The sequence below is a fragment of the Carettochelys insculpta genome, chromosome 1, assembly GCF_033958435.1.
Source record: "Carettochelys insculpta isolate YL-2023 chromosome 1, ASM3395843v1, whole genome shotgun sequence".
NCBI lineage: Eukaryota > Metazoa > Chordata > Testudines > Carettochelyidae > Carettochelys > Carettochelys insculpta.
In genome coordinates, this window is record NC_134137.1 from 284161743 (window position 1) to 284222690 (window position 60948).

Consider the following 60948-nt stretch of genomic DNA (forward strand, 5'->3'; position numbering starts at 1 on the left):
ACCAACACACATTTCTCTTTCTGTTTGAAAAGCTAGGACGTTAAAAGGGGAAGTAACCTTTGCTCCAGAGCTAAGATGGGTCAGTCAGACCTCACGCCTCAAGTTCCAGCATGCTGAGTTCAGCAAAACCAGGAAGTAGAGTTGAGGTAAACTCCCAGACAACCTTTTCTTTGCCCTCTTTGAGTGATGCCCCAATGCAACTATAACACACACATTTGCTCACTGTCCTTTCACTGAACGGGACATGCGCTACCTGCAGCTGGCCTGGGTTTAAACATGGTGCCTACTTCCCTGACTGCATACCATGCTTGGCAAATTACATGAATATATAATTCACCTGGGGCAAGGGGTGTAATTATATGATACCATATTCTCCTATGGCCCCTTCACACCTGCATTGAGGAGACCACCAACCTGTGCTTTTTCTCTAACCATCATTAAATCTACCTCACTGCCAATGATACTCATGGCAAGAAGACAGTGTCCTGCTACTGACATGACTGATACAATTCTGTGCGGAAGTGATGCTCACTGGACACTCAAAATACATATGTACACTTCTTTTCTTTGAGCACGCGCTGCAGAACTTGGACACAGATCTCCGCATGTTACAGTCACACAGCTCTTCTAAGCTGTTCCAACTCATTCCCCCAACATTTACTATAGCTCTGTCTAGCAGGGTGAATGCAACTGGAGTGCATGCAGAAAATTCCCAGTGGCTACTGCTGGCTCCAAGGGGGCAAAATTAAGGTGCTGTGAGTATTTACCTTAACTCTACCTTCTGTGGTTTCCAGAATTTGGATTTTGCTGAACTCTGTGTTCTGGAATGGCATGAGCTCTCATGAGGCGACCATTGGTATTTATTTATTTATTTATTCATTCATTCATTCATCTTTGCCATTCAATTCTTATTTTAAGATTAAAAGCACACCTTCGCAGGCATGAACAACTGGGTGTATATTGCTAGCTTGTGGAGAAAAATCTCTGGAATGGAATATGAAATGGTAACTTCTCTATTGTATGAACAACTCATAAAATTGGACAGGACATTATAGGTCTGCTGCAAAACGCTACAAAGCAGTTAAAAGCCTTCAAAAAATAGTTCATTGTCTGCTCGGTGATGTAGGTTTTAGAATAATTCCTACGGAGCCCATTACTACAGAACTTTTCCCCAAATGGTTGTGCTCTTTAACTTTCAAGCAAATGTGTTTTGTGCCTTGTACGTAAGAACATAAGAATGGTGAGACCAGGTCAGACCTAAGGTCCATTTAGCCCCATACCATGGCTTCCATCAGTGGCCAATGCCAGATGCCCTGGGTGGGTGAACAGAACAGGTGATCCAATCTCTGTCACCCATTCCCAGCCCTCACAGAGGCTAAGGACTCCATCCTTGCCCATCCTGGATAACAGCCATCGATGGACCTACCCTCCATGAATTTATTGAGTTCTTTTTTGAACCCTGTTAAAGGCCTGGCCTTCACAATCCTGTTTAAGGCCTGGCAAAAGTTTCACAGGTTGACTGTGCGTTGAATAAAGAAATGCTTCCTTTTGTTTCTTTTAAACCTACAGCCTATCAGTTTCATTTGGTGATCCCCTAGTTCTTGTGTCACGGGAAGGCGTAAATAACTTTTCCTTATTTTCTTTCTCCACACCAGTCATGGTTTTCTACACCTCTATCATATCCCCCTTTGTCTCCTCTTTTCCAAGCTGAAAAGTCCCAGCCTTATTCATCTCTTCACATGGCAGCCCTTCTATATCCCTCATCAATGTTGTTGCCTTTTTCTGAACCTTTCCTCATTCAAATATGTCTTATTTGAGATGAGGCTACCACATCTTCACACAGCATTCAAGATGTGGGCACACCATGTCTTTATAGAGAGGCAATATGACATTTTCTGTGCATGGTCCTTGCAGCTGAGGAAGTGTTTTTTACCCACTAAAGCTTATGCCAAAAATATGTTAATCTATAAGGTGCCACAGAATTTCTTTTGTTTTTTCAGATATGGACTAACATGACTACTCCTCTGAGATTAAAAATAAGGAGTGGGTTAGGAAGGGGGTAGTGTTTGCATCCATATACAATGCACCAATGGATCTGAGATGAGGCCACTTAGAAAATTTCACTTAATTTCTTTTTATCTTGAGAGCTCCTGCAGAAGCTAGTGCATCCTCTGGAGGAGAGCTGGGACTACATTTTTGCCTGTTTCATCTCACTCATAGCCCTGGGAGGCCTCGTGGCCTTAAAAAAACTAAAGAAACTCAATCTATTGAGTTTACTGAACAGGAAATTAAGAGGTGATTTAATCATGGCCTAACATGTCTGCAGAGGAAGAACGTATCTGTTGCTAGTGGGCTTCTTAATCTAGCAAGGACATAACAAGAGCCAGTGGCTAGAAGTTGAAGTCAGCAGAGTCCAAAATGGAAATAAGGCACAACCTTTCAAGTGACTGGTTACTGGAATGGATGACCAAGGGATGTGGTTAATGTTCCCTCTAATTGTTTCCACCCATGGGCAGAATAAATGTTGTTATGTGCAGAGAGACGTGCAAAAGTGCACCACCAGAAGAAACAAAAACTAAGGTGTAGGCGCTCTGCTAATGAGCTGGGCAGCATTTGAATCTCTAGTGAGGGGCTGCACAAGCGCCCAGCTTACAGGGAACGCTGGCTGTGGTACATTCTCCATCACAAGTCAAGCCTGAATGTCTATCCAAAAGGTGTGCTCAAGGTCAGGTACACGTGCTGGGGCTTGATGATGGGATGACTGTGTGAGATTCTCTGGCGGTGATACACCAGAGGTCAGACTACCTGCTCCAGTGACCCTTCCTGCCCTTTCAATGGATGAAACAGACACCTACCTTTGGGCTTTTCATCGGAGCTCCTCTTCTTCCTCTGCCGTTGCCTCCTCATGCGGCAGGTCAGCAATCCCCAGAGAGCTGCCAGTATCAGGACTAACCCCACTAAAGCAGGGATCCCGAAAAGCAAAGCTGGGCTAGTAGCTGGTGCTTGGCTTGAAGTGGAGGCCACGTTGGTGGTGTGATACGCTGCGGAGGGAATCAAAGCAAGACAGACAAAAGTCAGACCGAGGGGAGCTACTGTGCGCTCGAGGGCAGCAATCCCGCTCACGGTACCCTGGGTGACCCCAGATTTTAGCTCAGGGGCTGGGGATGTCAAGTGCAGTGGACAGTCCCAACATTTTCATCAGATGTGGGGCCAAGTCCCTCACTAATTGAAGTTTACATCACCTGCACATTCTGCCCCTCTCACACAGGAAGTAATTGTCCCAACCCCGCAACCCCACCCTGCTTCTCTCTCCTTAAGGATCCTCATGTCACTGCAGAGGGGCTGGGCCACTCTTCATAACATCTGTCTTTCCCAGCTCTGGCGTAGCTCTTGCTGTGCCTCGCTGTTAGGGTCATAGTCACCTTTCTGTCTCTCCATCCTCCCCTTTAATTTTCCCCACACCACTTGAGATGAAGCTCCGCGGCCTTCCGTAAGCCCTCTCTGCCTTCTGTCTCTCATTCCTCTGGCCCCTGGAACCCTCCCCTCCAAGACGGGAGTCCTATTCCCCCATGAGGGTCTGATCCCCTCCGGGGAATGCAGAGCCTGCTGCTCTCCTCTTACTTGTCTCCTCCTCTGAGTTTCCAGACAGTTCTGTGCAGCTCACACAACCCCTGGTCAGGATGTCGAAGCACAGGGGCTTGAAGCAGACACTGCTGGGGTCGGAGCTTCCCTGCTGCATATCCAAGTCAGAATCCAAATTCCTCTATTGCATGGAGAGTTAAAGCAATGCTGCCCAAATGTGAAGTCACAAAGCCCTGCGGCCTGTGGCAGAGGGAGATACAGTCTGTCAAACTGGGTCTGTTCCTCAGGGGCTCTCACGCTCTGCACTTCCCCAAGGGCAGCCTTTTATCAGGGGGGAGGAGAGGAAATGCACTGAAGGTGTCAGCCAAACCTGCCCACACAATGCCCTGTCAGCCCATTCCCCTCCCCCGACCTGCCCACCTAACAGCTGGGTAGCCCATAGGAGCCACCACACCAGAGCTGACTAGTTGTCCTGCCTCCCGCCACACTAAACCAGCCACTAATCCATCATCCCGTCTCTCCTCGGGGAATTAGCACTGCTTGTAGAAGGAATCCAAGCAAGCGAAAGCCACAATTAAATTCTTTCTCAGTCACTGCCCGCTAGCCCCATCCCTCTTCTCTTTTCACTTCCCTTTTCACCAAGACATCTTATCTCTCACCGCCACTTTGGTTTTGGTTTGAAGGCCTCAGCTGTTCCTTGACCCGCAGCCTTCTCAGTTTCTGCTGTTCGCCTTTCGTTGTCTCACTTTGGAGAGGCTCCCTTTCCCACCCAGGCCTGTTTTTTCCTCCTTATAGCGTGAGAGATCCTGCCTGGGATCTGGGCTGTGGTTCCCGGGTCTACGATTCCACTTCTTGACACAAGTATCAGGAAAACTGGAACTCTCCACACGGGTCCAGGCTTAATAAATACCTCTCCCCGGCCCATTCCCATGGAGTTCTGATCTTCACATCTGAATATGGTGGAATATGCATCAGCATCACATACGTTCTATTTGTTCATGTTCAATAAATTCCTAATTTTACTTGCTTTTTGCAGATAATCTGCCTATGCACTTCTACTGCAGTTTTCTCCTTGGTACCAGAGCACTTTTATTCCTATGACTTTGAACTGGCAGCTTCTTCTGGTCTTCTTTCCACAGCTCTGCCAAGGAACCTGAATCCTAACCTGCACCACCTCCTTCTCTTCCAATTCCATCTTCGCTTGAGCAGCAATAGCCAATCATGCCAAATTGGACTTGTGATGTAAACCACTGCTGGCTAGAATGAGACCAAGACCCTCAAAACTTCCACCACCTGTGACCTATGCCAAAGAGCAGCCTATGTCTCATCCAAAGCCCAGTGAAATTAATGGAAAGACTCCTAAGCTGCGTCTACACGTGCACGCTACTTTGAAGTAGCGGCACCAACTTCGAAATAGCGCCCGTCACGTCTACACGCGTCGGGCGCTATTTCGAAGTTAACTTCGACGTTAGGCGGTGAGACGTCGAAGTCGCTAACCTCATGAGGAGATAGGAATAGCGCCCTACTTCGACGTTCAACGTCGAAGTAGGGACCGTGTAGACGATCCGCGTCCCGCAACGTCGAAATTGCTGGGTCCTCCATGGCGGCCATCAGCTGGGGGGTTGAGAGATGCTCTCTCTCCAGCCCCTGCGGGGCTCTATGGTCACCGTGGGCAGCAGCCCTTAGCCCAGGGCTTCTGGCTGCTGCTGCGGCAGCTGGGGATCTATGCTGCAGGCACAGGGTCTGCAACCAGTTGTCAGCTCTGTGTATCTTGTGTTGTTTAGTGCAAGTGTGTCTGGGAGGGGCCCTTTAAGGGAGCGGCTGGCTGTTGAGTCCGCCCTGTGACCCTGTCTGCAGCTGTGCCTGGCATCCCTATTTTGATGTGTGCTACTTTGACGTGTAGACGTTCCCTCGCTGCGCCTATTTCGATGTTGGGCTGAGCAACGTCGAAGTTGAACATCGACGTTGCCGGCCCTGGAGGACGTGTAGACGTTATTCATCGAAATAGACTATTTCGATGTCGCAACATCGAAATAAGCTATTTCGATGTTGGCTGCACGTGTAGACGTAGCCCTACTGTCTTAAATGCATTTTAGTTCATAAACTAAACTCATTAACTCTTTTGTGTCATCAACAGCTCTTCCCTTCTGCAACCAAAGCAACTTCAGGGTGGAGGCAGCAAGAGCTGTTTTTCCATTTCTTATCTGGGGAAACCTAGGCCCTGGAGATAAAAGAAACCGGTGATATCCCATTTTGTCCACTGCCCCCAACCTTCTCTCTCTCTTCCCTTCAGCATATTATTCATTGTTTTGTCCAGTTCTGGTTTAAATTACCCCACAGATGGGAATTCACCGCTCTTGCAGTTGAAGAGATCTTAAATATTTTATCACATCCACTCTAGATTTCCCTTTGATCAGTTTCAGCCATTTATTCCCATCCTTATCCCCAATCCCACTCTAAATAAAGCTCCATAATTAACAGAAAAGAGAACCTCTCTTCCCCAAATACAATTTTTTTGAGTTTGGTTCAGTTGGAAAGGAAACAGATGAAACACTTCTGCTGGGAGGGCTATCTCAGTGGTTAGAGCAGGGGCCTTGTAAACCCAGGATTGCAAGTTTAGTCCTCCAGGTGGCCTTTCAATGTTTTGGGGCAGGTTAGATCTGTGAGGGACGGTAATAGGCCTTGCTGAGAGGGACAGGGAACTGGACTTGATGACCTCTCAAGGTCCCTTCCAGCTCTATGAGATAGGTGTAAATCAGTCTGTGATTCTTGCCTAATGCCTCCTTTCCCGATTGCTTGGTTGTGAGGATATTATCAACTTTTCCTCCCTTCCTGTTACTTCTCCTTCCTCACATGTGTTCCTGCTGGATTGCAGGTCCATGCTACAAATAAGAAAGCAGGGTGTGTGTACCTTTCAAACAGCAGAAAGGAATGCTTCCGATGAGGCAGCACCCACAAAGGGAATGGGAGGGTGAATGGAAAGAGGATTCTTACGTAATCCATATGAATGGTTTGGAAAATAATCATGCTGTAGACCTTTTTACAGTGTTGGGGTGTTTAAAAAAGAAAACCAGGCATTTTTTAAACCAGCCCCAAATATTGTTGATAGTGAGCGTTCAAAAGTCATGAATGGGGCCCCCAAAATTTTGAGATTGTCCTAAAAATAGTTCATGTAGAGTTCCTTTTCTGTGCCTTCCGCCTTTTGCATCTTCCGGTTCACCTGGGTCATGTTTTGCAGCCTTCAATCACAATCTCAAGGGCTAGAAATGTAACTGTGTCCTTCCATGAAAACTGGAATCCTTCGTGTTCCAGAACTACAGCTTTAGCAAAAACACCAGACATCATGTGACTTGCAGCAAAATGGCAAGAGTGGATTCTATCGGGTTGGTAGAAATTCTATCCAAAGCCGAAGCCCCTGTCAAATCCAGCTCCTATGGAGAATGCTTTTGCCTTGTAGCAGACAGCCATGTGACAAAGACTGTCCTGGCCCACAATGCTCTCTGCTCCAACGAGAAGCTTCGCTGCCCTGTGGCGGTAGCCATAGGAATGAGACACACTGCTCCTGTGTTTGACAAGGATATTCCATTTTTTATGGTCTCAGAGCAGGTGACTGGGACTAGGAAATAAAGACACGTGGCACCTTGTGTGTCATGCTGTCCAGGCCTGAAACTTCAGCTGAGCGCAAGCCACAGCATTTTAAAGAGCTAGGGAAAGTTTAACTTGGGCATAAATACATATGATGGCTGACAGGTGATTAACCTCTGCTAGGCCCCTTTACTAAACACCTCTGGGGCCAACAGCCATAAGCCAGCCCCTGTAAGATGCTGTCTGCAACGCGCTGAGTCTGAAAAGCGTGCACAACGTAGGAGTTCTCTCTGGTACAAGCTCATTGTCTCTCTCCAACATACACACTCATTCCAAGCCTGTTTCCAGCTCTCTGCTGAGCGTGTTGAATGCGGAAATCATGACAATGCTCCTGCCCAGTTCAATTCCACCCCTGCAGACATCCTTAGTCATCAGGCTCTTGAGGCACCCGCTGGCTTGGGGTGGTGCGATGAGTCAGATCAGTAGGCTGTGTACACCCATATAATGATCAGCTACAATGCTCCTCAAAAGCCCTTTCCTTGGAAACGTGTATCCCCAGGCAAATGGCTTCTCAGCTTTTTTGTTCACATTCATTTCACCTGCTATTGTCTTTTTCAAGAGGGACGCTCACTCTCTTTATTCCTCATTGGCCTCCTCTACTCCCTGCACCCAGTTCTTTTGTATTCTCTCTACTCTCACCATCTCAATCCTGCTCCTCCCCATCTCTTCCCCACCTCCACCTCCCATTGTCCCTCTTGCCATTTTATACCTCCCTCTTTCCCTTCTTCTTTCCTCATCTCCCTCCTCCTTCTCTCTTCTGCTCTTGTGCCCCTTTGCTTAGACTAGAAGACAGGGTTCTTAGGTCCTAAGCTTATTTTTCTCATGCACTAAGTAGGTGGTCTTCAGGAATTTGCTCATGCCCAAATTTTCAAATGTGTGTTTTTGGGGGGGTTCCTACATAAAGACAGTTAAGTCCATATTTTCAAGGGCTAGGGCTAGATTTTCATAAGAACAGCCACAGTGGCTCAAACCAAAGGTCCATCGAGCCCGGTGTCCTGTCTTCTGACTGTGGCCAATGCCAGGTGCCCAAAGGGAGAGAACAGACCAGATAATCATCAAAGCAATCAATACAGCTCAGCACCTGCTAGCTCCCATTTTGGCCCTTTAACAAAAAGCAAACAACAAAACAGAGACACTAAATCTTAACCAGCTGCACAGGGCATGACGCTTGATGCGTCAATGTTCGTAAAGTGCTCCAGCAGGCAGTGTACAGGGTTGAAAGCTACCACTGCCTTAATGCACATTAGTGTTAATTATCGAGAGTTCTGCCTTTTTCTTTCACTCTGCCCAAGTTCTCTCTCTCTCTGCAGTTCTTTTCTGTCCCTTTCAGTACCTGATTTTTCTTACCACCCTGCCTCAAGCTCTATTGTCCGCACCTCTTCTTTAGGTCAGAGAGTGAGCCTTGAGCTCACCCGTTCATGCAAAAGCCCCATTGTCTTCCATGGAACTTGACTCACGTGAATCACTACTTATCTGGGTAAACCAGGGGTTCACCACACACCCATGTATGTCAGACCCTTTCCACTTTGCCTCAGACATGTGCCTCTCTGTCTCTTTCCTCTCAGTGAACCATTGATCCATTTGGATCAGCACGAGTTAAACACAGCTCAGAACGCGCTTAATGGCTGTGAAGAGTTTGCATCTGAAAGTGCTACACGACAGACAAATATCGATAATAACTCACTTGAATAATTAAACAGCAGAACATTGACTCACTCGGTAAGGAAACGAACGTCGCTCATCTTGTTTGTGAAGAGATGGAGGCCCCTGGAGCTTGGAGTCTAGTTAGTCAAGTGGTTTTTATTAGAGAAATAAAGCAGCAAAAGTAAAAAAAAAATTAAAAAAAAGGCAATTAAAAGTGTGGCTTTGTTCTGGACCTGGGAAAATCCCTCAAAATAACTTCCACTAACATTTGCTTGAATGCAGCAGGAATTGAATCTACATCTGCTGCGTTTGTACCGCATTGTGCCTCAGCCCCACAAACAGCTTCGCAAAGAATTCTGCTCATGGGACTCATTATGCAAGCAGTGGATTAAGGACCTGATCCTGCAAACGCATACGTGAATAACTTGACTCACGCAAATAGTTCCAGTTATACCAATGGGTGGGGAAAGTGACTCAGCTGCATGCAGACCACTGTATGTCAGAGAATACCCATTGAAAGTTAATGGTAACAGAGAGCGAGCTGTGCTAGTCTATACACTATCAAAACAAAAAAGCAGTCAAGTAGCACTTTAAAGACTAACAAAATAATTTATTCGGTGATGAGCTTTCGTGGGACAGACCCACTTCTTCAGACCATAGCCAGACCAGAACAGACTCAATATTTAAGGCACAGAGAACCAAAAACAGTAATCAAGGTGAGCCTGTCTACGTGACCATTTGCACTGGAAACCTGATTCTCTGGGATTGTCTAGATTACAAAAGTCACACTGGTGTAACTGAATTGAGCTAAAAGTGACCTACATCAAGTGAGGCAAGCTCCTAATGTAGAGCCAATTCAACTGGATTTCAACTGCACTTGAAACAATTGTTAAACCAGTTCAAACCTCCCTTAAGTGTACTCATAGGTAGAGTCAAACCCCGCTTAAAGCAGAGCTAAGTGAGGCTTAAAACAATTTGGCCGCATTGACTTAACGATTTGCCCTGTTGGAATGAGACCACCTTTAAAATACGTTAGCTGAACCTGTCCGGCTGTTGTAATGTGTTGGATGTCTTAGATCTAGGCCCCTCAACAGCCTGACTCAAAGGCTGGTGTAGTCAATAGACTCCTTCCATTGACCCAGTGGGCTTTGAAGAAAGCCCCAAATCAGGGAACAGAAACAATTCTACGTCACATATGAGTCAAATCTAAACTAACCAAACCAGTTTGAATTTTGCATATTGAATTGTAACCAACTGTTCCCGGAAGAGCTGCTGACTGAGAATTATTCATAGGAAAGATTTCGTGAATATTTTTGAATTATAAGCAAGTTGGAGAGAAGAGTAAGGTGCCTGTGGACAATTCCCAAACACAAAAAGAAGCTGCATTAGCCAAATGAATTATGTGCTGCAGTTATTCACTCAGATCCGTGCTGTGCATGTCCCGCTTCCCCCGCCATTAGCCTATCTGCAGCACAAGCACAGTATGGACAATGTTCAGCAAAGAACTTCAGCACCTGACTTCTGTTCGAGTGTGGGAGTGGATCCTTCAGAGACCTGCTTAACCTTAACCCCCTTGCTGATCTGGGGCCTCTGCTGGCGAGAGAACTATTAGAATGACAAGATGTACTAAATGTCTTCCAAAATCAGCTGGTGCCCGGTCGCTGCAGTTGTTCTGTTGGCTGATGCACTCTTTTTGTTAGTGTACCATATCATGACACACCGCAACCTGACACCAAGCCAGGAAAGTTGTTATAACAAACAGAGGGATACCTCCCTTACCCTATCCGCTGTGAAGACCTAGTAGGACAAATGCTCATTGGCTACGTCTACACGTGAAGCCTACATCGAAGTAGCCTATTTCGATGTGGCGACATCGAAATAGGCTATTTCGATGAATAACGTCTACACGTCCTCCAGGGCTGGCAACGTCGATGTTCAACATCGACGTTGCGCAGCACCACATCGAAATAGGCGCTGCGAGGGAACGTCTACACACCACAGTAGCACACATCGAAATAAGGGTGCCAGGCACAGCTGCAGACAGGGTCACAGGGCGGACTCAACAGCCAGCCGCTCCCTTAAAGGGCCCCTCCCAGACACACTTGCACTAAACAGCACAAGATACACAGAGCCAACAACGAGTTGCAGACCCTGTGCATGCAGCATGAATCCCCTGCTGCAGCAGCAGCAGCCAGAAGCCCTGGGCTAAAGCTGCTGCCCACGGTGACCATAGAGCCCCGCACGGGCTGGAGAGACAGCATCTCTCAACCCCCCAGCTGATGGCTGCCATGGAGGACCCCACAATTTCGACGTTGCGGGACGCGGATTGTCTACACGGTCCCTACTTCGACGTTGAACGTCGAAGTAGGGCGCTATTCCGATCCCCTCATGAGGTTAGCGACTTCGACGTCTCGCTGCCTAACGTCGAAGTTAACTTCGAAATAGCGCCCGACGCGTGTAGCCGTGACGGGTGCTATTTCGAAGTTAGTGCCGCTACTTCGAAGTAGCGTGCACGTGTAGACACAGCTATTGTGTTTTATCTCACATCTATGCAGACCAGGAGGTTGCTGACCTTTTTATTTCCTGTCCTTTTGCAAAACCCATTGAGTTTGTGATGCCAATAATATATTTTGAATTTGAATTTGACTATAGGCTGGCAGGGATCAGACTATAGCCCAAGTGTGAGCCAGCACTGCTATATTTTAAAGGGGCATATATGTGCTTTTGTGTTTCAGATGACTTAAAGATCCACTTGTGTTGACCGATGAATAAATAAATCAACATCCTCAAACATGAGTGACCACATCTAGAATTTGCTGACATTGGCACTGCAGCATCTCTCTGTGGGCGAGGAACTAGCCACCACGCTTTTGAAGACTTCAGCTGAAAGTTCAATCTTTCCTTCTTCGTCCGATGAGATACAATGAGACTGGGAACATGGGTGTTCAATTTGATGTTTTTGTTGATTGTATCATCGCTCTGCTTAATGACCCACTCAATGGGTTCTTCGGCTGTGGAACCCAGGAATCTTCTAGTAATATTTGGCTCCTAGTGGCACAGAATGTTCTGGATGATAAATAGACAGGAATCCAGCACAACCCTTGGATGGATTCACAGTCTTATCTCAACCCCTATGGCCAAGTCATGCTTAGATTTGGGCCAAGCATAGCCAAGGTCTGCCCTTGTAAAGTGCTGATTGCTCTCAACCATTATAAACTTTTAGGGGGAACGCAAGAGGAGTTAGGAGCAGATTTTGTAACACTTCACTAAAACTAGTGTTACAAAACATTTGGGGGGCAGATTCGGATGACAATCACACTGGTGTGAATCTGGAATAACTCCACTGGCTCCATGAGAGTCACTTTGGGTTTACACCAGGCATAACTGGGATCTGAAGCTGGCCCTGTGGCTGGCCACTATTTCAAAGGTCTGTTCTTTTTTTCGTCCCGCATCGTGGTACATGGCGGTAGTGGCTAGCACAGAGAGCTTATTTGGTTGTGAGGAAAGAAGTAAGGTAGAGAGGTTAGGTGGGGAAAAGAAAGATGGAGCAGTGTGAGACAGTGAGGAGAAAGAGAACAGAAGCAGAGAGATGGAAAGGGGATGATGAGTCTTGCAGGTGGCCCCAAACCATTCAAATTCCTCCTTCCACTAGAGATGTTCTGGCCTATTGCGTGAACTCTATCCGGTTACCCAGAGATCCTTTCAAAAAGACACCACGTTCCTACAGCACACAAGGGCCAGATCCTCAGCGGGCATCAATGAGCACCACTCCATTGATTTCTGAACTTTAAGGGTTATATTGGCTCCAGGCAGAGCAAGCACTAAATATGAAAAAGGAAAGGTTGCAAAGGGAAAGTAAACCCTGCTGATGCTGTACCTGATTGTGTCTCTCTCTCGAGCAGGTAGTGGGGAGAAGTTCTTATTTCCTTAATCCCACTTTCCTTTCCATACACAGGCATTTGCAGTCTATGGCTGAGGAAGTCCTCAGTTCTTTCCAGTGGCACAAGAGAATTTTGGTTTTCGCACAGAATGATAGTTATTGAAACAAAAGCCCAGATTCTACTCTCAGATAAAACCTGAGCCCCAACAAATTCAAGGAAAGTGACCAGTGTGAGAGCAAAATTTAGCCTGAAACTCCTAACATACAGCAACACGAGGTTGCCATCATTTGGCCCAAGGCGTTGCCTAGACACAGGAGTTGTGGGGTAAGTCAGAGATGCTGGGATAAAGGAGCAGACATCTGGCCACTTTCCAGCACATCTTTTGATTTGGCCCCTTCCCAGGTCCTCTCATACCATGATGGTTTGGGTGGGAATTGTTCCACACCACACACATTCCATGCTGCTTTGCATGGTTGTCTAATGCCATCTTACCACCTCTCAGACGCGTGGATCTGTCAGGGGCAGCTCCCCATCCTGCTTTGGGACAGTCACTCAGACAGGACCAGATAACCCTGGTTCTCAGGTGTTCGGAAAGAATTCCAGGGACCTTTCTGCCGGTGACTGATGAATCGCTCACTTAGACTGATAGTACCTTCAAGCAGAAATTTCCCTATCTCCCTCACCCATCCCTCCCATCCCTCCCACTCTACTGGTCAACGAGTTACATCCCAGTGTTGCCAAAAACATTCTAGTTAGAAAGAAATTCATTCAGTTATTGGTTGGAAACTGGAATCAAAAAGGAAATGTTCATTCATGCTTTAAAAGCATGCATATGATAAAATACTTGTAAAAGTAAGATAGGTTTGAAAAGTACAAAGGAAGATTGGCTTCCTCACACAGCTATGTGTGATATGAGTATGTTGGTGCATTAGTTTTGGTCATATGTTGGCTGATTTAATAATTTCCACTTATTTATAAACCCCAATAAATTATCAGAAATTGAAAGGAGGAGGTTTACTAGTGTTTTATGACATTTAAAACATGGGACCAAAATTAGCATGAAGTCACTTGGCCAACAAAAACATACAGCCCATCTTCACCCTAACGGTCTCACCTTTCAGTCCTGACATTTCCCCTACCTCCTTCACCTCCCCCCACCCACCGCTGGTAAATTCAAACAACCCCTTGAATTTCAACTTCTGGGAACACACTAAGGTACCAACTAAATTAGGAAACTTTTAACTCTTTACTGTATGGTAGCTGGGCAATTCATCACGCCTCTTTGAATCATTTCCTTCATGAATCAGGCTAGGCTTTCCTCCGCTCTTTTGCATTTGTCCTATGTTGATTCTTCGGCAATTCCACTTCAATCAATATTTGCTCAATTTGAGCCTCATTAGTATCAAAATCAGTCTTAATTGTTACTCACATCCTCACGGAACTGTAACACTGGCCACATTTCAGCTCTCTCATTGGCTACAATGAGCACTCCAGCTGGGTTAAATGACTTCCTCCTTACCTGATTGAATCAGCAGCCACCCAAAAGAAACCCATATACATTTCAGATGGGAGAATAAGAGTGACGCACTGAATGTCCTAAAAGGCAGGGGGGATTCAGCACAGAGCAGGTGGTAAATGCACCAGATGGATCACAGCACCATCCCTGTGTGTCAGCCCCACAAGCTGGACCCTGGAAAATTACATGTCCCAGCCACATTTCACGTACAGCATGAAAGCAGACACAGGGTGAGTACAATACAACACAATACAAACCACAGACAGGCGGCCCAGTTACAGATTTATGAATTTCAAAGCCAGGAGGGACCATCATCTTCATCTCGTCCAGCAGTGCTCAGACTGGAGGCTGGGACGCCAAAGTAGGCCATGACCCAGTTTTAATGGGGTTGCCAGGGCTGGCTTAGATTTGCTTGGGCCTGGCGCTGAAGCCAAAGTCTGAGCCCCATCACCCAAAGCTGAAGCATCAGGTCCCTCACAGTCATGCCACTTCACTGGAATGCCCCCTCCCCGAGCTTGTGGTAACATCACAGCCACACTGAAGTGTCACTGGAGCAAACCATGGGCCTGTGGGGAGGAAAATGAGCGGGAGGACAATTTTTTTACTTTTGGAGACTTAACAAGTCCAAGGGGCACAAGCCAGTTTATTCCCCAAGCCAGAGGATCCTGACCTTTTCAGTAACACGGCAGCCTTCAAAGAGACAGTTTCATGGCACACCCGCTTTTTTCAGCTGAATCGATCGCTCAGATATCACATTTACTTACTTTTACTATGGTTACAGCCTTACTAGAGAGGTTTGCAACACAACAGTGCAGACAGCAAGTTAAACAAGGATCAAATGCACTAATGTTTCTAATCCACCACAGAACACACCCTCTTAGATTGCGATCGCAGACCCATTTTCGAAATCTGCTCAGTGCCACGGTAGGGATGTTAAGTAAACCAGTGACCACCGAAAGCTGGCTCCCCTCCTTGCCCTCCCGTGGGAGCCAGGACACGGCATTTAAACCACCTCTCAGCTGCAACAGGCTCCCGCCTTACCTCCCCGTTGCCATAGAAGGGGGTGGGGAGCGCCCGCTCATTCGGGCCAGGAAGCAGCATGTCAGCTGCCTCCCGGTGCAAACAGGGTCCTGCGGGGTTGGCTTTTCCCTCACGGTGGCTCTGCAAAGAGCCACAGCAAGGGGGAATTGACAAAATTTCACAGCAGGCTCGGACAGTTCTCACAGCACACCACCGTATATGTAAGTCTTCCCTCTTTGCCCCCTCACCGCCCTGCCCCATCCGCCCCTTCTACATCCCTTTCCCCCCGCCACACGCACACCCTGGAGTCTTGTTTGCCCTCGGTTGAAGGAGGGGCATTGCTGAGAACCGGTGGGTGGAGAGACTGGAGAGATGGAAGAACTTTGGAAGGTGGCTACACCAGGTATAACTAGGGAACGAGCAGGAAATGAGCCCAGGGAGATATGGGATGGCAGAATAATTCCCTGCATGGTGAGAAAGAATGAGCTGGGGAACGATCACCTGAGGTAACACAGCTTCTGCCAACTGCTAGAGTGACTTAAAATGAGACGGGGCCAAGCCCTGGAGAGCAGAGTATAAAGAACAACTGCATCAGCCTGAGGTGTGCCTGCAATCATGAACAACATGGGCCACACCGCTCTGTACCAGGTCTTTTATCTCCCTCTGTCTTTTGATTCTATGCCATGCTGCATAACAACACATGCTAATTAGTCACCTCTCTCCCAAGGGTGTTGTGAAAATTAATTAGCTGCTGTCTGCACAGGGCTTTGAAGATGAGAAGTGCTATCTGCTGTAAGAGCTCTGGGCTGTGCATGCAGAAGGAAGGCTCTGTTGAACACCGTTCTAGTTTGGGCTTTGCATGCCAGCTTTTGACAGCTATAAACAGGGTGCTTAGAACAGAAAAATAAATACAGACATTTTAACTCACTTGAAACACACGGGAGCAGGAGAGCTTGTGGGGAGGGGCAGAGTGGAGAAATCGTCAATGCTGATAGACAAAAATAAGGACAGTGCCTCAGTTTATGTATTTTAAATGTTCACGGCTGCTCGTTTGCAGAGCTGTTATTGCTGGAAGGAGCCATGCAGGGCTGCTGGTGGTTTATAGAATAAAGAGATTAGAGAGGTGTGCACCAGGTGCCTGGATCCAGGCTTCTTATTTGCCACTTGCACCTCTCTTTATATTGTATAACTAAGCCAAATCCAGACCACCCCAACCTGAAAGAAGTTTGGTTTTAGAACTGGATTCCAGACCCACCTGCTGCAGCCCACTTACTGCAGAACAGGAAGTTTGGGTTCAGCCTTCAGATATGTGGGTTTCCATGTAAAACAGATATGTGGGTTTCCATGTAAAACTGCCCAGGCTATAAAAACACACATAGCACAGATAGCTCTGCAGCCACTGTGTGTTAGGGAAGGAGATGGACTCCTTTGGTCATCATTTGTTTGTCCTCTTGCTACCTTCCCCTCTGCTCTGCTTCCTGGCCTCTCAAAAGCCCCCCAGAGCACTGTCAGCAGGGGCCCACAGCCACACCTGTGTTGGGGGGGAACAGCAGCCTGTGGTATGTAAAATAAGGTCTCTTTCTTTCTGTGTCACACGCCACTGCCTTTGCTGAGCCGTGAAAGGATGCGTGAAGGACACAAGGGGAGGGCAGTGGTTTTCACAGCTGTCAGCTACTATCCTAGCATCACCTTCTGTAATGTTCTGTACCAGGAGTACCTTCCTTAAACCTTCCAGTACCGTGGAATGGCCCCTCCTTTCTCCAGAAGGACTCCAATGGATTTTAGGGGCTGTAATAGAATATATGGTGTAGCAGACAGAACCGTCCTTGGAATCAGGAAACTTGGATTCTATTCCTGCTTCTGACTTACTGCATGATGCTGAGCAAGTCACTTCACCTTTCTGCCTCTGTTTCCTCTCCCAGTCTTTAGCTTGTCTCCTTAGTGCCTAAGCCCTCTGGCAGAGATTCTCTTAGCATAATGGGGCCCCACCACGGTCAGCCTCTAGGCACAAGAGCAAAATATCTAACAAAGAGAAATATACACAGAGCTTTGCCCTAGATCTGGGCAGAGAAAGGGAGTCTTGCAGGCTGGTTTCATTCCATTTCAAGCCCAACCCCAGAAATGTCAAAATTCTCAGACATGGGGAACAGAGGCCCATATCCAAAGCTGTCTGCATGATGGGGCTGCGGTACAGGCTGGAAGCTGAAGGGCCTTTGCAGCCTGCCAGGCGAGCTGGCAAAAAACAGGCAGGTTTTGATCAAACACCAGCCTAGAGTCTACCAAAATTTGTGAGATTGCTGTCACAGGCTACACATGCAGCAACATGTGCCATCATGCTGCAGAGCTCCGTGCCAGGGTGAAAGGCAGGGAACTTTCAGAGCCTTTCAATGCAGCAGAGAAAGGTTCTGGCAGCAAGCAATCTCTGCCTGGACACAGCAGGCACTGCTTGGGCAGGTAGGGTGTATGCCTTGGGGGTTCGGTCGTGTAGGGGAGAGGATCTCAAACTTTCTGTTGACAGATCCTTTTTCAAATGAAATGTTAATCACACCCCCACCCCAGCTGAGACACTGATAAAAGTCATCAAGAGCGTCATGACACGCACTGTTAGTAATGCTTTAAGCAAGAGAGGGAGTGTACTTACAGACAGACGGGGAGGCAGCAGCATGTGGGGTCACCCCCCCCCCGCCAATTTCTGCCTTCCATTGGGACCTGCTCCGTAATGCATCTCTTCGGCTAGCTGGGCCTGCTCATGGAGTTGATGGCTGAGGCAACCCCTTCTGATGGTAGGTGAGATCTCTCTTCTGCAGCAAAGCTGCCATTTCCAGTGGCACCCCCCAACCCAGACAGAGTGAGCGGTCCGCTAAGGTGAAGCAAGAATGGAGATGGTGCTTCCTCCCTGAGCCAGGTCAAGCTGTCTGGCATCTTCTCTTTGCCCAAAGGAGGACATCTCTCGCAGTTTGAAAACCTAGCCCATTGGTCAGCTACTTGGCTTAGGGCAGGGTTTTCGTGTCACACCCACAAAATGAAGTGTCCATGCACCAGTTGCAAACAAGCCACACTCAGTCACAGAGCTATACGGCTAAGACTGCACATGGGGTCACATATGCAGAGTGGCCCATACACCGGCTGTGATGCACTGGCCAAATAAGGAGGCACTCCAGTAGCACTTTAAAAACTAACAAAATAATTTATTAGGTGAGCTTGTGTGGGACAGACCCACTTCTTCAGACCATCGCCAGACCAGAACAGACTCAATATTTAAGGCACAGAGAACCGAAAAGTGCTACTTGACTGCTTTTTTGTTTAGAACCAGGAATTATCAAGGTAGACAAGTAACAATTTTTGGTTCTCTGTGCCTTAAATATTGAGTCTGTTCTGGTCTAGCTATGATCTGAAGAAGTGGGTCTGTCCCATGAAAGCTCATCACCTAATAAATTGTTTTGTTAGTCTTTAAAGTGCTACTGGACTGCTTTTTCGTTTTGATAGAATATAGACTAGCACGGCTCTCTCGCTGTTATTATGCCAAATACATTTTGTTACATGCATCGAGGCACGAGCAGATGTGTGCCACCAGGAGAAACACGCTGCCAGCAGTGGGTGCTCAGTTAATCAGCGGAGTGGCATTTAAATCTCTCTTGGGTAGCTGCCCAAGCACTCAGCTTACTGGGAACGTTGCCACAGACCCCAATGTTAAGACTCACTGGTGTAGAATACTCTATTTGCCTGAGCCACAGCTCACCATCTTACACAAGTATTTACCCTAGATCCTACCTAACAGCAACCACAATACTAACTTGCGGTTACTTGCAATATGTTGCTGGGAACCAGTCCCCATCCCTTAACTGTAATGTTAAAGGGATGCAGAGACTGGCAATGGTATAATTAGAAGAATGTTTGGAAAACAACAGGAAGTTTTCTGGCTCTGCACCCAGGGAAGGCACATCCCAGTGGTTCCTTCTGTGGCTGCTGCCTTGCAAAGCTACCTTCTTGTTAGCAGCTGCTGGCAACTGAGCAGAAGCAAACTGACTGCATCCATATCCTAGCTGGGCATGCAGTGTCGACATCAACACGCTGTCATAAGCATAGATGTACCTCCAGGAAGAAGTTTCAATTTCATTGCATCAGTAAATTCCCCCTCCCCTCTAAAGGTCTACTCTGATTTTTTTTTCCAACCAGATCTATCTCCACTTTGCACTTCTGTCCCAATCTTCACCGGTAGTGCTCAAAGCACTTTACAAATACACTAAGCCCTCAAGTAAACCCAAGTTGCACGTGTCTAAGGTTTAGGCAACTGTCGCCCCGGACAGGACTCTTGCTGCCCCTGCAGGAGCAGTTTCCCAGTCCCTGGAGTAGAAGGGAGCTGGGAACCAGGTGGCAGCCTAGTTCCCAGCTCCCTCTGCTTGCAGAGCAGGAAAACTCAGCAGGGAAGCAGCCCTGGTTAGTTTCCTGCCTCCTAGGAGTAGAGGGGTGCTGGGAGCCAGGAAACTGACCAGACCTGCTAGGCTGGACAGTTTCCCAGCTCCTGCAAGCCTAGGGCAGCTGGGAACCCATCTCTCCTCCACTTACATGAAAATGTGAGTCACACATGGCTTGCAGAAACATAACCTCTGCATAACTCAAGGATTTACTGTATTCATTCATTCTCCTAACACTCCTCTAATTCGTAGATTTGATCGCTGATTTACAAATGGGGAAAGTGAGGCATGGAGAGTTGAAGCGACATTCTCAGAGCCCAGCAGGAAGTCCACAGCTGAGTCAGAAAAAGTCCTCCTGGTAGTACTGTGCTACACTAGCTACTGCTCTCTTTTCCATAGGACTCATCCCTCCCACCCAGGAAGGCCAGCTAGTAGCAGAATGAAAAGTGACAGGTGTCTGACAGCTGAGCCTGGAAAGTGCAGAACAGAGCATGCAGTGGCAAATAGGAGGAATTAGGCCAGCAGGCTGTAAATGACAGCTGGAATTTGGCTGGGACTAAGGGGACTGGTCCTACAAAATCAAAAGTGAATAATCAGACTAATGAATTTCCTTTTTCCTCTCATCAGCACTTTGCTGCATCTCTCTTCTGGCAGCAGAGACTGCAACATTTCAGTTTCTATAACACTGTACAATGCCATCAGTTCAGCACTGACTCAACAGAAAGTACACCACCTATCAACATCACTGCTATGGCAATGTTCAGAGAGCAGCTACCAAAACGAGCCCCATCTGGCTACACTACCTGGTGAGTTAGATTATTTGGTATTTGCCCTTAGTATGCTTCCAAAAACAAACATTGGAGATGGCCTTAAACAGGTACATGAAATCAACCACTGTTCCCCAATCCCACAACAAATTGCAATAGATCCATATCTGAGTCCATAGATCTGAACCCATCTCTAGGATTCTGGCTCTGGGGCAATAGGGGACAGTTTCTGGGTCTGGTTTAGAAGTGCTTATAAAGGTGAAGCGAATGCTGGTTGGACTGATATTACCAACACCAGTATGAGCACTTCTGTGTGGATATGTGTGTTTACCCTAGCGGAATTCTGATGGCATAACTAAATTGGTTTAAAAAATCACCACTCCACACCCAACAAAGCTATGCTGGCATAACTTTTTGAGTTTAGACAAAGCCTTCAACATTCAGCCTCACAACTGAGGGAGGTGGGGGTGGTGCACAGAGAAGTGAAGGACAAGATGGTTGAACATTGCACTAACAATTCATTTGCATTAGATTTCTAATGTTTTGGCCAAATCTTTCAAGAGTTTAACTGGGTGGCACCTAATGTGCTCACTGTTTAGCCTCCAACCCTGCCATAAGCCTCATCCAGATGTGAATGCTACCTGCATAACCTATCTCGTGTGTTATATCTGTACTTTGAGTCTAGATAGCTTTTGGCTGTCTCGCCCTGCTGTCTCCTGTCTAAATAAAGAGCCTGCAGTTCCCAGAGATCATTACATGGCAGTGTTTGTCACTTTAGATGAGTCCCAAGAACTTCTGTTTGTAAAAATGTAATGTACCTGAGAGACAGCGTCACAGTCTCTGGCATGCTCCAGTTACCCTGCCAGGCATATTACAAGAAAGGTCAGCTGACCAGGGCTACAGGTTAAAAAAAAGCACATCTTTTCTAAGCATCAGAAATATTTGCAACAGGAAAGGAGGAAAATATCAGGGCTACATCTACCTGAGAAGCCCGTTGACAGAAGTCATTTGGTGGGAAATCCGTTCTGACAAATTTCTGTTGACAGACCACAGCCACATGTAAAAGCAGATCAAAAGAACAATCTGCTCTGTTGACAGAGGGCAGCCAGCCTGCCCGGCTCTTTCTTGACAGAATGGCTGACTGGAAGCTCTGCAAACAGAGCTGCTTGGTGAACTAGAAGCCCTGTCTATCAACAAAAGGGTCCCGGTGTGTCTACACGGCTGTTTGGTCAACAGAACACTGCTGAGAGAGGCATTATACCTGAATAGGTGAGGTATGCTGCTGCTGGTGGATGTGCTGGGTTTTATCAACAATATGTTGACAAAGTGCATTTTGAGTGCAGATGTTCTGCGGTTTTTCCTAACAAAAGCAGAGTTTTGCCTGGAAAAGCCTCTCATGTAGATGTAGCCCAGCTGTTCATGAAGAAAGTAGACTGCATCTTGAAGCAGGAGAAATTCAACAACTCGTAAAGTCTCAGAGGAAAGTAGGACAAATGGGTTTCTGCATATTCTTCCTTCAGGGGCTAGATATACCATACTAAAACCACGTTAAGCTACACAGTTTTGAGCCCAGGGATAAACTCAGAAATTGGTACCAGTCATCAAAGTGGGTGATAGCCTAAAATTTTTCTCTGAGATAAGAGTCCTATCATTAAGAGTACAATTTTGTCAGAGGTCACAGATTCTATGACTTTACAGGCCTTCATGACTTTGGCAGCACCTGGAGCAGGTGCCCTCACAGAAGCAACCCTTGGGGACAGAGAGGTGGTCCCCAGTGACACCTCCCCAGAAATATCCTATTGTTAGTCTCTACCACCTTCACATCACAGCCACCTGGGGTCACCCAATGAATTAAGAGGCAGCAGGTTTAAATCAAAACTTCTTCACACCATGCAGTAAACCTGTGGAACTCATTGATAGATGTTGTAAAAGCCAGAAGGATAACTGAGTTCAGAAAATAAGTTCACAGAGGGCAGTCTCTCAAAGTCTCCCTGACCATCCTGTCTTATAGCCAATCTCATGCTTCTGGTTTTCCTAAGACTCATCTAAAATTGCCCTATTTTATTGCCCCTTCTGAAGCACAGGGCATAGGTCGCTGTCCAGAGACAGGAGAGTGAGGCAGATGGACCAGTGGTCTGACTCAGTACAGTAGACCCCCAACTTATGCAGGGGTTGAGTTCTTGCAACCCCTGCATAAGTAAAATTTCCCATGTAACTCACGGGGGAGCCAGGAAACTGATGATACCACCAACCCTGGTCAGTTTCCTGGCTCCAGCAAGTGGAAGGGAGTCAAGAGCAGGTGGTAGCCTGGCTCTGGGCTCCCCTCTGCTTGCAGGGCCAGGAAACTGACCAGGGCTGGTGCCCTGGTCAGTTTCCCCACTCGTGTCAGTGGTGCTCCTGTCAGTGGTGACAGCTGAGAACCTGACTCTTGGCTGCTGCCACTGACAGAAGTCACTGCCACCACTGACAGGAGCGGGTTCTCTGTTCCTGTCAGTAGCAGCGGTCACATTAACCCAAGGCATGTGCAACTCGGTTGTGCATATCTCAGAGGTTTTCTGTATGGTCATTCCTGTGTTCTTAAATGACTCATCTGATTTCTAGTGTCTGAGTCACTGGTGTTACCTGGACAGGTATCTGGACAATATAGTATTGGCAACTATCCTGCGCTGGCTAGCAAAGGGAACAAAAGTAGTTAATACAACTTCTGTTTTTATTTCCCACTCACTTGAGTCTGCACCTGTGCTTCAAGATCACATTGAAACTACAGGCTCCTTCAAACTGTGGTTTTTTCAAGAGGTCTAAAGGGAAAGCAGAGCTGAGACAGCATACTCAAAACATAGGAGGAAACAGAAATTAATTTCCTTTTGGCACCATGATGCTGAATAGGGACAAGGCCTAGGCTGTTGCAGTCATGAACCATAAAGCTGGCTGAAAATAGCTACATTGATTCAGCTGCTTTGAGTTTTGAATTCTTGCTAGATGGGCATGAAAAACCACTCCACCCCTTCCCCCTGTGACTTGCAGCCAGAGCCCAATGCATTTGGACACAAACACAGCTTAACATTTTAGGTTTTGTTCCAGCTGGCTGCTGGAGACCTTTCAATCTGGTATGGCAACACGAGGATAGTAGATGGGATTTGTGCACTTTCTGGACCCTGTACCTCCCTGAGTACTTTCTATGACAATTGCCAAAATGCAGAGCTGAGTAAGCAGGCATTGCAACTGTTACTTTTCCTGCAAGCCAAGGGAAAAGTACAGCACTTACAACTGGGGCTCTGAAGTCAGGAACATTAATTCTAATACGAGAGAACACCTCCAGGTTTAACTTTAAGGGACCCTGGTAGGGAAGGAGGGATAGCTCAGTGGTTTGAGCACTGGCCTGCTAAACCCAGGGCTGTGAGCTCACTCTTTGAGACCATTTAGGGGTCTGGGACAAAAAGATTAAAAAGAAAATCTGTCAGAGATGTTAACAGGCCCTGCCAAGAGGGTAGGGGACTGGACTCAATGACCTCTGAAGGTTCTATGAGATAGGTATACTTCCATATATTTTCCATTAAATTTAAAAAAACTGTGAAAAGCATTTGTTTTCTGGTCGGTATAGAAATGTCCTGACCAGGTGTTCAGAAAGGCTACTCAGCCCAGTTTACCACTGTGGCAGCATGGGGGAGGTGGGCTCATTCCAATGGAGAGGTCTTAGTACCATCTTGTGGATTGAAGTGGTAATTGCAACCCATCAAGTTTTTACAAAAGGAGCTAAACATGCTGATACCCATTCTTTCATTCAGTTTATACTGTTGGTAGCACACGTGTAGCTACACCACAGGGGTAAAAAAAAATCCCTGTTGTTTTCCTAGTGCACCCACAGTGTGTCAGTGAATGTTATCAGAAAAAACAGTGGGTCTGAAATAGTTTTTTTTACATTACACATTTTATTAACAATATTCCAACACATTGTATCAGATTCATGGTATATTCCCAATAAAACAGAACTAGAAAGAATTGTAACAAAATATAACCTGACTTTGGAGTTTGTGTGCAGAGGGCAAGTTTACAGGCATGTCCAACCTGTAAAAAGCCTGCAGGTTATGCAGCATGTTTATACCCAGATTAGCCAAATTGCACTTTTCCACCCATGCAGGAGGATAGAGATGGCCCAAGTATTCTGGAAGCTGAAGCAATGCAGATTAAGGAAGTGATTTTCAGAAGCACTCAGCAATTCTGAAAGCTAGGCCCTGTGAAATCTAACTTTGTTAGTGAGGAACCATTTTGTGGATCTTCACTTTTAGAATATTAATAGCAAAATTCACTGAAGAGTGACTTCTGCACTGTTCTGTGAAACTCATCACTCCACTGAGCAAAGCTCTGTCCCCAGACACACACCAGGACTACCAACACTCCCCCACCTCCCCTGATACTCTGGTCTTCTTTCTTCCCTGTGGAAACTTTGAATTGCAGGGCCACAGTGTTGAATGTGACTGTCAGACTCTTGAGTCAGGTGTAAGGAGGGATTGCCCACCAGGCGCTATTTGCTAGGGAAGTATAACAAAAGCTGCCTTTCTTTGAAAGAATGGTTGAAGTGTCAAATTACTGGGCTGTCTCCTTTAACCCCCTCCTTTTCTGGTCAGACAGCTGGGGATTAGAAAGGCTGGGCCAATCTTTCTTTGCATACTCTCCAACTGCTAGTTTCTTACTTCCAACTGCTATACATATGGTGGCTGCTAAACTGGTTTCCTCCCTTCAAGAGCCTTTGTGGCTGTTTTGCATTCATGAGAAGTGCCCTATTTCATTAGGGATGTTGGGAAATTCTTGCTCTTTTTTCTTTGGTGAAACAATCCCATTGATACCAGGCAGAGAGCAGGCAGCAGCCTTGAAACCTTCTGATATTTCTCTCCAGGACTCCTGTGTCTCTGAAGTACAGTTGTGTGTCATGATACACACTGACCTGAGGATGCCAGTCTTTCCCCTCTTCCCTTACCCTTCTCAATAGGCTACACAGCTGTTAGTCACTAACAAACTAGCTTGATTAAAACTGGGACCTAGATGTGAAAGGAGCTCAGTAGCACAGCTCCAGCCACCACTCAAACAGGAATCAAACCTTTTCTGTATACATAACAAAATCAAGCAGCAGCACAGGACGACCTGACCACATCATAAATCAACAGAAAACGCTTCCCACCAAGACTCCCACTTCAGTCTATTTTTGCAGCTTGAAACAGCATCAGATGGTGTGGATGGGAAGAATGGCAATGGATTTACATCAAGGTTATTCGTCAATGGAGCTTTTCATCAAAGAACTGAAGAAGAGGGCAGAAACCCCCGGTACGTGACCGGCACAGATCTGCAACATTCGGAGCAGCCGCTGGGCTGTGGCAACTCGGATTCCCTCAGACTGGAAGCAGAGGGAGAAAAACAAAACCCACATTATTAAATAAAGGGATGGAAAAGAAAGTCTAGTCGGTGCTGAGGCATATGCAGGAACCAAAAGTTCAGAGGGACTCAGATCAATTAGACATGGAGGTCCCCAGGCCCAATCACCTACTTACCAGGGCCAGTGGGAAGCAGAGGGCATAGTCACCAGGGTTGAAGGCCCTTTGAAGTAGTACTCTGGGCCCAAAGACACTGGTATCTGACTAGGGAGGGCAGAAGTGAAAAGGGGCAGCAGAGCCAGAGCTGACCAACTGCACAAATGTAGGGGGCCATTTATTAGATTTAGGATGCCCAACTATACGAAAGGGAGCAGGAAGCCATTTCAGCAATGCGAGCTCTCCTCCCCTAGCCCTTCAAACAGCGACAGTTGATCAAAACCCAGGGCACACATGCCAGACTGCAGGGATGAATTTGTGCCCCTTTAGGAGAGACCATGCCTTACTCTGTGGAGCTTGGGAAACAGGAAGCATTTGGGATGTGCAAACCGGAGGGTGGTTGCATAACAGATGGGAATGCAAATGGACAGAATGTTTCAGACTGCTGTACTGGGGCTGCTGGTAGCAGGGGGGAAGCCCACAGTGCAAAAATGTCAAGTACTTACTATCAACTATGCAGTTAATATGATGTGGGCTTCTGATCACTTTGCTTATCACTGTATATAAGAATAGCTATAGTGAGTCAGTGCAATGATACATCTAGCTCAGTATACTGTCTTCCAACAGGAGTCAATACCAGGTGCTTCACAGGCCAGGGCAATTACCAGCGATCCATCCCCTGACATCCACTCTCAGCTTCTAGAGGCAACCCAAAGTGTGGAGCCGCATCCCTGACCATCCTGGCTAATAGCCATTGGTGGACCTATTCTTCATGAACTTATCTAGCTCTTTTTTGAACCCTGCTACAGTTTTAGTCTTCACAACACCTTCTGGCAACAAGCTCCACAGGGTGACTCTGTGAAATGTGAAAAAACACATCCTTGTGTATGTTTTAAACCTGTACCTATTAATTTAATTACGTGGCCCTGGTTCTTGTCTTATGTGATGGCATAAATAACACTTCCCTATTCACTTTCCTCCAATTCTCTGTTGGTTTAGCTCGGGGTGGGCAAAATACATCCAACAGGCTGGATCCAGCCCCTGGGACCCTCAGACAGGCTTCCTGCCTGCCACAGCCCCAGGCCGCTCAAAGTCTGCCTGAGGATCACGCTGCATTGCTGGCCAGGACCCACCTAGGTGTACCTCCCAGCCACAGCCTGCATCTGGCACCCCACCTCATCCCACAGCCCAACTCTCTGCCCCAGGTCATCCCCCAAACTCTCTGCACCCTCCTCGCCCCAGGTCAAAACTTCCTCAGACCCTGCACCCCCTCCACACCAGAATCAAACCCTACCCCAATACCTCCTCCTTGATCCTGCACCTCAATACCCAGTCCCAGGTCACAACTCCCTCCTTCACCCAAACTCCCTCACAGACCCCACACCCTCTCCTGCACCCCGCTCTGCTACAAGCTCCCTTCTATACCCAGCCTCTGTCCCAGACCCAACACCTCCTCCCCAGAAAAGTGCAGCCCTTGACTACTTAAAAATCTTGGGGCATCCTGCCCTATCAAAAAGTTATTGCTCATCCCTGGCTTAGCTGGTCAGCTCTATAGGGAAGGATTTGTGTCTTCCTGTGCTACTACAATCTAGACAGGCATTATTTAAATGAAAGTAAGAATAACTTTCTAAAAGCACAGTGACTATTGCCCACATTTCTCAAGTGGCTGCATGGATTTGGTCTTTGCTGTCAAAACATACAAGTAGGATACGCTGGTAGGCTTACCTGCGCACCTTAGGATTTATTGCTGACATACCAGATAGGGGTCAGCAAATCCTCCTGTTTGCTAACCACATCTCCCAACCACCCGCAGTAACAAAATTAAGCAATCTTACGTCCAGCTCACAGAATATGACCGGGCTGCAGTAGAGGTTTCCCAGTTTTCGGACAGCATTCATCTCTACGCTGCAGTGATTCAGCCTACCAACTACAGCAGAGAGGAAACAGAAACGTGTTAGGGAGAGTTTGACAACATTCCACAGCCCATCCCCAGTGGAGACGAGCACTAAGGAACAATTAGTTCCACAAATGACCCAAATCTAGCACACAGCATGGCCCGTATCATAACAGAACTCATTCAGCAGTAATGAACAGCATTACGACTGCCATGGGAAGACACTTTGTAGTTCCATACAAATCAAGCTCGCAATGCATACCCATGGGGCAAGGGCAGAACAGAGATATCTGTTTGGAGAAATTGAGGGACAGGACAAAGTGAGGACTGAAACGTGTTCTGAACTGGGAAAAAGAGGAGATTCTGCAACATTTAAAAAAAAATGCTTCTGCCACAAGCTGTTGGCTTGTTTTGTTCAAGGTGACACCATTCCAGGTGTTTTAAGGAGCAGCATAAGAAGGGATTAAACATTGGAAGGTGGAGGAGAAAAAGGTGGATACATACCACCCGTGATAAGGAAGCACACTTTCCCAAGGAAGAAGTTGGCATCCACATGTGACATTGAAGCTTCAACATTCCTAAGACTGATGGAAATGGAAAGAAAAAGCACATCATATGATTCAGTTAAACCAGAGGTCAGGCTAGTGCTGGTGTCTCCAGCCCATGAAGAAGCTAGAGCAGCACAAAGGAGAAATTTTCAAAAGCACAAATGGTAGATGGACACCCACCACTGATCTCACCCCTTTATGCTTAGATACTAACGATGAGTTTATTCCGCCCCCCCCACCCCCCCAAAAAATTATCAACATGCTAGGGAAGCCACGAGATAGACAGAAAGGAGAACAAAACACAAGGAAGAGGAGGAGGAGGAGACGACTTTTTGAATGAATGAATCACTTAATGGGGGGTTTTTACAGGAGCTTAAGAAAACTAGGCATCCAGATCCCACTGAGCACCTAACTCCTTTACTCTTCTTTGGAAAGAAAAGCTGTGGTCTGAATTCAGATGGCGGCTTGCCTGGATCTGGTCCCCCAGGCCCACTGCTCCCCTCCCTAGTATGGTGCAGGGCAGAGAGTGGGGAGGCCCCAGCTTCACCAACCACATCAGGAAAGCCAGGACTGGATGCAGCCGACAGGATGTGCCTGGCGGAGGGGCAGTGCTGCTCGGCTGCTGCCACAGCTCCTGCTCCTCCAGCTGGGAGGATGACAGCTCGCACCTCCCTGGAGAGGCTTTGCTTCGCACCTCTCCCAGGCACTGGTTCCCTGCTAATTGGAATTCCAGCCAATGACACCAACAGGTGGGCAGTGCCTGGGACAGGTGGGGAGAAAAGCCTCTCTAGGGAGCATTTCTCCACACTGCTATTGCCCCAGCTGGGGGGAGAAGACAGCAGTAGCAACACATGGAGGTAATCACCCCAACCCTTGCTCAGACGTCCCTCATCCCCATCCTGCCCAGGTTGCCTATCCTCAGCTTGTTCCTGCACCCTCCCTCTGAGACTCCCCCATGCCCAGCCTCAGCACCCTGCCTCCCACACAACCCCCCTTTCCAGCCTCTTCTGACCCCCCACCTCTGCCCCAGCCCACTTAGCATCTTACCTCCCAACCAGATCCCCCAACCCCAGCTCACTCCTGCACCCTACCTCCCACTCAGACCCCAGATATACTCTTTGGCAGCCCCCTCCTGTACACTGAAACCTGAGTCCCCCACTTTTGGGCCTACCCTGGGCCCCTAGAAAAGTTCATCTGGTCTGCAGGCCTCAGTCCTCCCTTCCCCACCCGTTCTGTCCCCATTTTCTCCCATGAGGAGCATGAGGGGAGTGAGGTGTCTCAGTCAGGAGCCACTTCAGTGAGGGTTTGGTGGGGTTTTTTTTTTTGCGCTTCACACTTTTATGTGGCCTTTGACTGATTTTTCTGTGGGTCAGTGGCCCCTGAAGGTTCTGTACATTTGTTGTAGTCTACTGCGACTTTCACCTCAATGGCTGTCCAGTGTGACCTGTCGCTTTTGAAGAACTGTTCACGTTCAGAATCAAAGATCACAAAGTGGCTTTCCCACCAATGTGGTTTTATCCTCACTGTGAAAGTACTAACGTGACTGGATTTCTCTTTGTATTAACACTGAGCGGGTGGTGGTACAGCTGAGAGGGTGAAACAGAAACTAATCTTTGGCATCCCAAGCTCAGGGGAGGGAGGGATAGCTTGGTGGTTTGAGCATTGGCCTGCTCAGCCCAGGCTTGCAAGTTCAAACTTTGAGGGAGCCACTTGGGGGTCTGAGGCAACTAGATTTAAAAAAAAAAAAAAAAAAAAAAAAATCTGTCAGGGGTAATGCTTGGCCCTGCCACTCTGACCTGCCAAGGTCTTTTTCAGCTCTAAGAGATGTAGATCTCCATTTATTTATTTATGTTAGTCCAGCTAACTGATAGAACTCCAATCTCTTACAAGGGCCTGATTAGCAGAGTCCTCATAGAGGTTACCAGCACACACCATCAATTCAAGTCTGGCTAATTAAGACTGCCTAGGGTAGGCCAGATATCAGACTATGATAACACCCACAACACTATTGTGAGTCCAGTTTTTGAAAGCCAATTGTTCCATGAACTGCTAATCACCACAATAATGCAGGCGCCGCGGCTGGATCAGTTTACCCCAGGTTAAACTTAACAGTTAACGTCTTCTTCAAGTTCTCCCTCTGCTGTTCCAACCCCTTCTGCATTTACCTGTATTTGCTTTGTATGTTAATCATAAAGGCAATCAGGTCAATCCGGGGCCGGATATGATCTCTCTCAGCAGGTAAAGGGAGGGAGGTTGCCACATGGCTGAAAGACAGAATAGGTGTGCAGGTTCACTCAAATGTAACAGTGTGTCAAAACAGAACCCACTTCACCAGCTGCTTGCTCAGCTAGAATGGACAGTAAGAGCAGACTTAGTGCCATGCATTTCAAAGACTATAAGCACTCGATGAGACTAGTTGCTTGGTTAAACCTATTCACGGTCATTAACAGCCACAGTTGACATGCAGTAGCTTAAACTTTATTCCATTTGAGCTGCTTAATGAGGCCATTGCATATGACAATAGCTTCCTCCAAGGAGTCGTACTGCTCTCCTCCCTACGAAAGCCCAAGCAAGGCATTGGGAGTTATGTGCTGTTAGAGGAGACATAGAACAGAGGTTCCAACTGCTCAGGCATGAGTGACAGCAGGGCTGTTTTTCCCTTTAAGTGTCAGAAGAAGGGTGTTAAACCAGGTCTTTGGATCAGCTTCAAGTCTAGCTGCTGTCATGACACAGACTGGCTACAGAGTTTAATTCCGAGCAAAATACATACCAAATGTGTTCATAAGATCCTTAAAAAAAATCTTATTTAAATTAGCCATTGCCATATCTGACAGAGCACTAAATACAGCACATGTAACGGCTGAACAGTACAATACGCTTTGCCCATCCATTACAGTAATTACATTTTAATGGCCTAAAATGGTCTCCTGGAACCACAATTAAATGCAGTACTGTACTTCCTTGGCAACACTACACGCACATAGGACAATGTCAGTAAATAGTGCTTTGCATGCTACAGGCTCTTTCAGTAGCACATGACTATCCTATAATGTACCTTGAAGTTTATCTCCTATGTACTATGGAGAGAGGTGTGACTGTGTTGATAAAATGATTACCTCTTCCTAGTTAAAACTTCTAACCAGCTCCCTTTGGTAGATTAATAGCCACCCCTGCTTTCAATAGTGTCTGTTTTATGGGTGCTTATGGGAAATTTTGGCCATATTTTAAAAAAAATTGGAAACTTTCTCAGGCATGAGTTTAAAAGTTAGGGATGAAAACTACATCTGGAAAATACTTTTGTTTGTAACACCATTTGCCAATGAATTGGCTTAAGGACTTCAAATGAAATTCATGGAAAACGTCAGAGTCCAATCTAGTGCCTTTTGTCATGTTTAAGACATGGAACTGCATGTTTTGGAAGGTTTCCATGACTGAATTAGAATGGTCTGGAGGTCCCCAGCAGTTGATGAAATCCGGCAAATGTAGCTTTGTAACACTAACAGTTCATAGGCATTTGCTGGACGAGGCATAGGTATAAAGTTAAGGAAGGAAATGCAGTGATTTTGCAGACCTTGATGCTTGCAGGCCAATAGCTCAGCTAAACTAATTAGGGCATAAGGCCCCAAAACCTTTAGCATAAATAACTAACAAAGACAAATCCTCAATCATAAGCCATCACAAAACAGGCTGGGGTAATAACTGAATGGCTGACAAGTAACCACAAGAGAGTAGTTTATAGCAGCTTAGGATATTTTAAGATAGAGACATCATCAGATGTTTGACCATAAAAATGCCATGTAACCCAAATGTACCCTGTCCTATGTACCTGGGGAGATGCCAGGATGATGATGGTAGTGATCATGAGGGGAAGATGATATTTAACACTTCAGGATGTTCTACAAGGGAAGACAGCGTAAGTATATGGAGTAGAGACTCATTCTGTATTACATCTACATACCTTGCTTGACTGGAGCATTTGTGATTTTGCTATGTTAATAAAACCATTACAAATATGGAAGATTTTTCCTCAGTGCGAATGTTGTCATTGCCATGTGCATAGGGACTCCCAGCTGAACAGCAATTCTCATAACACTCAGTTTGACCTTGGGACAAGAACCTACCAAATTTCAGAAAGCTAACTGTGGAAACTAATCAATAATATAATTTGCCTACAATCAATAGGTCAGGCAACACACTTGCCTGTAGATGTGAGAGGTCCACATACAATATTACAGATTTTGGAAGTTTCACAGGATTTCCAGTGGACAATTGTAACTGCTTTAGAATCACTAGTGCTGCAGCAGTGACGGAAACACATATTCCTCCCAAAAATTTGAGTTAATGCATTTGCTTATTGATATAATTACCAAAGTCATTACATGAGCAACAAACAAATCCCCAAAACAACAAGAAGTCCTGTGGCACATTACAGACTAACAGGTATTTTGGAGCATAAGCTTTCGTGGGCAAAGACCTGCTTCATTAGATGACCCGCTTCATCAGAATTCCCAGACAAGAATTAAAATTCCATATGCAAATCAATAACCTATCAGTGAAACAAACTGAAGAGAGTGGGTATAGGACAAGAATTGCAGCTAGTGGACATCTTAAAAAGTAAACTTGAAAGCTAATCCACTTCAAATAATATCATGTACTACTCCTGCCTGATTCCCCCTATTGATTTCAGAGAGTTCCAGTTTTTGGATAGAAGACCCATGCACAGAGAGCAATTCTGTGTAGATGCTTGTACTGGCCCTAGCACTGATCTCTGAACACTTTTGCTACATATGGGCACATCTACACTGCAGCTAGGATCAGAGGGCAGACAGACTTGCGCAAGTGCGATAAAAATAGCAACACAGATGTCACAGCACAGGTTGTGACTCAGGCTAGGCACCTGAGCTCAGACCCTGGTGGCAGTCACAACGCAGATACTTTTAGTGTGCTAGCTTGAACAAAGATAATACAAGTCTGTCTACACACACCAGGAAGTGTGCTCCTAGCTGCAGGGTAGGATAGTTCCACATAGTAACAGAGAGAAAGCCGTGCTAGTCTACATACTATCAAAACAAAAAAAGCAGTAAAGTAGCACTTTAAAGACTACCAAAATCATTTATTAGGTGAGCTTTCATGGGACAGACCCACTTCTTCAGACCATAGCCATACCGGAACAGACTCAATATTTAAGGCACAGAGAACCAAAAATAGTAATCAAGGTTGACAAATCAGAAAAAAATAATTATCAAGGTGAGCAAATCAGAGTGTGGGGGGGAGTCAAGAATTAGATTAAGCCAAGTATGCAAAAAAGCCCCTATAATGACCCAGAAAATTCACATCCCGGTTCAAACCATGTGTTAATGTATCGAATTTGAATATAAAAGAGTTCAGCAGCCTCCTTCCAAAGTAGTGTGAAAATTCCTCTTCAGTAAGACACAAACTCTTAAATCATTAACAGAATGGCCCACTCCATTAAAATGTCGGCTGACTGGTTTGTGGATCAGGAGTGTTCTTATGTCTGTTTTGTGCCCATTAACTCTTTGTCTAAGAGAGTTTGAAGTCTGTCCAATATACAAAGCATCTGGGCGTTGTCGGAACATGATGGCATATATGATGTTAGTTGAGGAACATGAGAATGTGCCCGTGATTCTGGGACTAACCTGGTTAGGTCCAGTGATGGTATCTCCAGAATAGATATGTGGACAAAGCTAGCAGCAGGGTTTGTTGCAAGGAAAAGTCCCAGGACTGGTGTTCCTGCGGTAGACTGTGGCTGTTGGTGAGAATCCCCATAAGGCTGGGAGGTTGTCTGTAGGAGAAAACAGGGCCTTCTGGAGTGTGGCATCTTGATTAAGGATAGGTTGTAGGTCTTTTATAATGCGTTGCAGTGGTTTGAGTTGGGGGCTGTAGGGAATGACCAGTCGTGTTCTGTTCTTGGCTTTTTTGGGCTGATCTTGGAGTAGCTGGTCTCTGGGTATTCGTCCGGCCCTGTCTTTTTTTTTTAAATTTCTCCTGGTGGGTAATTCAGATTTATGAATATTTGGTAAAGTTCTTGTAGTTTTTGGTCTCTGTCAGTAGGATCAGAGCAAATGCGATTGTACCTAAGGGCTTGACTGTAAACAATGGATCTAGTTGTGTGTTCAGGATGGAAGCTAGAAGCGTGTAGGTAAGTATGGCAATCAGTGGGTTTCTGGTAGAGTGTGGTACCAATCAGGCCATCCTTGATTTGTACTGTGCTGTCCAGGAAATGAATCTCTTGCGTGGAGTAATCGAGGCATAAGTTGATGGTGGGGTGCAGATTGTTGAAGTCTCTGTGGAATTCTTCTAGAGTCTCTATAACATAGGTCCAAATCATAAAGATGTCATCAATGTATCTTAAGTAGAGGAGGTGTAATAGGGGACGAGAGCTGAGGAATCGTTGTTCCAGGCCAGCCATATATATATTAGCATATTGTAGGGCATGCGGGTGCCCATAGCAGTTCCACTAATCTGGAGGTATAAATTGTCCCCAAATCAGAAATAATTGTGGGTGAGCGCAAAATTACAGAGGTCAGACACCAGACTGGCTGTGGTGACATCAGGGATGGTATTCCTGATCACCTGTAATCCATCTTCGTGTGGAATATTAGTGTACAGAGCCTCTACATCCATGGTGGCAAGCATGGTGTTGTCAGAAACTTTTCCAATGTTTTGTAATTTCCTCAGGAAGTCAGTGGTATCACAGAGATAGCTGGGAGTGCTGGTGGCATAGGGTTTGAGGAGGGAGTCCACATAACTGGATAGTCCGGGGGTATGGGTGCCAATACCCAAAATGATAAATTGCCCGGGGTTCCCAGGTTTGTGGATTTTGGGAAGTAAATAGAATAATCCAGGATGGGGCTCAGATGGTGTGTCTGAGTGAATACGGTCCCGAGCAGTAGCAGGGAGTTCCTTAAGTAATAGTTGTAATTTCTTTTGGAATTCCAAAGTGGGATCAGAGGAGAGAGGTCTGTAAAATGTCACAGAATCACAGGCATATTCTCATGTTCCTCAACTGACATCATATATGCCACCATGTGCCAACAATGCCCAGATGCTTTGTATATTGGACAGACTTCAAACTCTCTTAGACAAAGAGTTAATGGGCACAAAACAGACATCAAAATGCTCCTGATCCACAAACTGGACAGCCTACATTTTAATGGAGTGGGCCATTCTGTTCATGACTTCAGATTTTGAGGAATTTTCACACTACTTGGGAAAGAGAGGCTGCTGAAGTCTCTTTTATATTCAAATTCAACACATTAACACATGATCTGAACCGGGATGGGAATGTTTTAGGTCATTATAGGGGCTCTTTTGCATACTTGGCTTAATCTAATTCTTGACTCCCCCCACCCCCTTCTGCCCCTCTACTCTCTGATTTGCTCACCTTGATAATATTTTTATGATTTGTCAACCTTGATTACTATTTTTGGTTCTCTGTGCCTTAAATATTGAGTCTGTTCTGGTATGGCTATGATCTGAAGAAGTGGGTCTGTCCCACTAAAACTCATCACCTAATAAATTATTCTGTTAGTCTTTAAAGTGGTACTAGATGGCTTTTTTGTTTTGATAGCATATAGACTAGTACAGCTTTCTTTCTGTTACTATCTATTATACATGCACTTAATTCTTACCAAGAAGTTGCAGCTTGCACTTGCACGACCACATCTAGACAATATTGTGTTCTGAGGGTTAAGAAAAATAAATTCTATCCTTGGAGTGAATAGTCTCTTAACTACTCTGTTCCATTGCTATGACCACAGAAATTGCACATGTGAGAGTTTCAGGTCTGCATTTGACAAGTGAAGATGCTGCCTTGCTGAATCACCATTCATTTCCTTGCAGCACCTCAATTTTAAATTTATCTGCCATACCCCATACTACAGCCACAAGTCTATCTATCCAGATCTCAATATGAGGCAGAATGTAGACCACAAAACAACAGACACACAAAAACCCTTGACAAAATATAATTTCAGAACTGAATCGGAAAAAAAGTTGTTCCATCCTTCCCCATCACTTACATATTTATCTTGAAGTTTTTCTTCTCCTTAAGAATTGCCTCTGCCAGCTGCTGCTGCTGCCTTTCATCAGTGCCCACCAACTGCTCAGAAAGAGAAAACAAGTGATGCAACTAGAAGATGAAAGGGAGTCACTAGCTAGTGACTTGAGAGGTCCCAGGGCACATTATGATCTACAGGGCTCAGGGAAGGCTGTTCACAGTCAGCCATCACTGCAGCAGCATGGGGCAATTGGTTAAAAGCACAGCTTGGGGAGAGGTTGCAGCCACCAAACCCTATACCTGTCAGCCCCAAGCACATGTGCTCAGCTGGCAGAGCTCAGGAGCTCCTGGCACTAGGGTTACACCTAGGATGGATTTGAAGAAAACGAAGGCTGACAGGGCGTGTGTGAGGAGGGTGTCAGTGTCCTATCCCAGCAGAAGAGGTGCCATCCCCCACAAGGTTTGGCTGGGGCTCAAGCTGCCACCCACAGCCACACAAGGTCCGGCGGGGACCTTCCTCCACCTGCCCCTGCTCAGGCACGACCCTGAATGGCCAAATGAGAAGAGCACAAGACAGGCCAACGGTCTCTCTGATGGGTAGGGCAAACAAGCCTCCCAGCCTATCAGCACAGGCTGCTGGGAAGGCAGTACTACCATATCTGCATGCTGAATAGTACCAGAGAGCCAGCCCTGTTAGCCTGTATTCTGCCAAAACAAACCAGCAGTCACGTACCACTTTAAAGACTAACAAAGTAATTTATTAGGTGACGAGCTTTGGTGGAACGGACCCACTTCTTCAGATCGACAGCCCTGCCGGAGCAGACTCGACACAGACAGCCCAGAGGTCCAAAAATGGCTCCCATGGCTGGCGAATCAGACAGCAGAGCAGAGCAGAGCCTGGGGGTGATAGGTCGGGCACTTAAGCGATAGCTCAAGCAGGACTCTTTCGCATACTTTGATGTTTGACCTATCGCTTAAGTGCCCCACCTATCACCCCCAGGCTCTGCTCTGCTGTGATTCGCCAGCCATGGGAGCCATTTTTGGACCTCTGGGCTGTCTGTGTCGAGTCTGCTCCGGCAGGGCTGTCGATCTGAAGAAGTGGGTCCGTTCCACCAAAGCTCGTCGCCTAATACATTATTTTGTTGGTCTTTAAAGTGCTGCTTGACCGGGGGTTTTGTTGTCATTTGCATACGGATATCAGCCCACCAATCAGACAGCGGGGGAGGGGGCGAAGCCGCCAGCCCGCCCGCACTGCTTAGCAAAGGATGCCGGTTATCGGGGCGGGATACAGCGATACCGGCGGCGGTTGGTCTCGGGGGCGGGGGGGGGGGGGGGGGGAAGAGGACGACAAGGCGCGAATTCGTCAGGCACCTACCAAGAGAGCGGCTGAATTGAGCGTCGGGAGCTTGTCGAAGGGCCGCACCAAAGACATGACCGTAGCAGGGGCCGCGCGCGCGCCCTGCCGCGCCACGATTTCAAACTGCCGCCACGTGCTGCGTCATCCATTATCTGTCGTCATACGCACACCGCAGCGGGCGCGGGGCGGGGTCGTTGTGCGCCAGTGCGAGGCTACAGGCTAGAAGGGGTCTGGGCGGTCGTGTGAAGTTGATTGGCACGCGCGTCACTCTCCCTGTATGCGGCGTTGTGCAGCTGGGGCAGGGCCATTGCGCGTGCGTGAGGGTTACATGTTCCTAGTATGGGGCGTGCCACTGAGGAGCCCCAGTAGCGCTGGGAGGTGCAGGAGGTTGGCCCCAGAGCCCTGCTTTGGAGTGCGGGGGGCTCTGCTGGGCGGCCCCTGGCCCAGGGCAGTCTGAGCTGCTGGCTCTGCCTCTTTGGGCTCCTCCTCGGGGCCCTTCAGAGCCGCTGGCTGGCTGGAGCACGTGTTAGGGGGACAGCGCTGAAGAGGTGTTAGTGGGCGGGAGTGACCTGGTGCCGTGCACCGGCGAGAAGCGGCTGCCAGAGAGAGCTCGTAAATGGTGATGTCAAAGCCCTGCTCCTTTGCCTCCACCTACCAGTTGCTCTTCAGACAGCTGCTGGGGCTCCCACCTGGTACTGCCGCAGTCCTAGGGCTCTTAGCTGACACCACAGTGGCAGCAATGAAGGGCTCGCTGAGGGCGTCTAGTCCCCAACCCTGCCCCTTCTGGGAACTCACAGCCATCCCTATGCTGTGCCCAGCAGCCCCAGGCTGCATACTGGTAAGTCCTAGTACTGTCACCTCCAAGGTTTTGTTTGAGGGGCAGAAGAGGGGCTGGAAAGCAAGCTGACCCCACAGCAGTGGCTCCTGTCCCATGGTTGTGGGTTGGCTCCCCCCGTGGCATCTTGGCTCTTGCCATGGCACCAGGTGATGTATTCATCTGTATGTAGGTGAGGATTCCACTGCAGTGCCCTTTTCCTTTTCTCAACTTGGTGTTACTGGGTTGCTGTCCCAAGTGGGGACCAAATGATATGATTGGTCAGGTGCAGCCCCATGGCCACCATTTGCCTATCTCTAAATTAACTTGCCTTTGGGATACCACTGACATTGAGCCTACATTGTGGTGTCTCAGACTGGGTGTTCATAATAATAATACATGGCAGCAGTATTGCCTCTAATTTTCTTCCTTTCCTAGGCAGAATAAATGTTATGTGCTCCAAGGCATGTGGAGATGTACACCATCAATAGAAACACATGCTGCTTGTTGTGGGTGGATCTGGGTGCTCTAATGATCATCTGGGCAGCACCTGAATCTCTAGGAAGGAGTATGGCAGAAAGGGATCTAGGGGTTCTAGTAGATCACAAGTTAAATATGAGTCAACAGTGTGATGCTGTTGCAAAAAAAGCAAACATGATTCTGGGATGCATTAGCAGGTGTGTTGTGAACAAGACATGAGAAATCATTCTACCGCTCTACTCTGCGCTGGTTAGGCCTCAGCTGGAATATTGTGTCCATTTCTGGGCACCCCAATTCAAGAAAGATGTGGAGAAATTAGAGACGGTCCAGAGAAGAGCAACTAGAATGATAAAAGGTCTGGAGAACATGACTTATGAAGAAAGGCTGAAAGAATTGGGCTTGTTTAGCTTGGAAAAAAGAAGATTGAGGGGGGACATGATAGTAGTTTTCAGATATCTTAAAGGGTGTCACAAGGAGGAGGGAGAAAACTTGTTCTTCTTGGCCTCTGAGGAGAGAACAAGAGGCAATGGACTTAAGCTGCAGCAAGGGAAGTTTAGGTTGGACATTAGGAAAAAGTTCCTAACTGTCAGGGTGGTCAAGTACTGGAATAAGTTGCTAAGGGAGGTTGTGGAATCTCCCTCGCTGGAGATATTTAAGATCAGATTAGATAGAGGTCTATCAGGGATGGTGTAGATAGTGGTCGGTCCTGCCGTCGGGGCAGGGGACTGGACTCGATGGCCTCTCGAGGCCCCTTCCGGTCCTAGTGTTCTATGATTCCCCTGGGCAAGCCATCCAGACACTCGGCTTAAAGGGAATACTGCTTGGCAGTTCTAATTGGTGCTTGCTATATGTGTACTACTGCACACTTCAATAGAGATGCCTCAGTGTTTATTGCAGTATGCAGATATTAACTAATCCCAACAACCTGATGGGGTAGAGGGGTGGATGAGTATTATCTGATTTTCAGAAGTGGAAACAAACAGACTAATGCTCATAGAGAAGAAAGTGTAAAAAAATTTGAAGTGGGCAAGAAGGGGAAGGAGTTACACATTGGCGATAATTGGTTTGCCGTGCTTGCATGCCTGAGCAGCTGTATGTTGTCCAACTGATAGCATTCAGAATGACTCTGTCCAGGCCCCAAGAAGAATGGCATTTATGAAGATACATTGCATTTGTAAAACAAAATGGCATCCGCGTAGTGTGATGTGGACCCATATGTTGACTGTACATGTAAGCTCATGCCGCATGGAGGATACCATTTTGGACTGCCTAAATATGAGTTGTTGCATGAAACTGCCACACTACGCCACTGCTATAGACAAGCTATGAGATCCCTGCAAATCTGCAGATATCCATTTTATATCTGGGTTATCCACCTATGTCAATGTAGATATCCAGATACAAATTTGTATCCATGCAGGGAACTACAAACTATGGCATTTTCTCACTGTCAGAATGAAAGCTACCTTTAGGATGAAATACAAAAGATGTTTAACGACACACAACGACACTACTTAACAAATGAGAAGCGGAATGAATGTGTTCCAGTCCTCTTAACTGCTACCTGCAGGACAAAGTCTCAGTATGGTGCTTGGGCATTGACCGACTACAGACCCAGAGACAAATGATCAGAGAATTAGAATCAGGAATTCTTCAGCTGTAATCTTCACGCTTACATTGATTCCCTCTGTGATTTCCACAAGTAACAAGCAATTCTGTAGCACCTTACAGACTAACAAATTTATTAGGTCATGATATTCCATGGGTAAGACCCACTTCTGTTAGTCTGTAATGTGCTACAGGACTGCTTGTTGTTTGTAGAGCTACAGACTAACAATGCTGCCCTTCTGAGACTTTGTGACTTTCAGTATGTCACTTTATCTCTCTGTGCCTTAGTTCTCCATTATGGTTCCTACCTGCCTCCTAAGACTGCTGCATTCCTTTCCTGGTGACAGGTATCAGAGATGTAGCCATGTTTGTCTGTATGAGCAAAAACAACAAGAAGTCCTATGGCATTTAATAGATTAACAGATTTTTCAGAGCATAAGCCTTCATGGGCAAAGATCCACTTCATCAGATGCCTCTGCCCACGAACGCATATGCTCCAAAATATGTTAGTCTAAAAGGTGCCACAAGACTTCTTGTTGTTTATAAACATTGTGTTATCATTATGGATTTGTACTGAGACCATTATAACCTGAAGAGATACCCAACAAATTAATGCCCTTGGAAACACAGTCACCTTCCTTGATCCCAAGGTTTAAGACTGCCGTCTGTCTTGCAGTAGCTATTGTTACTTGACTGCACTGACCGCAGGTCTGGTGCACCAGTTCCATCCAGAGAGAGCTTGAGTCTTGTGCAGTTAGGTTTGTTCTTTCTGGGCTTGAGTCGCTGTGTGAGCTTTAACTATAACAGCTTATAATAGGGAGTACAGTGTGGAACTATGCTGGAAGGGGCTAAGAAGGCTAGAGAATTATGTCCTGGGCTAATGAAAACAGGTTGGACACACTTGCAAGCCAGACCTCTCTCTATCCTCTACTGAGTGCTCAGAAGGGAGGTAGGGTAGATATAGTGGGTAATGGAGACTGACATCATATAGCTTGGATACCTGTTTTGATCCTGACAAAGTCAGATGTCTCTGCTCCTTGCCAGCACTCTGCAAATTACAGGTGAAGCAGAAGAGAATATGTATGGTTCCTGTCAGATTCAGCTGGAAGGGCAATCCAGGACAGGCATATTCCAAGGGTTCCAGGCAGGCAAAGCATTAAATAACCAGAGGCTGCTATTTTGGGGTGGAGTGAGAAGACAAAGGTTCCTTTGTGTGCTGAAGAAACGAAAGTGTGCTAAAAGAAGTAGCGCCAAGTCAATTAGAAAAATTATACTCTTCCTCCACCACCACCCCAGCCTGCTCCTTCCCTCCCCTTCTGTTTATGCTGAAGGAGAGAGAGAGAGAGAGAGAGAGTCCTAGCTAGGGATGAGGTCATTACACAGTATGAGACACACTTACTGGCTCCATACATCCATAATGTGACACATGGGTCTCAGTCTTTTGAGAGTGGCAGTGCTGATTAGCCATTTTATTCCAGTTTATCTTGCTTCCATAGTTATTTCACTATCCATACTGTGCATTTTTACTCCTTCATTACCTTGGAATCTGAATACATCTGCACCAGCACTTCAGCACACCACTCTGTATATCTGAGAGCTCCTCCCGTGTTTGTGTGAGAACAGAAGAGATCTAATAATGGCTAAATTTCCCATCCAATTTCCATTTTTATTCAGTGTTGGGATGTCCCTTCAGAGATTCCCTGAACTGGGATCTCAACCCTACCTTCTTGGTAAGAGGAATTTATTCTCCATTCTCCGTGTTTGCTCATTTCTGTGCCCCATCCCCACATTTTAAGAGAGGAGACTCACCGTCCTTAGCTTCCCATGTACACGTTAATTAAGGGCACTTCACAAGTGCGCCATAATCCTCTGCTATGACTGCCAAACAGTACACAGCAGTGGCATTCTTCCTTAATCCTGCGGCTGCTTTGTAGTTTATTACTGAAACATGAGCTACACAATCTGGGGCACTGGAGGAAGGGGGTAAATCAAATTCTTGAATAATAGTTATGACTATCACAAAGAGGTCAGACAAAAGCAATTTTTTTTGACTGAGGGAAGAGTGGCGTCACAGAACAATCATTTCACCGTGTACCTATTTCCAGGGGTCTGGAGAGAGGTAAAGTTCACTCCACGGGTGTAAATGATAGCAGGAGAGAAAATGCAATGAAGTATCAGTTCTGCTAGGAATACTGGCTGACTAGGAAGAGGAGAGCTGGCAAGGAGGGGGAGTGACTTGTATATAACTGTCCAGGTTTCTCAAATTCATTTCGTTGTTTAAAATAATAAGTGCCTCCAGAAGGCAGATCACTCCACTTAACTACTGGCATATTTGATGTGTGATATGCTGATGCATGCACAGAGTTAGCCACTCCATGGGGAAATCAATTATGCTGAAACCATTGGTACTGAAGGGCAAGTATTTTCATGACTCATGCTGGAGCTCCACATGCTTGTAAATTACAAGCTCATCTAGTTTTGTAAACCGGCACCCCCCTGCTAATGTTGCTAACTGATTTTGGGCTTGGGCAACTGGATTTAGTTTGCATGGCTTGTTACCTTAGCTCTGCAAATGTAGACAAGGGATATAAAATCCCATTTAATTAGTTAACCTGGTAAATGCTAAGTTTACTCAGTTAACTGATTAAATGGGAGAGAGGAGTGTCCGGTGGGGCTACTCCAGCCTGACTTGGGCAGACCTCTATCCACTATGGGCATGGGCTGCCCTGGCTGGGCTGAAGTGTCCCAGGTCACCAAGGACTGGGACTAGAGCCTGTGCTCACAACACTTCCTGGCTGCTCCAGGATGAGGGCTGCTCTGGCTCTGCTGGAATGCCCCCTGTCCTCCATCCACCTGCAGTGTGTTCCACAGGGCTGGAGCAGCTCAGCTAGGACGAAGCTTACCAATTAACCATTAACATCCCTAATATGGGCGATGCCATCCTGTTCCTGAAGACAATACATGCTACTCAGTCTGAAAATTGAAGAAGTTATAGGACATCTTGGCTAACCACATTTTCTTCATCTTTTTCACCATAAAACTGAGGTACCATTCTAGCACGATATGAATTAATCTTTACCAAACCCAGCCTATGGGAAACACATCAGCATGTTTTCACCTAGTTTTCTTTAGGACACTGGATATTTTATTTTCCTTAGGCCAATGAGGCAAAGCGGCGTTATCTAGCAGCATGAATGCAATGAGAGAACTGACTCCTTTGCTAATACCAGAAGTAAAAATTATAGGGCCAGATTCTTGGTGGCTCCTATGCCTCTGTCTCTAGAACCCATAGTATGATGATCTCTAGGAATCTTCAATTGTTCCTTGAAAGTTTCTTGGGGACCATAGTCAACTAGTGCAGGTTAGAGAAACCCCCAATCCAAAGCTTGGCTGGGCAGCTGCTTTTATATAAGTTTTAAATGCACATTGTTGCCTACTGTGGGACCTCGGTCTTTCATTTCTCCATGTCTGGGATTCCCCCATCGTAAAATTGGGAAAAGGATACAGATCTCCTTTGTAAATTGGTATTATAGTCCCAAACAAATTCTAGTGCACAGTATTGAATGATTTATTAATATATAGAACCTGATTCACTACTGTCCCACCCTAGTTTTACACTGAAATGAATGGTCTTACATTAGTGCAAAACTGGAGTAACAGTGGTGAATCAGGCCCATGTTCTTTTCTGGAAATCAGAGAAACTACAGCCCTACTATCCTTTTTAGTTTCATGGTCATTCACCAATGTTTTAGTACTTAATAACAAGTTAAAGCATTTCTGTGCTGTCAAACAGTATACAGTGATCAGTGTCTGGTGCTGTCTTATGCACAGTAGTTTTATAATAAACTGCACAGTATCCTCAGCATTCTTTCGCCAATGTGACCTAGCGATCAGCTGTTCCAAGATTCCAGTCTTTTAAAGAAGCATGCAGCACTCTGGTGCTTACAAACAAACCTCCTGGAAATGTTTTAATTTCTTTTCTATGATTATGGTTTGTTTAACAGTAAATGGGTTTGGAATTGCTTACTGCCAAATAAACATGCACTTTGGTCATATGAACATTTATTTTCTCTCCACAGCAAAGGTTAGCGTAAAGTCATTTGTATGGGTTAAAGCAAGCACTCTTTTAGTTTAGGGCAACTAATAAATGATAAAATAACTGCCATACAAGTGCTTCAGCTAGGAATAGCTCAAAGCAGTAGGCTCCTGCCATTTTCTTTATATCCGTCAGGGACTTGGAGCATGTTTTCCCTTCTAGCTGTTCTGTCAAGTGTGCTTTGTAACTCCCCATATTAATATTTGCTCTGGGAACATAATATCCCTTCAAAATGACAATACAATTTTTGTTTTATCTATCTTTTGTGGTGCCCTTTGGTTAGTGTAGACTCCATTTGTTTTTCTTCCTAACATGGTCAAAATATGCTTTTTTGATTTATTTCCACTATAACTTGGTTAGTGAGGAGATAACAATCCAAATGGTCGACTAGGTATGAAAGTTCTCTTCAGTTATGTTAAAGTTAAGGGCCTCAACTGCATGAAACGTTTAAAGAGTCCTTTCTGGAAAGACAATGTACTCTCGTATGCAGCCAGTCTTTTTTGGAACAAATAAGAAAGGCTTCCATGCTAACTAGATTCCCCCTTGTGTATTACAGAGTCACAAATACCTACTTAGAATTTCTAAAATAATGTTTATTTTTACTAAACAGACAAATTCAGCAAAACATGAAGGAAATCAGATAGCTTCTCAAGCAGTTCTGACTGTTCTCAGCATAGGGCTGGCTCTAGCGCAGTTAGATACAGACACAGGCTACAATATTAGCTCCTACAATGTATTACTTTTCAGCATTCTGAACTCCAGCCAACAGGAGCAAAACCACTCCACATGGACTCTTTTGCAGGCCATGCACATGTGTTCTGAATCCAGTAACTCTTTAGTTGCTGAATTACAGTATTGTGGAAAGTTCACATCTAAACATTGCTCCCCCACTCCTGGGAATCCGAAGTATTCTTGAGCCAAATAAATTCAGCTCATTTGGAATGAAACCAATGGAGGAATGTTCTGAATCAAAGCGATCTAGAGAGGCAGAAGCAATTTAGAGGGTAAAGTGTGTTTTCTCTCAGTCAGCTGGCACCAAGCAGCAGTGAGTTGAGTGGGGAACAATCACAGATAAATCACAAAAATGAGGAGGTGATGTAGCACCTTAGACACTGTTTTAACAGGAGCGCTAACTTAGACTTACACCATAATGTACTGTGAACTGCTATCTACTGTATATTTATTATTACTCAAATTCACTTTATAGGTACTAAGTTACATGTATCAAGTAACAGCATTTTAAATGAGAAAGTACAGTGTGTTACAACATAGTACAGTGCCACTGTTATATGGCCTTTTAAGTTTCCAGACTCTGTAGGACCAGAGTTTGGAGAAAACTTTAGTTATATCTTCAGAAATCCTCTTGTTCAATCTTAGTTTACTCTTTTACATTCAAAGGTAAATAAAAATGTGTATTTCTTGACCTAATGTTTTGGCTACTTAATTAAACAATTAACCCTTACCTACTCTACAGTTTTCCTGTCCCTTCACTTTGTATAACTTAAGATGCTGTTTGGATAGCTTTAATTTGAACAGTCATTCTTCTTAATTTCCATACAGCTTACTTCTTTATTCTTAAATTTTTCTCTGTAGTTACTTTTATGACAGATTATTTTCTTCACATTTCACTCTTGCTTTACTTCTGTTTTCTAATAATTTCTTAGATTCTTCTTTCTAGTTATATTTCTCTTCTTTACCTGTACTATTCTTCCTTTGTTTTCTTTTGCCCTTATATTAGTACTGCCTTTCCTCTTTCTAGGTAGTGTTCCTTTTGTAGCTATCCCTACTTTTCTTATGATCTCTCTTATCCCTCCTGCCCTAAACTGGGCTTTCTCCCTTTCAGCTCTGTTCCTGCTGTGCCTTTGATGATACAAGTCATTCCACAAGGTCCCTACCTATTGACTCAACTTTTTGCACCCCTTCTTTTCTGGTACCCCTTGCTGGTTTGCTTGCTACTGGCCTCTCTCTGTATTCTTTTCCTCTCCCCTCCACTCTAACGATGGGCAGCCTAGTTCCAGACTCCACCAGGTGCTTCTATTGGTGCCTCTTTGGCCTGCTCACAGAAATGATCTGTAGAGGGGGAAGCTGCTGCCTACTCCATCCGTTGCTCTTTAGACCCAATTTCCTACAATGCAGGGGCAGTATCACTTGTGTAGCTCTGACTTCAGAGCTAGAGTTGCAGCCATTTCTACATATTCAGCTCCCAGACCTCACTGAGCACCTTAGCTATGCCTTAAAGGAGACACCCACCACAGTTCACCTTTCTGAGTCTGTAGATCCCTTTGCTTAGCACTGGTTGGATTTGTGTTGGCAAAAGATATATAAGTAAATTAGCTTTTTGAGCAAAATAAACCTTTATGGAAATTATTCATTCTGCTACTTTCCCTGATTTTTCACTGAACGACTGGAGACTAAAACTCAGTCATTGGCAGAGTCAGAGCAGTAGTATTAGTCTTAAAAACATTGTTTATTTTACTAAAATTATTTTTTAAACAAAAGGGCTCTTCGAGCGAGTTTGCAGCTTTATTTCTTTTTCTTTGCTAAAAATTAGTTATTTGCATACAATGAACGCCCAGGCCTTTTCCCGCCTAGCTGTACTCGGCATGAACGGTTGCAGCGAGTGGGCTCTCTGCATGGGAAGAGCTGCTAGCCAAGCTCAGGCCCTGCCTCAGTTTCCACACCTAACCAAGCCCTCTCGGCTACCAGCCTCTGGGGGAGCGACGAGCTCCTGCGTTCCACCCTCCACAGAGCGGTTCCGCCCGCTCCGGAGCTCGTGGGGCTGCACAGATCCCCGGCTCGGCGCATCCTCCCTCACTTGCTCAGTACCACGTGCGCCGTCCCGCGCCCCATCTCGTTGCCACGGCAACAGCAGAGCCCACACCTCTGCGGCGTTGCGATTGGTCCGGGAGGGTTCGGCCCCGCTCGGGCGGGGGGTGGAGCGGCGTCCGGCAGGGCGCCTCGCAGGTTGCTGGGCTGAACTGGACTGGACTGGACTGGACTGTGGGGGAGCTTGTCCGGCGCGCGTCGCTGTCACGCGCCCCGCCCCGCTTCGCTCCTGCCGCTCCCCCCTCCCGCCCGGGGGTCCGGCTCCGAGCAGCGGCGTCAGGCGCGGGGGGCGCTCGAGGGCGGAAGGCTTGTCCGCGCGCTGCCTGGAGACCACGCGCCAGCCCCGCCCGCGGAGCCCGGTAGGTGGCGCGCCCTGGGTCCGCCCTTGGCTGGAGGTTGCATCGCGTGTGTCCCCCACCCCAGGTCCTTGGGATCCAACGCTTCTCCTGGCCGGCGCTCCCCAGCAGGGCGCTGCGGCCGAGCGAGCTCCCGCCCGGTCCCTCCTCCCTCCCCTGCCCGGGTGGGTTTCGGCCCTTTTGCCACCTTCGTAGCCTGGGCGGAGCACAGCGTATCCGTCTGCAGAAGAGCTGCCGCGGGGCTGGGGTCCGGCCCGGAGCATCCTGCACTTTTCAAAGGCGGTGAGGGAGGACGGAATCGCCGGTACTGAAATCTCAGTTGACCTAGACGAGTTTTCCCCACCTTAACATAGGCACGAACCTGACAGTAGTGGAGGGCGGGATCCAGAACATGTTAGCAGGGTAGGGGTTCAAGTGTGCTCAAGGGCAGCAGAGTAAAGGGTGTACAACCCACCTCTTGTGCAGTCCTAACAGGTGCTCTTTGGGTCTTCCTCTCCAACCTGTTCATTTCATTGACAGAAACAAGAGCTGACTGCCCAGCAGGTGCATTGCTGTGGGAGAGGGATCTGGGTTCTAATGTGCCTCACATACTGGCCAAAATATGTCCACCCAGCATTCTTCATTTGGGATGTCAAAGGGAGACAAAGGCAAAGCCAGGGTGGAGTTTGACTGGGGACTGATGATAGGTGAGGTCTGCAGGTCACAGGAGAAGCATAAATAGAGAACCCGTGTCATTTTTACTGCCACTTTTTGGACTATCACTTCACTTTCAGATTATGAAAGTGGATGAGAAGTGGGAAGGAAATCGATCATGCAGTCAGCTTTCCTCCACCACCTTCCAGAGTTCAGCAGTAGTTACAGGTTCATTTCCCTTCCCTCTTCCATCCTTTCCTCTGCCCATTGTTGTCACTTTTCAAATATCCTTTACATTATCCATGATTTTATCATGTCATTTCCTCTGACATCTTTGGAAGTTGATCTTGTCAGTTTTGACCCAACTCTGCTTGGTATGTGCCAAGGTGGAAAAAGCAGGACATTTGTTGTGCATGGGTAACAGGAATTTAATTGGCATAACGAGCCTTTGGAAAAGCAGATGCTACTGGTAGAAAGTGGATAAACTGGCATATAAATTAAATGATCTTCAGGTCCCACCCTGACCTATGTTTCCTCACAGACTGGTTCATTATCTGACCACTTATCTCTCTGCCATCCTTCATCACAAGACTCAGAGTGAATTATGTTCCATTTTTACATGTAAATTTCCCATCCCACACAAAACTGCTGTTATGTGTGTTTTTAATTTACTCATGTAAGTTGTCCGGAAATGAAGCAGATATACAGACTGCCTGTTTAATTCGAGGGTCTGAGGAGGAAGTCATATCTCATGTCACTGAAAAGTTCTCCCTGTAGTTGATTAAGAGGGATATTGTGAGGCTCAGTCAGGAGGATAGTGGACATGAGGAAAGGGGAGCCAGGAATCAAGTGAGAGGAAGGGCAAAATGCTCAAGGACTTGACAAGGAGATGCGGATGGCAGGGAGGCAGCAGAAATGTTGAGTTGTAGGAACGTGACTGAAGAAGAAAGGCAGGATTGAAATCCACCAATGCATCCCTCAGAATGTAGCACAAACCCACCTGATCCTTCTCCCCAGGCTCTGGAAAATTGGCAAACTTCCACAATGCTGGTCAATGAGATTGGGGAAGGAGATTCCTTGCCAGCTTCAGACCTGGCAATTTATTGTTTATCCCGGTGCATATGAGTGAGAATCACTGGTTGTTTGATATCTTGTCCTGTGAATCTGTGGTGATAGAAAACATATTTGGTAGGATTGAAATGAATGTCATGTTCACTCTTTCACTTCCTGCTAAATTACTTTGTGCTAGCAGGAGGGGAGAGTGATCTTGATAGTTGAGGGAAATCAGCTGACAGGTTGGGTGGAGGAAAAGCCATCCCACACACCCATTCTTATGCAAATTTGATTTAGTTGATTGCTCTAGTATAAAAAAATCAACAAGAACTATATGAAATCCACCAATATGGTACCAAATTAGCTAAAAGACTTAGTATGTCTTAGAAATCAGAGATGGAAGCAATCTGTTAGGTCAGAGCCTGTCCATTCTGCCACTGTGGCTTATGTAGAATTGTTCCATAGAGAGAGTCCTTTTTTCAGGGCACTGTCCAGTGTCAGGGTTTTCATCACGTGGCTTGGGAAATGATGCAGTAATCGAGTCTCGCAGGGAAGTGTTCCCTGTAAGCTGTGTGCTTGGGTGGCTGCCCAGGGGAGATTCAGATGTCATCCAGATGATTAGGAGAGAGCTCACAGCTAGCAGTATGTGTTTCTGTTGGTGGTGCACACCCACATATACCTAGGTGCGCACAGTAAAATTTGTTCCACCCCAAGTGGAAAAAATAGGGGGAACACTGCTGCAGAGGTCCCTGTTGCGAAAAGATTTATTGATCTCTCTCTTAATTTCCCCCCTTAGCTCTGATATAGCCTGTCGCTCTTTGCCATATTGCTGGATCATCCTCAATACTTTCTCTCCCTTCTTACTGTTTACACCCTTCAGATTTCATTTTCTTGCAGCCTTTTCATAGTTAAGAAGGCATTTGCTTTCCTTAATATTATGTTGTATATATGTTTTAATAAAGTGGGTTCCTGGATGACTGGCAGTCATAGCCAGCTGAGTCAGCAACTTTGGGATATCAGGAAGGAATTCTCAGAAATTCTTTGATTAGATCCCATTAGCACAGTACACCATTTGCTTTAAGTATACTATCTCACATGCATAAGATCACTGAATAGGTCTAGGAAGAGATTCAAAGGGAAATTACAGAACAGCACAAGAGGAGCGATTCCCATCCACTTATCAGTTGGGGTGGTGGTGGGAAGGTTTGACTGCTAGCTTTCCGGGTTTGGTACACAAAACAATATAAAACAATGAGTCCTGTGGCACCTTGAAGACTAACAGATTTATATGGGCATAAGCTTTCATGGGCTGGAACCCACTTTGTCGGATGCATACAACAGAAATTTCAGTTTGGCAGGTGTATAAACATATGCAAATATGGGAGTGTTGCATTACTACGCAGAGGCCAAGTGCTAACGAGGTCATTCAGTTGGCTTGGATGGGGCCCACTTCTGTCTTTGCATGTGCACGTATACCGGCCAAACTGAAGTTTCCATTTCGTGCATCTGATGAAGTGGGTTCCAGCCCATGTGAGCTTATGCCCAAGTACTTTTGTTAGTCTTTAAGGTGCCACAGGACTCCTTGTTGTGTTTGCTGACACAGACCAGCACAGCTACTCCTCTGAAACTTGTCAGAACAAGACAAGTATCTCATGTTATATCTCTAGTCCCAGAGTTCTGTTCATTTCGGGTACAAACACTGCAATGTGGTATCACAGGGCATGTGCTATATCTGCTTTGCCCCAGCACAAACATGAAAATAGAGCTTGCCCACAAATGTAAGAATATTATGGGCTAGGAAGAGGGACTGCATCACACATGGTAGGGAGGTAGGGACAGCACAGTAACAGCACCAGAAGTTAATGTGACAAGTCTCCCTCCCTCCCTACCCTTGACCAATCCTGGAAAGAGCTGAGGAGGAGGACAGAGAGAAACTGCTCTTTGCGTAGTAATATAGCCTGTAGAATAATCAGACTCGCTCTTTGATGGGACTGTCACAGGGTCAGGGTAATTCCACCTGCATTCTCTGCTCTGTGATCCACTCAAGGAGTGCCCAGTAAGGTCTTCAGCCATCAACTGTCTATGGCAGGGATCCTTGTCCCACTGCAATTGTCCCCCTGGGGAATTTAAAGCTGCCCAGCTCCTACCTCTCCCGCTGTTATCTGCAGCAAGCCAGACTGCCTGAAGCTAGTGCCTATGCATTGCTTTCAGTCCTTGAGGGTTTTATGACCAGTGTGTAGCCAGCATTTGAGGGTGAGGAGGGATAGCTCAGTGGGTAGAGCATTGGCCTTGTAAACCCAGGTTTGTGCATTCAGTCCTTGAGGAGGCCCTTTCAAGGTTCTAGGGCAGGTTAGATTAAAACTAATCTGTGAGGGCGGGTGATAGGCTCTGCTGTGAGTGCAGGGTCTGGACTCAGTGACCTCTCAAGGTCCCTTCCAGCTCTATGAGACATGTATGTCTCCATGTTTCAGCAGTCATTAAGTTACCACACAATTATGTCTAAGTAAGCACAATTATTCTTGAAGTGGAAGCAGTACACAGAAGACATAAGGAAACAATACATTGATTTCAACACACACTAAACTTGCCAGGAGTCACACGTCAGTCTTAAGGCGCATTAATAGCCAAAAGTCTTTCTAACCTTTCCACAATAATTGCCCCCACCTACCCACCCCCGGTGCACAAAAAGTCTTGTCTGTCTGTTTGCTGGTTCTCAAAGAAGGCCCTGGGTCAGTTCAAAACTGCCTTGTACCAAAAGCCCTTAGTCTGCTAGAGCTTGGAAAACCCAGCTTGAAGCAGTATCTTCCAACCACTCCAGGGAGTGGCAGCCCTCTAGAGCTGATTTGACTCAGTGACTTGCCTTAATCAACACCCCTCCCACAGAGACACACAAACACTGGTTCTAGCGTCAGGAGAAGCTGTTGGTAGCCTTCCCCTATGGAGCGGAGCAGAATCTTACATAACCATTCATAAAGTGCTTTCGAAAATCTCACTCTAAATAGGTCTCCACTGTGATTTCTGTCTCACAGCAGGTGTTTTCTGTGCTTGCCTTGCTTTCTGAGCCTCTGCTCCTGCACTTGAGGATTTTTGTTCTGCTCACCCAAAAGAATGATGATCAGAATTGAAAACTAAACCAAAAATCTCCTCTACAGTATTCAGAATTGGCATGTGCAGGTGCAATTCCTGTTGTCTTGGTTGGGGGGTCTTGTATGTGAGAAGCACTTTGACAAGAGCAGGAGACTGGGAGTCAGCAAACCTGGTTCTGTCCCTGTTTCTGACACAGATGTTCTGTATGACTTTGACCAAATCACCTGTCTATAAATTTGCTTTAAATAAGGAGAATAATATTTGCTTGCCTTGTAGAGGGCCCCTTGAGAATGGCTTTATTGCTGTATGTAAAATGCTTTGTGGTGTGAAGTGTGAAAGTTTCTCAACTGATAGTGCTGGAGAATGGGTCCCCTCGTTATGTACGCATCAGACATAGTACAAGCCATGGCCATGCAAACCTTCCCCTCTTTCACCAAGAGCCTCATCTCTCACGTGAATGTGGCAGCTCTGATGTGAAGGGGAGATTTTGGTCTCCTTAATCCATTCAGCTCTGGGTCTCTCTGTTGAGGCGAACAAGGCACAGTTAATGCCAGTAGTGTTGGATAAGCTGAGTGCTTGTTTGCTTCTCTTAGGGCTTTTCTGGTTTGAAAAGGGAACATCACAAGCAACACAAGAGTGACGTGTGATAAGAAAAGTCAGCTCTTGAAGTAAGTCACTTTTTACGGTTTCTTACACAAACAGATTTCACATTAGTTTAGGTTCATTGCAGCCAGCAAATAATCTGAAACCGGAGACCCGAGTGAAATGAAAAGCAGAAGTTATAAACATGAATATGTTGGTGAGATTTAAAAAAAAAATCTATCACACCACCTATTGCTCTTTCAATGCCTTTGTTTATAGATGCTGGGGAAACTTGAGAACTCTCCCTGTGCTTAACCAGGGCAGAGCACGGCATAATTGGCGCAGAACCTTGCAAAGTGAGCCAAAGCGGGGTACTGAAGGGCAGCACTATGCATTAAAAAAGAGCAAAGCTGTGCTCTAAACTGGATGGGGGAGGGCTGTAAAGAAGGATGGAGTGGCCTGGGTCCCATTAGTTAGAGACTCTGCCATGTCTGCTTATCACCTTCATCAATCTGTGTCTACTTCCTTCCACCTTTTCCAGCCACCATGCCGCACTTCTTGGATTGGTTCGTGCCAGTTTATCTGATGATCTCCATTCTCATCTTGGTGGGCTTCGGAGCTTGCATTTACTACTTTGAACCAGGCCTGCAGGAGGCCCACAAGTGGCGGACACAGAGGCCAATCATGGAACGAGATCTTCGGAAAACGTTGATGATACGGGATAACCTGGCCTTTGGAGTGCCTGAGGTCTAGCATTCTACATGTGAGGAGTTTCTAGCAAAACAGCCAAACAGATTCTTTTTCTGGATGAGTCCTGGCTAACAAGGCTTGGTCCAGATGCACATTTCTCCTCACACAGGAGGGAATCTTCTCCTGTCTGGTGACTGAAATAGGGTGGTTTCACTCTAGATCTGTGTTAATCACCAGAATTACCTCTTTCTTTTCCTTCCTCTCCATTTCTAAGGCAGAGTTTGTGAGCCTCTGTTAACTCAGGGCTTTCAGGTCTCCCTACACAAGATGGTCATAATTCAGCAAAGGATCTCCTGCACCCTTCCATGACCTGGATTTGTGGCTCCATCAAAGGTAAAAATCTTTGATATTCAATATCCAGTGGAGGATACAGGCACCTACACATCACCTTTTCAAAAAATCTTAGGGGTACCAGAAGATCACACACAGACCTGATATGAAACATGGATCCTTTTACTGCTAGTTCACTGGGTTAAATCCAGCCAGATTTGATAGGGTATGGAAGGTGGTGTCATTGGATGCTTCTTTGATGACTTATGCAAAATGAATTTGGTGGGTCTTAGCCCAGTTCTTCATGGACAACTGTGCAAGTCATCGCAGAGATCACCAGTGCCAATGATATGAGTCTCAGAGAGGCCAAGGACTGAATGAGCCATGGAGAGTGAACTCCCATCTCACCCTTAGCAGTGATCTTCCCAGCTCAGGAGTGAAATGCACAAGAAGGAGCAATGGGGGTGAAGGTTGCTTTACTGATGCCCATGTTGTACCTGTGAGGGGAGATAGGGGACTTTGGTCTCCAGAGCTGTCAATCTGGCTCTTTCATGAGCGTTAAATTCACGCAAAATTTTCAGCTGAAGCAGGCTGTGTGGGTCTCTTGTACCTCTCCTTGAATCAGGGCTCTGGATTTATTGCATAGGTCTCAACCGATCCATTACTAGCCGTTGGATCTTCTGCACCTGACCATAAGCATGGGGTCAAGGGTCCTTTATTACAAATATTTGCACTCCCTCAGTCCTCTGTTCTACAGTGTTTTTTTAAATGGATCCGTTAGTGCATCAGTTCTGTTGCTGTTCCCTCTTGTCTGTTCTCAACACTGAAAACTGTGAAATGCTCCTTGGAGAGCCCTTCACTGTGAGTCTCCAGTAAGGGACACTGTACCAGACAGGTGGATATTGGGCACTGTTAATGACCCTGTTATCTGGATCCCACCTGTGTACTGTCCACCATATAATATGAATATGTACACTGTATTTGCACTTTTCTCGCTTCTTCCCTAGGGCTGATTTGCTAACAAAGTACTATAAGAAAATGTGACTCCAAGGGAGAGTGGAAAGCCATGTTCAAATCATAGCTGATAACACTGGCCCAGCTCAGAGCCAACGACATGAATATGCTGCAGCAGGTACCACTGTACCACACCTGCTTAGATCTATGTCACGACACTGGCCCTTGTACTATGGTACTTTGTATATCTGCAGACCCTTCATAGCCCTGACTGTTTCTCCTTTGCTATTTTAACATGCCCTGTTGTCCTCACTTCTTTACACCGTGCATGAGAAAACTCCTGGCTGGAACAATTACCTACATTCCATACAGAGCCACTGTCCTGTGGCACGGCTGTTCTGTGGTCAGTGCATTCCCTACCAGGGCAGCACAGCCACAGCCACGGTCACCGTTGCCCAGTCAGTCACCCTTCTGCTGTGGCACAGAACCGGCTGCCCTACTGCGCACACCCGTACATTCCGTACCACCTGCACGCCCAGAGTGCTGCTGGTCTGTAGGCACTGTAGTCCGTTCCATGCCATCGGGCTGCCCTTGGTGCTTGTTCAGTGCCACACCCCCTGATGGCTCCACTGGGTAGCGGGAGCCAGTAGATGCAGGGATGCAGGCAGGCTCTCCCCCGTCACGACTCCTGGATCAGCTCACAGTGTGTCATCCGTAGGATGAGAGCTTTGCAGGCAGCGATAGTTCTCACTGGAAACTGCTGACAGAGCTTTTCATCCGTTGCTGAATGAAGGGTGGAGAGCGTATTAGGTCACTTTAAGCGAGTGACTTGTCATTGGGAGGTTGCTTGGGGGATAACATTTAAGTTAGCTGTGATGGGTTTGGTACTTATAGAAACAGTCACATCACCTGACAGACATCATTGGCCTTTATGGGCCATTGTCAGATAAAGCATCATCGCCTAGGCCGAGGTCCCTTCCTAGGTCTGTCAGGCTTCTCACCTGTGGGACAGTTGAGTCACCAGGTTCAAAGTGGTCTGGATGCAGGGGTCAGAACCTGGGCTGTGATTTAGGAAGGTACTGAAGCATGTGCCTGTATTTCAGTGCACGAGTTGTCCTATGTGCTAGTACCTAGCTGCCTCAAAGCCATAAAGGAGCACATGTCACGGTGCAGCATCAGTGTGTCATCCAGTGATGATTTTGTCCCTCAGTATGAATGCCAATAAATGGCAGCCCTCAGTCTCATTGACAATATCTGTTACCCAATGGTCACTCAAAGTAGTAAAGCCATAGTCCCTGAGCATTAGCTTAGAGACCTGCTTCTTGGGCCTTGACTGCTGTACCCTGGTGGCTAGGCCACTGAGGCAAATGGACCCTGCGCTGAGCAATGGGATAGCAATAGTAACCTTTGGACTAGAGGTCAAGAGCTCAGAGATCCAGTGAACAGGTTAAAATATCCCCCTAAGGCCAAGATTCCATGTTTAGAAAAGACTCGAGTGAAGGAGATCAGTCTCTAAGGGCTCCCACTGCTTCTCTTGGACAGAATCTCTGTTACTGTGTGTAAGGCAGTCATCCCACAGGTGCAGTCTGCCCACAAGAAGTGGCTGGGAGCCCGTTCGAGAACCCGCTTACAGTCAGGGATCTAACTGTTGCTCCTGAAAGGGTCAAGAAGGACCTGCCCTAGAAACTGCACCTCCCAGCTCTGGATAGATATACATTGTCAGGAAGTGATGGGGAGCTTGTACTGTGCTCCAGCTTTCTGAGGTAGGGAAGATAGAAGATCTCCAGGAGCATCACGAGCATGAACTCTACAATCGCTCTTGTGTTTCACCAGCAGAAAATTCACCTTCATAAACTAAGTCAAAAAATAAAAAGATATGAGTGATCGAGTCCTGTGCCAACGCTCTGTGGAATGTGGCAGGCAGCCTAGCTCTCTGGAACAGCTCCCACCTTCAGCATGTGGGGGAAGCCCTATCTGTGAGTGCTCACACTGGCTCGCAAAGGAATCCCCACAGACCCCACTCTCTAGGAAACAGAGCTACAGATTGATGGTAGAATAGGGACTGGGCCACTTGATCTGTCATTTTTCTCTCTGAACTCTCTGGGTCTCTTTCCTGTTCTGGGCCATTCCATGTGTATAGTCTCAAGTGTTTAAGTCCATGCCCACCACTGCCAAGCCCCGGATTAACTGGGGATGAAATGGAACAGAAAGAAAAGTGAATGAAAGTGAAAAGAAAATATTTCCCAACAGTGAATACATGTGGTCTTGGAATAGTCTCCCAAGAGAAGTGGTGAAAGAGCTGTTGCTTGGGACTTAAAGGTAGACAGGATTGGGCCTTTGAGACTACACTGTAGGGAACAATCCTTCCTGGGCAGCAGGAGGACCTATATGAGACATAGCAAATACCCTGCAATTTTTAACTTGTGTGACACCTCTCCCTGTTCATGTGGCTGATGCCCCAGTACTGTGAAGACCCCACCTTTAACCTCAGAGCTAAAATAGACACAAGCTCCAACACTGTTTTTGTGCAACGTGCGTTCTGCACTGTGTGGTCTTGGTGAAGTTAGCATTAACACTTAGGTGTTTTCCATTGTTACTTTGTGTTTATTCTCATTAGAGTCAAAAGTCTATATAATAAGTGTATGTAAATAAAACATTTAAAGTGATGTGAGTTTTCTGGTGCTTTATTATGCTGGGGCTTTCTTTTTAACATTTAGGGTTTTAAATTCTCTCTGGGGTTAAGATGGTTACCAAATGTGAAGTCATTGGAGGGGAGAATGTTATCCCACCCTATCCCTTCTCTGGAAGGCCTGCGTCCCACTTAATCCCTACAGGCCCTAAAAGAGATGAATATGGTGCATAGGCTTTCTAATGGCCCCATGCGCAAGAGGGATTTTCATCCTGAAAGCTTGGAGAAGGGGTCACTCAGAGAAGGTGTGTTGAATCCCTCATGATCATTCTCACATGATGTCAGGTGTGGGAATTGGTAGAACTCAGTCCTTCATCTTCTAGGCCTCCCACCATTTGCACATTTCCCAGTGATGCTAATGATAAGGATGTGTGCCTGAGCCAGGAGTAGAAAGCTCATATAGCTGAGAATCCCAATTGGATACAAAGGTATGAGAGCCATAGGTGGTACAAGAGGCTAAAGTATCAGGCAGGGAATTGGGAGCTCCCCAGCTCTGACTTCCCATATGGCCTTGGGCAAGTCACTTAATGTCTCATTTTCATCCTCTAGGCTGGTAGGATTAAGTTGATGGCTGTGTTATATGTCATAGCAGAGGTAATTTTCTCAGCTTCCAGTTGCATCTCAGAGAGTTGAGCCTGTGGCCTCAATGTCACAATCCTGTGGCCATTCTTAGTGTCTGAGCTCCTAGAACAGGTGTCTCCAGTGGGAGTTGACAGGGGGCAGCGATATTTGAATAATATTCCTGAGGGAGAAAGGAAAGGAAGCTGTATCTCTCCTCTAACATCAGGCTGTCGCAGCCCATTCAAGACACCAGGTAATGATGTGTGTAGTTTTATTTATTTAATGCAGGCCAAATCTTTAGCTTAATGGTTTTAATAATGGATGGCCTGAGTATATCTTGGCGTAATTAAGCAGGAGGAAAATTGATGACTGCCAGGAAATATTTGCTCACAGTGAATTATACCCAACGGGAGGTGGGAGTAGCCCCAGGGCTTGGAACATTTATAACTAAACAGGAAAAATCAGTGGAAAAGAAACTATAGGAGTGGGAAGAATGCTACACTGGCTGCAAGAGAAGGGTGGACTAGTTTATCTAATAAGTTGGGCAATGCAGGTCACTTGAAGAGAGAAGGATTCAGAAAACCAAACAAGGGCAAAGCCAGAAGGGAAGAACCATATGCTTATGGATAGGGAATATATTTAAAGTCAGGGCTGCCAGGATGTTCATGACCTACACAGCTGCACACACTGCTCTTCCTATAAAAAAAAGAGTATATCAACATGTGAAAAACAATATATGAACATAATAAATTGTTTACTTAGAAAACAGTGATTGGTCATGTTTTATCTCTGTCCTTACCTCTGCAGGTGCTGGGGTAATGTAAATCCAGTCATTCAATAATGAACAATCTAGCTTTCTCCATTCCAGTTGGAAATGGGTTACACTACAAGGAGAAGTCCTGTGACACCTTATAGACTAACAGATTTTTTGGATTATAAGCTTTCGTGGGCAAAGACCCACTTCGTCCGATGCATATCATGACAGGCATCTGATGAAGTGGGTCTTTGCCCGCCAAAGCTTATACTCCAAAAAATCTGTTAGTCTATAAGGTGCCACAGGACTTCTCGTCACTTTTGCAGATACAGACTAACCCACTGGCACTACAAGGAGTACATTTCTCTCCTTATTTTCCACATACTGAATCCTGGTGTGGGATCTGAAACATCCCTTGAGTTGGGCAGCCTCCAGGGAACTATGAATCACTATAACTTTAATTTGTTTGGCTATCCATTCAGAAGGCTTCAGCTGAGCATACATACCAATGGATTGCCAGGACATACTTTTGTCTCCTCATTTTATTTCTTCTTTTGTTTGTCTTTCTGTTTATCTAGCTTGACTTGTCTTCTGGGTTGACATTCTGGTCCACAAAAGATGAAATAAAAAGATTGCATTTTAAAAACAGGTCTGCAGTCCTACCAAGACAAGGCACAGTTGCCCTAGTCAAGTAAAGTGGGGAGTGGTCAGTGCTAGGACAAGTTACCTCCCAGATAAACAGAGGCCGTGGTGCTGATGATTCAGCAGGTACCACTGGACCAATGCTGTAGCAGGCTGCAGGGGGTGCTGTGCTGCTGGAAGTGCTGTATTCCCAGGGAGCCTTGGAATCAAGCTCCAAGACACTTGCCATTTTCGACAAAGAAAGAGTTACTAGCTCAGACGCCAGCCAAATTCCAGTGTGAGTAATTACAATCTGCCCACCTACAATCACTCCCAGGCAGTTACAGACAGAAAAGTTATTCTTCACTTCCCTTTCTAAAATCTTTATTATAACATTGTTGCACCCCCATGGCTGCACTGGTGGAGTGAACTCATGATTCCTGGGTAGATCATGGAAAGAACACTTTGGGACTCTTCCGAATAAGAGATGCCATGGTAACAATGAATAAAATATGACTGGAAATCTGAAAATTGTGTTTAGTCACGAAAAATTATTCTTTTTAAAACCTGAAACTTTTTCACTGTTTTTTACAGATTTTTATTGATACCAAAAATTGTGAAACTTACCCATTTTTCATTTCTCTCCCCTTCTCTTTCACCCTTTATTCCTGTTTGCCACTGAATTCAATAGAGTGAGTACTCTGCATCAGTGTTCCTTAAACTATGTTCCGTGGAACATTGGTGTTGCGTGACCAACTCCCAGGTGTGTCACAAGTATCTGACATTTTTTGATATCATACTCCGATTGTCTGTTACTAAATCCAGATACCATGTTACTTCTTCCTTGCTTTGATACCTGATTCAATTACTTCATTTTGGTTTTGCTGTATATGTTGCTAGATTTTTTTGTTGTTTTGGGGGATATTTTTTGTCCAACAACAATTTTTAAGATGTTCATAGGTTTTCAACATAAAAAATATTATTGTTTGGTGTTCCATGGTCT

At 46.2% G+C, this 60948-nt stretch overlaps 3 protein-coding genes across 3 annotated transcripts in view; 1 reads left to right on the forward strand and 2 right to left on the reverse strand.

Moving 5' to 3' along the window:
• TNFRSF13C (TNF receptor superfamily member 13C) overlaps nucleotides 1–3739 on the reverse strand; it is a 14781-nt gene extending 11042 nt beyond the window's left edge. Inside the window, exons 1-2 of the mRNA XM_074983918.1 lie at nucleotides 3622–3739; nucleotides 2856–3041 (exon numbers count right to left, since the gene is read on the reverse strand). Coding sequence (XP_074840019.1) covers nucleotides 2856–3041; nucleotides 3622–3739 — 304 coding nt within the window. The remainder of the gene's footprint in view (nucleotides 1–2855; nucleotides 3042–3621) is intronic.
• Nucleotides 3740–24499: 20760 nt separating this feature from the next.
• Nucleotides 24500–37903, reverse strand: CENPM (centromere protein M). The gene is made up of 6 exons (XM_074983919.1): nucleotides 37830–37903; nucleotides 36477–36556; nucleotides 30600–30698; nucleotides 28391–28470; nucleotides 27828–27919; nucleotides 24500–25859 (listed from the first exon to the last, which is right to left on the reverse strand). Exons 1-6 carry the CDS (start codon nucleotides 37884–37886, stop codon nucleotides 25734–25736), a joined length of 534 nt encoding a protein of 177 aa, XP_074840020.1. The 5' UTR covers nucleotides 37887–37903; the 3' UTR covers nucleotides 24500–25733.
• A 9939-nt stretch (nucleotides 37904–47842) lies between these two features.
• Nucleotides 47843–57976, forward strand: SMIM45 (small integral membrane protein 45). Its single transcript, XM_074983920.1, has 3 exons — nucleotides 47843–47994; nucleotides 53358–53432; nucleotides 53888–57976. Exon 3 carries the CDS (start codon nucleotides 53893–53895, stop codon nucleotides 54097–54099), a length of 207 nt encoding a protein of 68 aa, XP_074840021.1. The 5' UTR covers nucleotides 47843–47994; nucleotides 53358–53432; nucleotides 53888–53892; the 3' UTR covers nucleotides 54100–57976.
• Nucleotides 57977–60948: the final 2972 nt, after the last annotated feature.

What these genes read in the sequence shown, in the direction of transcription:
- CENPM (XM_074983919.1), bottom strand. Translation starts at nt 37,886, where the DNA reads ATGTCTTTGGTGCGGCCCTTCGACAAGCTCCCGACGCTCAATTCAGCC. An exon ending in GTGCTTCCTTATCACGGGTG is followed by an intron (nt 27,920 to 28,390) that starts GTATGTATCCAC and finishes TCTCTGCTGTAG; the next exon opens with TTGGTAGGCTGAATCACTGC. An exon ending in TCATATTCTGTGAGCTGGAC is followed by an intron (nt 25,860 to 27,827) that starts GTAAGATTGCTT and finishes CTCTGCTTCCAG; the next exon opens with TCTGAGGGAATCCGAGTTGC.
- SMIM45 (XM_074983920.1), top strand. Translation starts at nt 53,893, where the DNA reads ATGCCGCACTTCTTGGATTGGTTCGTGCCAGTTTATCTGATGATCTCC.